Source organism: Plasmodium coatneyi, chromosome 12, assembly GCF_001680005.1.
Source record: "Plasmodium coatneyi strain Hackeri chromosome 12, complete sequence".
Taxonomy (NCBI): Eukaryota; Apicomplexa; class Aconoidasida; order Haemosporida; family Plasmodiidae; genus Plasmodium; species Plasmodium coatneyi.
The window spans coordinates 2,218,245-2,285,560 of NC_033567.1; the positions used below are offsets into that span (position 1 = coordinate 2,218,245).

Genomic DNA, 67,316 nt, shown 5'->3' on the forward strand with positions numbered 1-67,316 from the left:
TGTATTGTACGCATAATATCTGACCATTCCACTCATTTCTAAGTAGCGCGGACGAATTGTTTACGAACATACGTGCGCACGAACTTAAATAACAATTTCTTCTCTACGCATACATTTGTATGCTGCATTTATTTGCTTATGTGCTTCCCGTGGCTTGCTGGACGGGAATTATCACCCCCTTTTGGTGCGTAAGCCTGAATTGGTTGCCATTTTTTTCTGCCCCCGCGCTTTCCAATTTTTGTTCTTACAACTTTTTTTCCGAGAGGGCGATCATTGCACGCACGTAAATACGTGAATAAGCGAACAAACAAATGAATAAACAAATGAACAGATAAAAAGATAAACGCGCGGACGCACGAACAGATCGCCACTCTGAGCGGCACCACTAAAAGGAAAGCTTAAAGTGGCACTATGGTTGCAATTTAGAACAAAAGTGCAAACCTTTCCGCGCTTCAAAGGGGTGAAATTTGTAAGCTGCCCGTGCGGTAAGATCTGTGCAAATTGCGCAAACTGGACGAACTGATTCTTTACTCTTTTGTAACCCAACACAGAGTTCGCTTCTTTTGTGATTAATCCGGCGAAGGGGGAGTCAATGCACGAGCGGACATCCCCCGCTGATGCACGTTGGTGAGTGTATGCTTATACATACTTACTCGCGCATATGTACGCATGTACACACGCATATTCATTTATCTACGCGTGAGCACCCGTCACGCGGTAATCTTGTTGTATAAGGCCAATTGGCTGATTTGTGTGCTACTCGCGCGCAAGGGGGTCGAGGCAAATTCCAGTCCGTACCCCAATTTGAAGGGTGGATTAGAGTGGCGGCTTAGAATCGCAGCTCAGGAACGTTACCTACAGGCACATATTCTAAGGACACCTTTTAACTGCACCTTAGAGGCACCTACTGGAAACCACCTTGAAAGCCAACTGTCCCCAATTCCACCGCACCGCCCCCTCATAACCCGCCGAAAAAATGTTTCAGAAATTCCTCTCAGACATCCTCAACAAAGTGCTGGGGACCTTTATTTACGGAATAGATGACGAGCAATTCGGGATAAGCGACCTCCTAAGCGGAAAGTTGGAGCTAACAAATATCCACCTAAAGCAGTCTGTTGTTGATATGATTGATATCCCATGTAGACTAAACTTTGGGTGCATTGGATACTTTAAAATTAATTTACCAATTTTTTATTTCATGAAGAATCCCATCAATGTGTACATAGAAGATGTGATCCTGGTCCTGTCAACCATCCCGCCAAAATATTTCGACGACAAATTATACAAGGAGAAATATATAGAAAATAAGAAGAACTTATTACTATCTTCAGAGTATAGGGCTATTGTGTGTTCCATAGAAGGAGGCGTTATCTGGCAAATGCTACTCTCCGCAATAAATAATATAAACATTTCAGTTAAGAATGTACATATACGGATAGAAGATTTCACGAGCAATCCTTCTTCCTGTTTTTCCTTTGGAATCAGTGTCGAAGAATTGTTCTTAAGCTTACCAAAAGATGGGTTGCCCATCAAGAGGGATGGTTATTACACCAAAAAAAATGAACTGGTTAATAACACCATGATAAATATGATAACGATTAAAAAGTTGGGCTTCTATATGGATTACCTGGATATGAAAAAAATTATGAACAGAAAGTACCATACACAATGGGATAATCTGTACATGAACAATTCTAGCTCCTTCGATGTTGCTTCCCACCAGGAGAAAAAAGACACTATATCACGGGGAAAAAGAAAAAAAAGGAAAAAAAAGGGCGACAAAAAAGGGGAAAAACATTCGAATAATGCTACACACAGACGCCGAAACAAGGGGGAACACCTCAACAAAGTGAGAAATATCAAATCGAATGAAGAAAACTTGAACGACTTCCAAGATATTATTAAAAATGTTAAGAACAGCTTCTCAGGAACGAGGAGGAATGAGCTGGATGTAAAAAGTATGAGCAAATTTAATCAAAAAATTCACCAAATTAATAAACAGATATTACGAAACGATCAGGATGATCACAAAAAATCGAAGCATGATCCCATTATTGAGGGAAGCCTGACAGACACCAATGCTGATAACGCTAGTAGTTGCTTGGGCAAGAAAGATGGGAAGTGCTCTTTATCTATTAGTAACTTTTACAACTTTAACCTTTTCTCCAAAAAGGAGGAAAAAATACTGCCAGTTAAGCACAACCTGGGCATCGACAATGACGTCAGCTGGGTTGCCTGCATCACCAAATTTTCAGAGTCTCTAGAAAATCCGGTCCTTAAGGGAAAGAAAAATGAAATGATCAAGCGTAAAAGGAAAAGGAACGAAAATATGAACAGGAAAAATGATGACTTTTCCCTACATGGCGAACAGAGGAAGAATCACCTAATGAATATCCACTCCCCAGTTAAGCACCCATCGAATGATGCCAAGGAGGAAGGTCAAAATTACCTCAACAAAGCGGTGTCTTTTTTCTCCCTAAACTCATTCACCAACGTTATTAATAAAAATTTGATAAATCGGACTAGTAATAGAAGCAGTGATGACGTGGTAAGTCCCACCAATGAGATCATCATCAGCGATGGGTACTTCACCACCAGGGAAAATGGCTCCGACCCGGATTCCATCTGTAGAAATGTCTACCTTGGTAGGGATACCTCACAGCGTGGTAATACCCCCTTCAGAGACGTGAAGAAGCAGAAGAGATATGTACGCGTACAAAATAGGAGAACCTATTGCGGAGCGAACAAGTATCACTATGCGGTTGACGATTGTAAGCAAAATTCAGACGGGGAAGGAGGATCCCCTTTTTTCGTAAATCGTGATAGTACAGTTTGTCTCAACTTTGCGAGTGACCCGGAAATGAGAACCAGCAGGGGAAGACGTGGTGGTATGAAGAGACCTGGAGATGCGCAACGCAGGAGCCAATCGTACGTCGCAGCCGAGTCGGAATCACAATTCGAGAAAGAGGAAAAATTCACAAAGTATGTAAAGAAAAACGAAATAAAAGAAAAAATACGCACCAGAAAAAGAAAAAAAATACAATCAGTCTATCTAATGTACGAAAAAACCTACAAAATAAGCAAAGAAAAGTTGAACACATTTTATCTCTTTTTACAACTTATAAAAAATATAAAGCATGAGTATGTAATAAATCCAAATTGCTTTGAAGGGTATGGTGAAATTTATCTCAGTTTAATTCCAACAGACCATGGGCGGCTTCCCTTTGCTCGATGCTTCTCAAGCTGGGGCATACAAAGAAGAAGTGAAAAGGAGTTTGAAGAATGTCTACCTAAATTAAGTGTCTTCATCACCTTGAAGAATATAAAAATAATTTTTTCCGATAAGCAAATATTAAATTTTGTCAAGTGGATAAACTTAAATTTTGTTACGTACTCTGTTTGGAAGGCAGGAATCCTCTCCCAGTTTGAGAAAGTCAAGGCGGACAATGAAGACGAAATTGCTTACATAAACAAATGGGTTCTAAAGCTCCTAGACACGCACACCTCCAAGGAGGAGAAACTAGATGCAGAGAGATTCTGCGAGCAGTTCGAAAACAATCATTCTATAAATATAATTAACTTGTTGAGGAGTAAGGCCTTCTGCAAGCTGCAGGAGTTCAGGAAGGAGGTGGAGTTGCGGGGCGGCGCCACGGGGGAGGATACAAAAAACATTCCGAATGGGGGAAATAACGATGGAGAAGCACACAACCTCACTAACATTGATGAGGTGGAAAATGGCGCTGTACCAGATAAGGCTTCCCCGGAGGAAGACCATGCAAACAGCAGTGCAGACGGAAATGATAATCAATTAAAACAAGTTGCGAACGAGAGTATACACGTGCTGAAACTTTTGATGAAAAATCAAAAGGTGTATAATAAAATTAAAAACTCTTTCCGGGAAAAAATATTCACCATAGACATTTGTATAGACATCTGCATCATTAACAGTACCTGCTTGGTGACGGTAGAAACGTGCAACCAAGTAAACAACAGAACAGTGAATTTCGTCAAAACGTATGCCCTGCTCATGCAGTGCATTCACTACCATAACCAAATATCAAACACACACGAGTTGAAGAATTCCATGGATTTAGAACTTTACCCTTTAACATTACTTTTGGTAGTTAAAAATTTAGACAACAAGTATATCAAGCCAGACATAAACGTACTGTACATACTGACCAACGCAGGTAAGAAAGACAACTACGAAAATTATCACAAAAAATTTTTATTTAATGTGGATAATTTTGAGTTCTTAAAAAAGTACAATTTACTGAAGAGGGATAATAAACGTAGGAATGATTATGCGAAAGTGGGAGATCGAAGTGACACCTTGAACTTTGGGAGCTTAAGACAGAAGCTGAAATTTTTGGTGGAAGACAACTTTTTCTTTTTTCCAAAAAGGGACAATAACATCTACTGCAATGAGCTAAATAATATCATCCTATCCGACCCGTCCATTTATCTCAGATATGATAATCAGTCCTACACCATTCTGGAGAAGCCAGACCATCGACTCTTTTTGCACAACTGTGCTGACTCCATATTTAATATAAACGGAGAGATCGTTAAATCGTTTATTGATGATTATTTTCATTTTTGCGACGTTAGAGAAGTTCTGTCAAAGAAGAAAGAAGAAACAGTCTCATATAAGAAGGAATACTTTTTACAACTGGGCGCTAGATACTGTAACGATATTTTAGATAACTACACCACACACACGAACCTGTTCTTAGATGTGGAACTTGAAAAGATACTTTCCTTTGTCATTACGAAATCTGGAAAAGGGTCAGAAGTGCAGGGATACAGCTTAAATTTGAATCCTGTGAAGATCGTTACTCAGCTAACACAACGAATGGTTTGTTACGACGAATCGGTCACTAACAAAAATGTGTATGACTCCTTCTTCGTACAGTTTGATGGAATAAAGGTAAGACGTATCCTAAACTGGGACCACGCAGCGAGGAATTATAAAACTTACTTGGATGAGAACTTTATAAGACCCTACCGCATCTTATTTCACTCGAAAAGTAAAGTTTACTTTGATAGAAAGGAGGGTGGAAGGGACAAATTTTCCTTCAACCTCAACCGGGGAAATGGTTTACATAGAAATTCCCACCGGGGAAGTACATTCGCATGGGATGGAGAAGTAGGAGTGAGTAAAAGTGATGCAAGTAGCCAATCTCACACTTCCCAAGGAAGTAACAATGAGCAAAGTCACCCCCCTGATGAAACACAACACAATGACAATAATGATAACAACCCGTACAACTCCATTGATAAAAAAAAAAAATCAGAAATTTTTAACTTAAAAAGAAATGAAAACTACTCAGACAGTGAATATTCTTCCCTCTCAAATTACAAACAAAGGAAGAGTAACAAATTTTTAAGGTCCACCAGTTGTCCAGCTGTAAAAAATAGGAAAAATGCTTCCATGGAGCAGGCCCGCCTGGATGTAGAAAAGAGCAACATAAAAGGAGCATCATACAACATTGGCAACCTCAAAGGGGCCTACTGCATGGACAAAACGTACAGCCCCTTTTTTTTTAAAACATGTGCAAATGAATATCAAGAGGAGGATGAAATGTTGGTGAATCACAACTTCCTCGACATGTACAAAAAATCATCAAACGACCCCACATACAATGATAAGGACATACAAAATAGCTACTCATACATTAACGAAGAAAGTGGAAACTACGACAAAAGTGACGATAAATCTTCGAATTATGTTTTCTCCATGAGTGAAAAGGCGTCCTGCACCATCCACCTGTGTCACTTAAAATTCAACCCAAAGTTCCCCATGTTTATCTGTAAGCTTAACGAAGAAAATATGTATATCAATATTTGCGATTACGACGTGGAGTTTTTCTTTCTCATTTTTTCCTACATTTATGGACACTACAACACGCAGCAGATGGAAAATAAAAAAAGAAATATTTTCTTCTTAAAAGAAAAAATTAAGTCCATGTGTAAATTGAACCAAAAATACTACAAGGCGTACGCCAATGCTCACAAGGACAAACCGGTTGTGTCTTTGTTTAGAAAATCTGGTGCTGCATCGGTACACCTCAAGCGAAGACACCCTAGCAGAAGTAAGGAAACACACGAAATGGCCACAAACAGTGATACAGCTAGTCCTATCCATTCTGCTAGCCTCAATGCAAAAGTTAAAAAGAGAAGAAAAAAGCTCAAAGCAGGAAAGTTCGACCAGAGGGACGACACCCATGCGGAGGCCCCTCAGGAGGATATCACCATAGATGGCGAAAAAAAAAAAAAAAGAAAAAGTAAAAAACGTGACAAAAGTGGATACTCACTTAGGAAAAAGAAGTCATCCATATTTAAATTGGCACCATATAGGAAGGGACGAACAGCAGAAGTGTTAAGAAGCCCAAATGAGATACTTCCCCTTGAGGGTAAATATAGCCGACAGAGGAGGGAGACGCTCGTTGGGTACTTAAGTGATAGTCACGTGAGAACCACACAGGAGTTGTCCATATCGAAATTAAGAGAAGATTTGGCTGGAATTTTTGGCGAAGGTACGGATCATGGGGGGTTGGAGAATCACGGTGATTATTTCGTGACAGAAGGGCGCATGGGACAAGTGGACGCAGCCGGGACAACCAAATGTAACCAACAGGATAAGCAAAACGGAAACCAATTGGGAGACTCCTTCACAAAGTTAAGTGAACAGTCAGACGATTCCCTCCTCTGGAATGGCAAAAATCTGACCGAGGTGAAGAAGAATTACCGCTACAGTGGCACCTCTTCCCCCATCGGGCAGGAAAAATCACAGGATGAGAGAAAAGACAAATTAGAAAAAGTTAAAAAAAAAAAAAAAAAAAAAAGGGAAAAAAAGAGGGAAACAAACCAGATGGAACGAATGAACAATCACCTCTACAACGGTGAGGACCACCGAACACAAGTCTCGTCAGACGATGATTCCTGGGTTGAGCTGCTCGAAAACTATGACAGTGACGAATCGCTGGATGATAATGAAAAAATAAAAGTGAAGAAAATGCTAGAAGATATAGAGAACATTAAAAAAAGGTTAGCTCATAACAATTTCAGCATTACGTGTAGCTTTTCCCTGTCTATCAAGAAAATATTTATCCGCTTCTGGAAAAGGAAGAGCCCCCTAAAGGGAGGAAACAAATCCAACGAGTTTAGAAGTCCTGATACATTTCAATTAACAGAAAATGGTGTCAACTTGGAGAATAAAGTATCTTCTATATTTGGTAGGGGAAAAAATAAGGCCAAACTATCCATTGCCCAGGATGAGGATGAGCACATAGCGGTTGAAGAGGGAGATAACACGCTGCACAATTTGACAAGGACATTAAGGGAACACGAAATGAATGACTTCCACAGGAAAGACAACACAAACCTCACCGTGGAGGAAAGCAAAGATGATTTATTATATAACAAAAACTTCATTGCGCTTAACGAAAATATGCAAAAGAATATGTTCAATAATATGCAGTATGCCATTCCGCTGTGCACCTTCATTTTTTCAGATATATTTTTTGTTGCAAAGGTGGAAAAAAATAACTTCACATACATTTTATATTCCATGAATGGGGTGGACGTGAGGGATGAGACCAACATTACGCTGCTCAGCATGAGCTCCATTTATCATAGCGACTTGAAGTTTGTCAACAGGAGCGAGTTCGGCACGGACAGGGTGGAGCGCATCTCGGGGGTGAATTCTCGCAGTTGGGGGAGGTACAAAAGTGGGGAGAAGCTCCCAAATGGGGAGAATTTCCTCCGTTCGGAAAAATCACGCAAGATAGAGAGAGTGAACAGAACTAAAGAGAAAGGGACAAGTGAGGATCCCCTCAAAAGTAACGAAATGATCGAAACGGAGGACACCTTTTTGGACTACTCCATAAGCAACATCGAATTGCCGGACCTGGAGAAGACACACCTAGTGTTGCTCTACTTTGGCTACCTATTTAAAAATAACCACACGTTCAAATTCATATTAAACAGAACGAAGGTGAAAATATTTTGGGAAATTATTGATGAATTTTTAACGTGGTTTTTAAGCATTAATGAGTTGCTACCACAAATGAACACAATTGAGGAGGACATAAATCGAAAACTGGAGGACAGTGAAGATATCCATTTAGATTATTTGCAAAAAGTTCAACACATAAACTATGACGTTATCTCCATTAAGCATAGCAATACAATCGTTTCTGGAAATGGCACCTACAAAATTGCTGTGGACAGTCTGATTAACCGGTACAGTGTTATGTTTCAGTGCAACGAAATGGAGAGCAGCCCAAATGGGGAGGAACACGAAACTGTTGACGCTGCAAACGAAGATGAAATAACCTACATCGACGCGGAGGATGACCCGATGGAGAAATACTATCTCATAACAGAAGATAAATCTATCTGTTCCAACCAGTATAACACAATCATCATTGAAAATGAGGAAGACATTAATACCACCTTGAAGGAAATCCTACTTCACGAAAACTACTTTTTTAATTATACCTTTAACAAAATAAATAAAAAAAAAAACATCGAAAAAATTTTAACTGCATATAGTGTAAAGGGTGATCTTCACAAAGGGAGGCAATTTACCTCCAGTGGGTCCCACTCTATAATGCACGGAAGTAGCTCCAAATGGCCTCCCCCAAATGAACAACTACTACAGAAGAAGAATTACCCCCCTGCTTATCACGCCGATAATACGAAGAGAGGAAGCATACCCCTTAACGACTTGGACGAACTAAACACCTGTCACGATTGTCTCCATTCAAAAAATTTAGACTATACTGCCTACACAAAGGAAGTTTGTAAAAGCAAGGCATACCCCTATGTCCATGTAGACATCGAAATTAATTACTTTGAATTATGGGTAGCTTTAGACCCTGTTAGGGTTCCGCAGAAAAGAAAAAATTCCTACCTGTTGAGTGAGGAGGCGAATAAGGCATATCCGAACGGTGGGAAAAACGTTAAAAGAAGACAAACGAGAAAGACAAGTTTGGTCGACAAAGCGAAGGAATGGAAAAAGAATTCCATTAGCAGTCGGACGAAGAAAGGAGCCGATCGGGGGAAGAAAAAACGGAAGGGGAGCGATCCCTATAGTCGTTACGAGATGGAGGGGGACGGATCTCCCCCAGAAGGGGAATACCCATATGGAGAATACCCCAACGGGGAATGCCTCAGTGACAAACATGATAATCATGAAGATGGAGAGAAAAGAACAGACAGGTTTAAATTTCGCGAAAAAATGAAGTGGTGCAAAGGCGCCAACATCGATAAACCCTACGTTTTGGCGACGAAGGGGTGCCTGAAGTCTGTGATTTTTTTCTTGCTCTATAAGGAGAGTTTAGAAGAGAGGGGGGAGGAAAAAGAAGCCGCACGGGAATACTCCGGAGATGGCAGTAACAGAAACAGTGGCGATGATAGCAGCAATAACGGCAATGAAGGAGAATCCTCTTCCCGGGTGCGCTGGCTAAGGGATACGCCCACGAAGGAGTTTCCCCAAGGCAGCCAAACGGTCAGCAACAATTCGAGTAACCCGGAAAAGAAAAATAACCCTCACGACCAAATGGAGGCACTAAAAATTAAAGTTATGGACGCATTGGGTCATTCCAATTTGAATAAAGTACTAGACGCAAACGATTTTGTGAAAAGCACATTCATGCAGTGGATTATCCAAGTGTCCTCATACCTCCCATGCATACTAAATATGAATATATTTCTTTCCCAAATTACTAGTGCTATAAGTAGACCAGTGACAAGAAGCCCCTTCCTCAGGGCCTACATCGATTGGAACAATGTGCCCTACAATAACATCCTCCTACAACCATGCAGAGTAAACCTAAACTTCGAAATGAAAATACCAAGCCCAGAAATGTTGATACAAAGATGTTTAGGGATAAATAAAATAACGAGCATAAAAATTGCACAGAAGGATAGCCTACTGGTTCAAAACGAAGTGGAAGGAATAGACGTCAACTGTTCCTTCGAACCCATCATTATGAATGTGGATTCTAACGCGTTAACCCTACTCAACCAGCTATGCAACATACTACTGGACTTTTCGACCTACTTCTTCGATTTATGCTCATCGAAGGAGAAGGAAGAAGAAGAGGACTTCCTGATAAGAGGTACATCCACGAATGATAATTTTTATGACCACACAAGTGACCTACTACTCAGTGATAGTTTTTATTTCAATGTTATGGATGCTTCTACAAGCGCCATGTCAAGTGCATATTCGCTGAGTGACGCGGATTCCCCACTTTCGAAGCGCCACCATTTGGAAGAAGAAATCCGCTCCTTCAAGAAAGACGAACTGAGTAGACTATTCGTCAGTTTTTGCCTAACCCCTGAAGGTAAGACACATTCTAATCCATTCGGTGGAGTGAAATCCGCTGGAGGGGACAACCTCGACGGGGTAAAAACTTTTCGAACCGTAAAGAGTGTTATAGCTAGCCAAAATGAAAAGAATCGATTTGACCTACCGAGCAGGGAACACCTCTTTAGACACAACTCAGAAAATCACATTGTAAAAAAAAAGGATGACATGAACATGACGCTCAGGGACTCTAACGAAAGGGTTAAAAGTCAGACGGATTTACCATTAGACTCCAACACACTCAACATGCTTATGATGAATTTTGTAGAAAATATCAAAATGAATTGTAACGTCAATTTCGATGTAATAATTTTGCAAGTATGGGATTCGAACACGGCCTACAATAGGTGCTCTCTAAATTTTGTCATCGAGTATTTTTCCTTCCATTTATATTCCCTAAACATTTATGAGCAGAGTGTAGAAGGGGCAGGGGCAGACGGAGTAAGAGGAGGAGGAAATTCCCAATTGCTGGATGATCAAAGGGACCTTTCCCCAGGGAGAAGTGGAAAAGATGGCATAACGACTCACTGTCTGGGTGATGACATGCATTTCGAACCGGATATCCGCTTGGGCAGAAACTCGGAGGTCTCTTCCAACCGCTTCAGCAAAATTGGTAGAGAGAAGAATGCCCAATTGGAAGGGGCATCATATGAGGAGGTATACTCACGTGAGACTTCGCACAGAGTGTGGGCCAGAAATGGCGAAAGGGGGTCTGCTTCCACGCCGCCTGAATTGAAACGCCCAAATGAGAATAAAAGCCAAATATACATGTGTAGCAAAAGCGATGAGCAGAATGACAATCGGAGGGGGACAGACATAACCAGGGAAATGGATGATATTACCAATGCTATGACCCCACAGGGGGGGGAAATTCCTCCAGATGAAGCCAAAGGAAACCATTTGAAGAACGACTTGTCAGACTCGAACCAGTGCGGAGAAGAAAACAAAGGGTGGAGGAAATTATTCAATAGGAAGAATTTCATAAAAAACATTGAACTGTTCTATGTACAAATAAAGAAAATATTCCAGAAGATATTTTTTAAAAAAAAGGAAACCGAAATGGTCCAACTGGGTCAAACGGGTCAAATGGACCGAGTCAACCGAATGGAGAGTAATACAAAGCACAATTTTAGCAAATTAAAAAATGAAAACAGAAAATATCAAAACGGAAATCAAATCTTCATGAATAATGAATACATGTTTACTGATCTAAAAAATTACAACGAGAATAAAAAGAGCAAAAATGTGGAATGTAAGATCGAATTTTTAGTCTACTGTGAAAATTTTAACAAAAAGGAAAATTCCTACCAAACATTTGTCGAACCTGTGCGTGTAGAAATTATAGCTGTGAAAAAGGACCTAACGTCTCCAATACATCTGTACTACTATTTCTCATGGCTGAATATTAACCTCAATTTTAACATCCTGGATAATATCCTCTCCCTATGCTGTAGTGTCATTTTTTCTATAATAACACAGAGAACGCGTCTGCTTCTAGGCAGGCACATAAATGAGATAGACAAAAAGAGAAACATGAAAAAACTTCCTCCGGGAGGAAAAAACGACAAAAATGAAGAACTCTCTTCCAAAAATGTACATACAAATAATGTCATATACCAAACAGAATATGAGGACAACAATACGGAGAAGAAAAACATCAGCGAAATGGATGACACGTACACGTCCATGTGTTGGCCAAAATGCTACGCTGTCATGCATGACGAACAGTACAAGGATATTCCCCTACTTACAAATGATCACATCCTATTTAGATATAACAAATTTGACGTCCTGCATAGCGTAAATCGATCCCTAGACACGTACATTTTTGGAGAGTTCATTTTGGAGAAGCTTTTGAGAAATTATCAGTACTCGTGCCAGTATCCAGGGGACTATCTAGCCAAGTATGAAAACGAATTTAATGTGGACAAGTCTGATTCTGCCTCGGAGCAGCTCATTCACATTAAATTGTTTAACTATATTAAGAGGAAGAAGAGACTTGAAATGAATAATATTTGTAAGATTAACAATTTGCTTGGTCAGCCTATTGCTATATGCACCATACAGGAGGAGAGCGATTTGTCCTACGAGGAGAGGGAAGGCCTCTATTCGGAGGCAAGGAGGAACTCCTTCGGGGGGACGCAATATTGCGATAATAAACAGAGTCTCCTCTTGTCCACCATCGATAGGATATCAAGGAAGAAGTTATTTCAAGGTGGAGTTGGCCGACACGCCGCATTGCCAAACAGCGGGATAACGAACAGAGACAGACAGAATCATCCCACCCGTTCGAAGCGTACCTCGCATGCAAAAGGAAGAAGGAGCAGTGACAATCGCTCACCTGGTGGAGAAAACACCCTCACGAAGGAAAAAGAAAAAAACAATTATTCGTCCGACCCGAATGATCTGAATGCGGATCACACAGACACGTCCACGACGCACAGCAGAAATGCACTCAAGTACCAGTGGAAAATATTAAGTAATAACGAATCGCTAGATTTGCCAACACACAAAAATGGAAAAGTGAAATTCTTCCTAATCCGATTCAGACTACTTAATTACATATATGACATCCCATCAAGCATACTCAACACGCGGAATGAGAATGAAGATATTATCCGGTTGGTCATTCCAGAGAGGAGATTACCTCCAAATATAAACGCACAAGTGGAGGAAGAACTATACAATGAGCAACTCCTAGAAATGGATAACTTATCCGTTGAAAGTAATTATCATACTCTATACCCATCTAATTACACCTCGAAAAGGAATACTAATACAAATAAAGAAGAAGTGTGGAAACCTGCCAACATTCCACAACCACGAAATCATTTGTTCATATTCTTCCGGACAAGTAGCAGAATCAGTCATGAAGAAAAACAGGAGTATGACTTCTTCCTGTCATCTATCGTGGCTGTTAAGAATAATACAGATTTCCCACTTTATGTTTTCAAATCAGTACCAGGAAATTCAAACCGGAATGGAATTTTTAAAGAGTATTTTCACAAGTACAACACAGTACCTTCCCCCCCACCAACGTACACGCTAAAAATTGATAAAAAAATTGAGAAGTTTATCCAACATAGTGTGGCAGAAAATAACACCCTCAGTGAGGAAAAAAAAAAAAAAAAGACAACTAGTAAAAATGACGTACGGAGCAGTTGGACAAACCAAATGAACAGTCAGAATAATCCTTACCATGAAAGCACAAATAACAAAGAAAAAGCTATCAACTATATTCAACATAAGTCCTACTTGTATGGAAGGAAATGCATTAAGAATATATTTCCATTAATGAAACTGTCCTCCGTAGAGCATTACATCTCGGGTGATATCAAATTTAGCTCATTAGCACCTTTGAAATATAAGAGGAAGAAAAGAAAAAAAGGAAGAAAAAGTAAGCAAAAGCATGAATTACAGAAGAGATTTATTAAAAGAAAAATTAAAGAAATTTACCTCAAGAAGTTTTTTAAAAAGTCGAAACATAAAAGGATTAGCAAATATGAAAATGGTCTCCTCTCTCGTGAAAAGTTTAGGGATTTTTCTGGACAAGCCAATCCGTACAGAAATATAATGTCCATAAATGATTCATTTTTCAGTTTCGCCAAGAGATCTTCCCAGCCATCTGCATCGTCGTCCGCTTCCTCTGCCGCGTCTTCCTCATTGACATCACCCCCACTGGGCGTAGCTAAGAACACTTCAACCACGTCAGTGAGCATGACGGATTTGTCCAACATAACCTTGTCGTCATTGTCCAATTCGATTTTCTCCATGGAAAGTACCCCAAGTAACAGTTCCGCTTATGGAAATTCCTTGTGCGATTATGATAAAGACAATTCTGAGGAGCAGGCACTTCTTAATGAGTACTTTAAAAAGGAGCAAGCAAATGCGCAAGGTGGACTGGATCTCATCAAAATATCGAGCAATAGTAATAAATTAATCCCTATACCTTTGTACTGGCTCGTAGCAGAAAATTCATTCATATGGCTCTCAATACAGAATGAAAAAATATACAAACAGGATTTATATGATTTTTTGAATGACCATCAGAATGCAGATTATATGTGTACAAAGGGAACATTGGACAATATGCTAAATTACCACTCACCTTTCCTTGCCGACACGGCGAAGGCATTCAAACCTTCCATAATTAGGTTAAGAAACCATCTGCTAAAAGAAAATAACATTTTAACAAAAGAGGGAAATAAAAATAATCCGAATTTATCCAACAGTTACAATTTAAACTACATGAATTTGAAGGAGGTGTACTTCACGTCCACCATCATCAGCGTCTACAATCCCAATTATGTCCTACATAAGAAGGACGCTCATAATTTCTTCCAAATAAGTATTGATCACGCCCTCATGATTAATAATGGATTACCAAGAACCATGTGTCTGACCTATGAGGTCCTCAAACCAAAGTCCACTAAGAGTCTGAAAAAGAGCACTAGCACTTACACCACTTTTCCATCGGTGGAGCGCTCCAATAGGCAGAAAACGTATCTTGCCACTGATGAGTCGCTCTCTGTCGTTGACTCCTACGTTAGAAGAACCGACGAGAGTGTCTGTGATCGGTGTTGCCGCGGTGAGGAGTTCGCCTCGAGTGAGCAGCTCCAATCTAGTGAGAGACTCACCCCGAGTGATGCCTACCATACTGCCCAAACGGATGCACAAAGTACAAGTCAGGAGCGCTGTAACACGGATGGTGTGCAGGATGAAGATGTAGACATTACGCGCAATGAGGTGGAGAATTTTACGGACAAATACCCACAGAATAGAGACAACAAAAGTGAGCAGAGGAAGGAAGATCCAAAGAGAAGCATCCTCTTTTCTGACAACCTGAAGGAGAAAAAAACAAACCTAACTCGAATCACACACAATGGAGAAATTGTCTCCATGAAGGACAAAGAGATTTTGCTCAAGGAAGTTAACAATGATAAAAATGTGTTCATATATAAAAACAAAAAAAAGGAAAACAGCCAAAATGCGGAAAATACCAATGGGAAGATATACATGGAAGAAACGAATTTTATTGTTACTATAAAAAAAGAGGGCAATAAGGATATACACGAAATTAGGATTGATCCAGGGCAAAACATAAAGCTACCGTTCGTTCCTCACAATATTAATATCTCTTTCGATGGATACAATTCGAGGAGTATTTCAATTAACTACCCTCATAAGAAGGGGCGGGAGAAAATCATCCTCGAGAAGGAGGTGAAAGAGGATATGGCGTCGTTTTTCTCGCTTGACTATAGGGAGGAAGGGATACCCAATTATGGGGCGACTGTTGGGAGCTCCCCTGATGGAAGCAGCGCGAGTGGGGGCAACTACTCCGAGGCTGTAGTGAAGATCGACCAGGTTGTACACTCCAACCGGATAACACATACGAACTACTCCAGTCACAGTCTAGATAATGAATCCTCACAGAGGGGGAAAATGTATGCGAACGCACGCACAGTGGCCCTCGGCGAAATAAAAGACTACATAAAATATGGAGACCTAAACAACGTCAAATGGAAAAATGATCAGCTTCAGCAAAAACGAGAAACTTATAAATCGTCCAAAACTGAGGAAGGACAAAAACAGCTAACCATATGGGCCATATTCAACGAATTTTACGAAACAGGAAAAAACAGATACCAAGACATCTCCTTGGAAAAAATTCACCATGCAACATATTCAGTGTCCTGCACATTTTTCGTCTCAGCTTGTGTAATTAACCGATTGAACTACCCCATTACGTTAAAAAGAATAAATAACGACAACATGATAGTGATCGAGCCATATGTACGAAAATTATTGCCCTGCGAATTTGCCATGAGAAGGAACCGAGTTGTTATATCCTATGAAACACTCAAGGAAGTAAAAAACTGGATCAATTATCCTTTAAAGAAATTTATGATTAAAAGGAAGAAATTGAAAAGGACCAGAAATATTATAAAAAAAAAGAATCACAAAATTGTAAGTAGTAGTACCCTCATGCAGAACGAACAAATAAAATCGGAAGAGATAGACAATCAACAAATAGAGGGAGAACAACAGAACAGTGGTGAGCCCATCCAGAATGACATTTCAGAGAAGGTTGAACCGAACCATATACACATGATAAGTAAGAATAGATCGAATCTGTTTCACCAAATGAAAAGAACAAAAGGCAACTGCTTCTTTTACAGGAGCAATATTAACAAACCTCTGGAATCTGAAGACTTTAGGATAACAGATTTGTCCATCACCAGATTGACTTGCTCAAACAAAAATAAAAATGTACCACAGTTGAAGTACAGCGTATATATGTCCATCGCCCCCATGCCCTTCTTTCGAACAACTGTTATGGAGATACTACCCTACATAGTTATAATAAACAACACAAAGATGAATATCGTTTTCCAGGAGTATATTAAAAATTACACCTATTTTAAGTATAACATTTTGGAGCCAGGGGCATTTGTCGAATTTCACCCACAGTCTAAAAAAAAAGCTATGTTGAAAATTTGCGGCATTTTTGAAAACAGCTTCAATTACCTCATTGATGATTATTTGCAGAAGGAGTTGTACTTGGAAAATTTGGAGAAAGAGAATGAAAAACTGTTGGGGGGGATAAAGGAGGAGGATTGCGCGCGGGAGGATGATTCCAAAACTAAGGGTGACTTCCCCACCGGCGGCAACCCACTATCCAACTGTAACTTACCCGACGACAGAGGTATTGCTGTTCTTCCCTTGAATGACATCTCAGACAAGCTGAGCGTCCTGGTGAACATCGAACGGGAAAACCATCACATGTTCCACCAGCAGTCGTCCTCCTCGAAAAGCACCTGCAGCACTAGTGCGCAGAACTCCCTTGAGAAGGATGGTGTGGAGAGAGCCAATCAAAACGACACGAGACCTAATGACATGGTGAAGAAATACAAAAAAGTGGACGCGTTTAAATTTCTCTACTGGTCGGAAGTGCTGGACTTGACCAGAGTGAGCATGATCTATTTCCGCCATCCAGTTGTATCGAATGAAAATTTTAAGAAGGAAGAAAAGAAACTTAAAAAACTAAATCTCCTTCTAAAAAATCATGGCAAAAACGACGTTACTTATTTAAATATATCCAAAGAGCTATTAAAAACAAGTAGCATACCCTATGAGTACACCTGCTGTTCAATGGAGATATCCACCTACAAGGGGTGCAAATTTGTGCGCTTCCAAGACATCGATGTGGTGCCATTTTACCTCTTAAATTTAACCAAGTACAACATTAAGTTGAGACAGCTAGGCATATATGAGCACTCCGAAGTGTTGCGGAAAATTCCGAAAAAGAAGAAAAAATCCTTCGACGAAATATTCAAAAATTACGCCTTCAATTTCTCATTTTACAACCCGTATAAGGATCCCAAGCTCAAGGTCAGCATACTTTCCTCGAGCAAGAAGAACGAACAAAATAAAAAGGAAAAGAAGGGCAACAAAAGCGGCCACAATAACAGCAAGAGTAAGAACAACTTGAGGTATGCAAACACGCTGAAGATAAATCTGAAGAACGAACTCAACTACCTCAGCCTCTTGGCTACCAACTACTTGAAGGACAACGAATATGCGAAAATTATTAACGATAAAATTTTTCACTTGAAACGATTTTCAGAACAAGTGGAAAATTTAAATGATGGAAATTTAAACATAATCGATTTGGCGAACTCCACCAACGTCACTTTGTTAAAATTGAGACAGGGAGATGCATTCGTTTACATTCTCTGCTCTAAAAAAACGTATAACGGGAAGACCATCTTCTCGTTCGAAAATTACGACGATCTTATAAGCAACGTTTTGAATTTCAGGAGTGCATCCCTCAGCCGTAAGAACAATTACAAGCTGCTCAAGTCGTTACATGTTTTCAGCAACAAGATAAAGAACGCTTACTTCAGGGGAAGGAACAAAAAGCAGGACAAGCGGAAGAGGAGCCGCAAGGGCAGAAAGGATTCCATCGGGGGGCAGCACGCATCAACTGGGGAGTACACCCCGAATGGACTGTATGCACATGGCGGACACGAGATAACCACTCCCCAAAATCGCGCACATCCGAAGAAGCGGCAAAACGCAAACCGATGGCACTTACTGAACCTGTTTAGAAAAAGAAGCACCACGCGTTCTGTTGATAAGGGACCGCGGATAACCCACCTTATTAGAGACCTATATGAGAAAAAAATGATCAACAGGGAAGAAAAAAAAAAAGACACATTAAATTTAAACATATTTGCGCACTTCATTTTTAAGGGAGTAGGGTTAAGCATCAATAACCACAACTTAGAAGAAATCCTCTACTTCTCCATGGAATATATATTAGTTGTATACAAACAGATAAATGACAAGGATTTGTTTCACTTAAAGATAGGATGGCTGCAAATAGACAACCACACGAAGAACACGGATTATAAGAATGTGCTGTTGCCAATTATAGATTTGAAGAAGAGCCACCAAGTGGAAAATTCAACACAAGAGCAGAATGAGGATCGTGCCTTCCTACCTAATGGAGGAAATACCTTCGTAAGGAAGTTACGCACAGAGGACATGACCATTCTTTATCGCTCAAAGAGGGGAAAGTCAAATGATACCTTTTCCCATCACATCAGGGACGAAAATGAATACTGCAAAATGAATTCTAGGAATATATTAAGGCCGGTGGGACTTACTAAAAACAAATCCTGCGAGGATTATTCCTATTTCGAGAAAGATAATCTGCTAATCAGTCCAAACACGAATAACCCCTTGTCTAATTCTTACAAAATGTTCATCCCTTCCTTTTTCTACGCACAACATAACTCCGTTTTGGACGTCATTATAGTAAAGCAGAAGAGAGGAAACATGAAGAACTTCCTCGAACTGTCAGATGTGAATATCAAACTTTCCCCTTTGAGTATAAATGTGGACTCCTACTTTATCATCGAAATTTTGAAGATTTTCGACGAACTGTTAAAAATTCTTGAGTATGATTTGACCAATTATAATTCGCTCAACTTGGAGAAGAACATCGAATTGAGGGACACCGATTATGACAGCTTGGAGTACAAACAAAATATGGGCCCAGTGGACGAGCTTATCAAGCATTACATTCTGAAGGACTATCACTTATATGAACAGATAGCCAACTTCAAATTTAACGACATCCGCAATGAGCAAAAGGAGAAGGAGAAAAAATTGACGAATAAGAGAAAGAAAAAGACGAAAAAGAAGGACGGGGAGGGAAGCCACGACGAAACGACTAGCAGCAACATTTTCCACTCCAATAGGTTTTTTAACAAATCAGACAATGAGGTGCCCGACGTGAGGACCTACATTAGTATGATAAATGAGTACAAAAATTGGGGGAACCGCGGAGACCAGGCAGCCACGGGAAGTGACCAGGATGGTCACGCTGAGGGGACTGACCCCTTGGGAGGATTGAACAAACAGAGGCGCATCCCCGCGGGTAACACCACAGGTAATTGTGCAGGTGGACGGAAAGACACCATGCTTAAGCATACAAGTGGCGTGCCTTGCCCAGGTGGGTACACCCACGGGGAAGAAGAAATGCTAACCCAGATTACAACTTCAAATAACAGAAAACGAAACAACCTAAGGAGCAACTACAACTCAGACAACATGTATAATGAAAAAAAACTCAAGTACCTGCAATCCTGCGAAAAGTATTACAAGAATTTGCTAAACAATCGAAAACGTATCTTGAAGAAGATCCAAAACATTAACATGAAAAATAACCTAATCAGTTTCGACAAAATATTTATCTCCAAATTAGAAATTAACGAAATTAAATTAATCATTAACATAAAAAATAGAATCCTAAGCTACGACAAGAAAAGTGAAATAATGGAGTCTAACGTGATGAACGCTTTGGTTGTCCTTATAATGAACATACCTAACATAAGTGACGCACATTTACACTTTGAAAAAGAGGTTAAAAAAAATATGTGTGGTTCGTTATACGTATTAATATTTAACGAAATTATGAATGACTATATAAACCCTGGCATGAATCAAATGTTCAATGTTCTCGGGGCTGTAGATTTTATTGGAAATCCTTTAATAATTTATAAGCATTGGAAAAAGGGTTACAACACCTTTATTAAGGACTTAAAGAAAAGTTTGGATTCGTGTTCTTTTCCTTTTTTATTTGGTATTTTACTTCTGAACATACTTGGCCGATTTGGAAGGAGCTTACTTTCAGGGATCCTCGAAGGAGTGAGTAGACTGTGTGGAAGTTGGAGTACCTGCTTTGAACGATTTTCTAGAAATGCAGATAATTTCAGCATCGTCACAAATAGCAATGTTTTACAAAATGAAATTCTAGATCAACCATCCAATTGCGCGGAAGGAATATGCTACGGGTGTCAATCATTTGTAAACATCCTCACCATCAGCTGCGTCAATACGATTTATAAACCATTCATGGCAATAAAAAAAATTAAAGGTTTTCGAAAAAAGGAAAAAGACAAATTCAAGATATTCCTTTCAGTGGCAAAACTTATGTTCTATGGTTTGTTCAGCGCATTTAGCAGCCTATTCTTTGGATTATTCAATAGCATCCTCTCATTTTTCACCTTTCTATTTATCGGCACATTAAACCAAATACAAACGGTAACTATGAAATCCGTCGTTAGGCCAAAAAAAATGAGCGTCATTAAGGAATACGCCAAATTTGTTAACTATGAATACCCACTGTCTTTCTCTAATCATATCATTAATGAAAAAAAAAAAAAAAAAGAATTTCTAAAAAGAAACATTGTAGCTGTAATTCCGTTATATTCCTTCAAAGACAACAACGCTAGCAGCATAAAAAGCTTCCTCTGGGTTAGCAACAAAGAAGTGGGCTATTGCCAGAGGGATAAATTGCTTTGGTCCCTGTTCACCAACTGCATCATTAAAGTTGACATACTGCTTATCCAGGTGGATCATGGTCAGGGGAAGAAAAAACTATCCATATTAAGTCGAAATAAAAACAAAATAAAAAGCAAGCGGTCAAATTTTAGTACAAGGGATAAGGAGGATGACCAGCCAGTTAAAACCAAGTGGAACTTTCATACATTTTTCTATCCGCAAAAGTACAGACAGTTGGGAGACTTCAAACCATCTTACTACATTAGGATACTCTACCGATCTGTGCATAAGGTAAAAAGGTCCCACCGGAAACCCAAGTTCAGGAACTTCTCCTTCAGGAAAAAGGACGACTCCATCCGGAGGCTGAAGCAAATTATGCGAAAAAACACATACGAAAGGTACTTTGACAAGCAGTTCAGGAATGAGCAGCTGGACTACCAGGAAGCAGACCAGGGTGACAACCCGAGTGAGGCCGACAAGGGAGACCATCATGACCGACATAATGGCCACCATAAATATCGCCACACAAGCAATCACCATCGCGTGGATAACCATTGTGACCATGACAGACGAGCCTTGCCCACCAAACTGTGCAAGACGCACCACAAAGTGAACAACTACTACACCAAAAATTATGCGCGTGGGTCCACACAAAACAAGGCCAATAGACAAAATGACGTGGAGGAAGACGTACTGCACGATGGAAATAATTACTGCGAGAGGGAAAGGAAGTACCCAAGTAGTCGCCCAAGTAGTCGTGTGGGAAAAGGACAGAAGCTGCGTGATGATACTCTCCCAAGGGGTGAAAAAAAGAGCAGATTAAAAAAAAAAGGTATGTATCCATACCAACAAAAGGATGTGAACATTAGTGAAGATTCTAGAGAAATGGACAAATTGAAACATAAGAAAAAACACGCAAGGAAACATCATACACATAAAAAAAAAAATTTTTTATATATTTCAAAATTGGTTAAATGCGAATCGAAGGAAGTTGCTCTGCACGCCTTTTCCCTTCTCCTATCCTTTTTGGTGCATAAATCTCCGTACTACTTAAAAACTGCGAATTAGACGCACGAGAAAAATTGCACAGTTTGTTACACGCATTGGGACTCATCAAATTGCTGCACAAATGCATAGAGAAGAGAGGCTACACCGATATGGCACACCACAAGGTGATACCCCTCAAATATATGTGAGTTTCCGTTAAGCGTAAAATCTGGGCCGTATCTAAGATCCAGAGTGTACCATATTCCAGACGGCATTAATGTTGCCACGTCTGGAAGTTAACGTGATTACCTTTTTTACATGTTATCGAGCTCCATTTTGTTATGCTAAATTTTAACCCTTTATTTGTTGCTTATTTGTTTTTTTTTTTTTTCTCGTTTCTTTGTTAGTTTGTTTTTTTTTTTCCCATCCCGTTCGTCTACTCCCCTACATTCGTGGTACTACCACTATTATTGTTCGAAAGACCTAATTTTGATAGAACATTTTTTTGTTCTGTTCCGCTCAGGGAATGCACAACCTTCCTTTCCTCCCTTCCTTCCTCCTATGTACAATTTCATTCTGTAAAGAAAAAAGAGAGAAATAACCTACCCTCCTTTTTCCTTTTTTTTCCTTCTTTTCCTTTCTTTTCTTTTCCAAGAAATGATTCCTTTCTTCCCCTTCCTTATAAAAAGAATAATCGTCCTTTCTCGTATGTACATTGCATTCTGTAAAGAAAAAAGGAAGCAGGAAGGACAGGAATTACCCTCCCTTTTTTTCTTTTTTTTTCTTTCGCTTCCTTTCTTCCTTTTTCTTTGTTCCTTTTTTTTTCTTAATTTCCTTCCCTTTTATTTCTTTAAAGAAAAATAAGGAAGAGAGAAGCAACCTTCCCCTTGCCTCGCCTTCTTCCTTCCCTTACATATAACACTACATTCTTTTATTAAAAAAAAAAAGAGAAGAAGGAGAACAACTTACCTTACCATCACCATTTTTACTCTATACTTCTTTTTTTTTTTTTTTACTTCCTTTCTTGCATTTTGCTTTCTTTGCTTTCATCTTCCTGCAAAAGAAAAAAAAAAAAAAAATTGGAGAGAAAAAAGTGAAGGAAAGGTAGGTTATTCTCTCTTTCTTCTTCTCCTTTCTTCGTCCTTTTCTTCTAGGAAAAATGCAATTGTACATAGGAAGGAGAAGGGAAGATTAAGGAATCTTTTCTTGGAAAAGGAAAAATAGGAAAAAAAAAAAAATAAAATAAAAAAGGAAGGAAAGAACAAATTATTAATTCTTTTTTCCTTGTTCTTTTAGAAGATTCCATTGTATATAGGAAGATGGGGAGATTGTTCTCTTTTTTTTTTTTAGGGGAAAAAAAATAAAAAATAAAAATTGAAAAAGGAAAAGAGGGGTGATAGGTTTCTTCTGTTTTCTCTTTTGAAGAACGCAGAAAATGCATGTAGGTTTTTTTTTCCCCCCTTTTAGGAATACAAAAATAAGGGGGAAAGCGAAAAATAAGAATGGACAAGGAAGGAAGAATATAAGAAGGAATATTCCTTGGACGAATTAATGGAGTTCCCATTAGTACGTAGCACTTTTATGTAACAATGAAGCATATAGTGCGGATGTAAGAGTAACCATGGCGGATTACTTTGCTGACATAATACGAACATGGTTCCTGGACGGAGGAAAATATGAACAGGGAAACTATTGGGTAAGGGACATTATAAATAAAGGAAAAAAGAAATAGAGTGTGAGCAAGAATAAATGGAAACAAACTATAAGTGAATGCTTAAATGGAGTATATATAAGAATAACGTGCACTTCTTCCTTATTTTTTGACGATTGAAGGATATATAAGTAAAATAATGTTAAACGCACATATAACTCATACAAAGAGTAGAATAATGAAGTAGCCGATATATGTGTGCATTCCCCGTTTTATACTGTAGGGTGGAATATGGAAGGATCTGGAAAAACAGTTTGATGAATTAATAGAACGCCTAAGTGGGGATACTTCAGAAATAGCAGCCCTTTGTACTGAAGTAGACAATAGCAAGAATAGATGGGAAACAGTTAGGAAAGAATTGTGCAAATCCTTAGTGAGAATAAAATTCTTCATGAATGGAATTAAAGGAAAAGGGAAAGAAGAAGATGGGCAGGCGGAAATAGAACAACTGGGAGAAGTGGAATCTTATTTTAGATGCATAATAGGGAATATGGTTATGGTGAAATTATATGAAGGACATTGTGACTTAAATAGAATAGCTAAGTGGATAGTGGATCCGACAAGAGCAGCTTTGGGATTGCGGGAGGGAATGGAAAAGCATGAGAAGTGTAAAACCTTACCATTCAGTGGAATGAAAATAGGAGCAAATTTTATAGGGAATAAAGTAAAAGATTGGATAGAAGAAAAGAAGAATAGACTTCACTGGTGGGAAACTATAATGCAATATAAAGAGTGCCAACAGGGTATAAAAGAAGAAAGTGGAAAAGGTATGGTCGAATTATTAGGGAGGAGGGATGAAAGTGAGTTACAGGAACTTACGGATGATGTAGGTAATTTACCAAGTAATAAGTTAGAAGAAGTATTACAAAAAGTAGGAGAAAGAATGAAAAAAAAAAAGAATCCTCTCGAGTGTATTCAACAAACAAGCAACGGATTTGCCAATGACGAAGAAGAGTGTAAGGGAAGATTTTCCTTATGTTGATCAAGTGTGAACAACGTGGATAACATGTACTTATATGTGCACTTTGCGTTTATATAAGTGAATATTCTTAGGAAAGTATAGTAAGTATATATAATATGCGTAGGCTTAATATGCCACATTCCCATGCAGTTCTTATTGAAGATTGGTTTAAAGCCTTTTCGAAGGATGTGTCCGATGCGGACACAACAAATTTTGAAGAGTGGGGAATCCTAAGTGGCCTGTGTGGTGATTTGAATAACAGCATTACCGATGGCATGGGGAAGTATAAAGAATTTTGTGAGGTTATGGTAAGGAATGTTCTCCTGGTAACCAATATTGAAAATCAGTATAAGGAGAAGCAAACAGGTTGTAAGAACACTGTGAAAGATATTCCCTTATGTGAACTCTTAAGAGTGTGGATGTACTATATGAATGCTTTTTGCGTTCCTAGGAAGGTTATAGAACATGCCCTTCAGGGGGTGAAAGCAGTAAGGGGGGACATGCATCCAGATGGGAACTATGTGAAATGTACTTATGATGGTGTACTTAACATTCCTGAGAGAAAAGGAAATGATATGGGAGGTGAATTGTACGAACTATTTGAGACAAATATTATGCTTAATAAAATAATAGCATTAACTAACGGGAAATGGTGTCAAAGTAGTACACGGAAATACAGGGGGAAGGCGCCTGGGGGTCCTAAGCCTGCACGTGACGACAGTGGGGCAGGTGGTAGCACAGTTGTAAGTAATCCAGAATTGAACAAACTGAAAAATACTATTAAAAAAATAGAGGAAGAAGTAAAGAAGGAAGAGGAAGCAGAGCGGAAGCTTCTGGAGGACGCATTGCAAGAAGCCATAGCAGAAAATAATAAACAGGCACCACCACAACAAGTGCAAGGTAATAATATACCATTTGGGGATAGTTACCCATGGGGTACCACCCACCTAACAACCTTCCTTCCACCCTACCACCCATAACAACCCACCGACCACCTATCATCACCCTAACAACCTTCCTTCCACCTAACACCTCTTTCCTTCTCTTTCCTCCTTCCTTCCTTAGACATTCCTTCCGTCCTTCCATAGACCCTCCTTCCCTAGATCCTTCCTTCCTTAGAACCTTCCTTCCCTCCACCCCTAACACAACCCACTTACCACCCCTAACAACCCTCCACCAACCACCTAACACCAACTTCCTTCAACCAACCTAACAAGACCACCCTTCTTTTCCTTCTTTCCACCCTAATCACCACCCCTTCATCTTTCTTACCCGTAAGGGTTAAAAGGTGTGTGTAGGATTTCGCATTTTAGGGTGTGTTTGTAGGATTTCACAATTCAGGTTAAGGTTTTGGGGTATAAGAACAAGAATATAGCCTTGTGTTTATATGTTTTAGGGTATTGGAACAGCAATGTGGCATGGTATTTTAGCTGTTTATGCAGGGGTATAGATCTAATGTATCCATACAAGAAAGGAAAAAAAGGAAGAAAAAAAGGAAAAAAAAGAAAAAAGAAGAAGAAAAAGAAGGAAGAAGAGAAAAGAAAAAGAAAAAAAAAAGAAAAGAATAGAAAAGAAAAGAAAAGAAGGAAAAAAGGAGGAAGGGTCTAAACTATCATCACCCGCACTAACACTACCTGAGCACGCTAACCACTGTCCTTTCGTCCTTTTTTTTTTTTTTTTTTTTTTCTTTTTCCTTCCTCCATTTTCCCCCTTTTTGTTCTTTTCCACTCCCTTGAAACAAAGGAAGAAGAAAAAGGGGGGAAAAAAAAGAAGGAACAATAGAAAAAAAAAAAAGAAAGGAAGAAGAAAAAGGGGGGAAAAAAAAGAAGGAACAATAGAAAAAAAAAAAAGAAAGGAAGAAAGAGAAGAAAAAAAAAGGAACAAAGAAAAAGGAAGAAAGAAAGGGGAAAGAAATAGAAAGAAAGGAAGGGAGGAAAGAAAAAGGAAAAGAAAGGAAAGAAAAGAAATGAAATGGAAAGATTAAAGAAGGAAGGATAGAAGTATGAATGTATCCTGCTGTCTATGTCTTCCTTCTGTTTCTCCTTTTGCAGGTGAAGACTGTAAGGAAAAGAATGGCTTATGCGAGAAGGCTAAGTGTGTAACAACACAATGGTTTAGGGACAGAAAATCTACTATTTCAGGGAAACAAGACTGGGTAAGGAAATATTAATAATCATCACGACAGAAAGGTTCATTTCAATGGAACATATGCCTCATACATATGTTCTGGGAGTATGACGATAAGTCTTGCACGTACTTTAAGTATATACATATTTGTTCTGTTCTTCCCGTTCTACCTGTTTCTGCAGTGCACATTCTGGGATGCAGACGTCATGAAAGAATTGAATGAACTGTCTACGGCTATGACCAATACAAAGTCAGGAGAGGGTGGTATATGCAAAAACATTGCGCAGGGGAAAGCAGATGGTACACAACATGCAGAAGCAAATAGAAAAGCTTGTGAATACATTGTTAAAGGTTTGGAACACATATATAGGATTAGGCCAAATGGGGGGTGGACTCAGGATGATCCTCACCAACAAAATAAGATGGAACGTAAAAAAACATTTGGTCAAACTATGTCGTGTGTCTTACTGAATATATACGCAGATCAACTGATTCAAAAATCGTCAGCTCAGGGATGCTCTGTTGATGAGAAAATAATAGGAGAAGCCTTTAGTAAAGGGAATTCGCACAAAGATAGTTCGTGTAAAGGAGGTAATAATAATTGTTTTGAATGTACCAGGCAGAAGAATATAGATTGCACATTAAACGTGACGAAAGACCTATGGGAAGAAAAAAATAATTGCCAAACGGACTATAATAAAGTAAAAACCAAAGTGGAAGGGCTACTTAGTAAGGATGACAGAGTAAAACGAACTCTGAAGAGCATATGTAAGCCACATCTTTTTTTTTTTCTCGAACCTACCACCTAACAACCCACCTACCACCTAACAACCCACCTACCACCTAACAACCCACCTACCACCTAACAACCCACCTACCACCTAACAACCCACCTACCACCTAACAACCCACCTACCACCTAACAACCCACCTACCACCTAACAACCCACCTACCACCTAACAACCCACCTACCACCTAACAACCCACCTACCACCTAACAACCCACCTACCACCTAACAACCCACCTACCACCTAACAACCCACCTACCACCTAACAACCCACCTACCACCTAACAACCCACCTACCACCTAACCCACCTACCACCTAACAACCCACCTACCACCTAACAACCCACCTACCACCTAACAACCCACCTACCACCTAACAACCCACCTACCACCTAACAACCCACCTACCACCTAACAACCCACCTACCACCTAACAACCCACCTACCACCTAACAAACCACCTACCACCTAACAACCCACCTACCACCTAACAACCCACCTACCACCTAACAAACCACCTACCACCTAACAAACCACCTACCACCTAACAAACTTCCTTCCAACTATAACCATCCTAACAACCTTTCTCTTCCTTCTACCTACCACCCATAACAAAACCTTCCTTCCACCAACCACCCATAACAAAACCTTCCTTCCACCAACCACCCGTAACACAACCTTCCTTCCACCAACCACCCGTAACACAATCTTCCTTCCACCAACCACTCCTAACCACCTTCCACTCTACCACCTGAAAACCCACCTACCACCCTACCACACTAACAACGAATCTACAACCATACCATTCCATTATCATGCACAAGACAGTTCATATACTTTCTGTCATGACACCCACCCTTTCCCCCTTTCTTCTTTTTTTCTTTCTCCTTCCTCCATAGGCAGAGATTGCAGCAGCAAGAATAAATTATGTGATCGTGTGCAGTGCATAGCAGAAAATTGGTTTGAGGACAGAATATATGGGGCGGACAAACGAACCTGGGTAAGAGAAACAATGCTGTCTATTGTAGTTAATAGCACCACTGGAAGGAATATTATTCCTTATACATAAGTGTAGGAGGGCGAAATCACAACGACGAATCCTTTATATATATACATTAGGGTTACATATATGGGTTCTGTTCCTCCTCTTCTTCCATTTGCGCAGTGCACATTTTGGGATGTTGACGCCAAGAGTAGACTGAATGAAATATCTCAAAAAATGATGACGGGGAGAGGAGACATGGGTACACTGTGCAAAACCGCTGATGGAAAGAACACTACATGGGGTGATACAGAAAAAGAGGTTTGCCAGCTTATTACTGCAGGTTTAAAGGGCATTTATGAAGTTCAGGAGAATGAGAAAAAGGAGAACAAGAAGGAAGCAAGGAATAATAGACTAATAGAGCAAACCATGTATTGCTTGTTGTTAAATGCTTATGCAGACAAATTGATACAGGGTGTCAAACGCCCCTGTAATATTACTGAACAAACTATAACTGATGCATTTAATAAAGGAAATACAAAGATTGATAATTGGTGTAAAGAAGGGGCGGGCAAATGTGTTATGTGCGAGAGGGATACAAATTATGGAAAGTGTAAATTGGACGTGGATAAGGACTTACAGAAACAAGGTAGTAATTGCTATAAGGACAATGATAATATGGAAAATGAAGTAGAGAAAGTGTTCATGAATGGAAGGAAAGAAAAGCCGCAAATAGAGAAAGCTCTGACTGCTATAAGTACTATAAATGATATAAATAATACCTTATGTGGTCGTGTAAAGTGCATATACCATAGGTGGGGGAAAAACAGAAAAGACAGCGGAAATTATCCAAACTGGGTAAGGGACCACTGTTTCGCACTGTAGCTGAGGGCAAAGACAAATAGAACAGTTCGTAGTGTGCATATATTATACGCCCTTATATTGGGGAAGTGCAAAACCACATATTGTGAATATACATATATACACACATATATATACCTGTATATATATATGCTACTTATATATATACATATATATATATATATATAAAAGAAGAAAATGGAACATATACATACATATATATGTAGACATATATACATATATATATATGTTCCATTTTCTTCTTGTATGTAGGATTTGTTTTGGAAGTCCGACGTCGAGAATAGACTGAAAGAACTGTCTAAAAAATTAACGGAGGGGGATTCAGAAATCGATGCTCTTTGCAATAACGCTGATGGAGGGACCACTACACTGGGTGAAGAACAGAAGAAGGCATGTACTTATATTGTTCGTGGTTTAAAACATATATATAAAATAGAAAGGGGGACTGACGGCAACAATGAACAGAAGAAAGACGATAACCTCATATTCCACCGAACTTTCTCTTGTATCTTATTGAATATATTCGCTGATGAAATGGAGAACAAATGTTCAGCCAAGCAGCAAGACATAAAAGCAGGCATACAACATGCCTTCAGTCAGAGTGCAAAAATTAAGGAACAAACACATCCATGCAAAGATGAAGGTGATTTGTGTCCATTGTGCGAAAAGAAGGAGGACTATAAAACTTGCAAAATAAACGACGGAGACGGAGAACCAATAGGGGACAGAATGAAAGGTATGCTGAAAAAGAACAATGGAATAAGTCTAACTCTACAAAAATTAACGTGTCCATCTGTAGCATCCAAAGCAGAAGCAACCACACCACAATCAGGAAGTCAAGGTAGGTCTGAATCATCAGGTGATGCATCACCGGCAGAAACACCAAGACCACCAGCAGGGGGACACCCTCCTGCTCCAGGTACACAGACACATGGAACAGGTAAGAGTGCAACATCTCCTAAGGGCAAGTTAGGAAAAAAGGAATGTGGGAACGGAGTGGTATCTGGTAGTATAAATGATGCTCTGGCGTATATTGGAGACAATCACAACGATCCTCCAGCATCAAATGATAGTGTACAGGATAAGAATGAAGCTAGTAACTTGACCGGTCCCCTTGAAGTATGAGGTACTCAACGGGCTGATATTAACATAAAAAAAATCACTACTTCCATTACTGCAGATCCAGGTATAACTAAGGGTCCCCAAGCTCAAACTCCTAGCACAGAAACGGACCAAAGTACAGTCACTGGTAGTGCGCCCACTGAAGCTTCAGGTTCTCCACCTCATGTTCCAGGTAATAGTAATAAAAAAAAAAAAAAGTACTATTTTCTCCTTTGTGTGCATGAGGGTGAACCTTCGGGAAATTTTAAAATTCTTATTATTCCCTTTCCATATTCATTTTTTAGGTGCAGAAGATGCTGTTAAAATTAAGAAACCCGATGATCAGACCGGTGCCGTGGTGAGTGGTAATAAAGATCAAGGTGTTCTTGTCCCTGGAGCAGGTATTCCAGTAGTCTCAGGTGGCTTAGTACCGGGTGCAGGCGGTGTTGTATCTGGTGTCCCAGGAGTAGGTGGTGTTCCAGGGGTTGGTACTCCAGCTGCTGCTGCAGGTGGAGGAGGTGGTGGGGGAAGTGCTGGAAGTCATCCAGATGGTCAAGTTCATGGTGCAGAAGGTAGGCAACCCCAAGTACCAGCATCCCCTGTCCTTCCTGCTCGACCACCCCCTCCACCACCTCCAAGACGACCATCCACACCACGGCAATTACTATCATCATCTGGAATAGGTGCTCCAGCAAAGAAGAGTGGACCAGGGTTAGGTGCCGGAGGCACCCTCCCTGTACCAGCCCAAGTTAGTAACAGGATAGACCCTTCTGACCTCCTTACCGCATACCTTCCTAGCATTCCTGTATTCCTTGGTATTTCTGCTCTGAGTTATCTACTCTGGAAGGTAAGAAAAAAAAAAAAAAGGAACACACACCTTCTAACCCTTCCTTTTTCATACTCTAAATGTACAATTCGCACTTGTTTTATGCTGATTGTTCTGTTCTTAAGAGCAATATTTCGCACCCTAAAAATTACTTAACCCCACTTTCCTTCCTTTCTTCCCTTCTTTTTTTTAGTATTTTTTCCTCGCTAAAGGAAGAAAACGTCAGAGAAGAGCACATCAAATACGTGGTCCTGCAGCTTTACAAGAACAACTCCTTCATCATGTGGAACAGGCGGATGGTCCACATGAATATACCTTAGTAAAGGAACGCAGACAACCAAGATCTGCTCCAACAGGAAGAATGAAGAGGCCAGAGGAACGTGCTTGTCGTCGTGTTGGTAGACGTACCATTATTGATATTCATTTGGAAGTCTTAGAGGAATGTCAAAGGGAAGACCTGCATTCGAGGAAGGAAGACTTTTTTGAAATTTTGGTTCAAGAATTTATTGGATGTAAGTTCATAAAAGGAGAACCACTTCCTAAGGAAGATGTTCCTCAGAAACAGGTTCCAAGTTCAGCTTCCGGGTTTAGGGAAAAAGACTTTGTTCCTAAGGATGATGTTCCTAAGGATGATGTTCCTAAGGAACAGGTACAAAGTTCAGATTCCGGGTTTAGGGAGGAAGACTTTGTTCCAAAGGAAGAAGTTCCTAAGGAACTGGTTCCATGTTCAGATTCCGGGCTTAGGGAGGAAGACTTTGTTCCTAGGGAAAATGTACCTAAGGAGCCTCTTTATTAAGAACACTTTCCTTAGGAAGGAACAATTTGTAGCCACCTTATTGTGGATGCTAATCCTTGTGTTGTTGTTTGAAGAGTGTGAAATGGAAGAAAATGTGTGCGTATGATAAAAGTATTGCATATTTAGATCATTTATTACAAAATGTTTGACATAACCATTGTAGGTGTCATTGTGACAAACAATGGGAATAGAAATTATTATATAGGGTATTATATTTAATAATGTCCTCCTTAAGCTTGCGTTCTTCCCTCCCTCCCTCCTTTCTTTTTTTTTTTTTTTTTTTTGTACTAAGGTTCTTACGTTAATGTGTAACAAACATAAGTCAAGGAAAAAAATTTCCCACTTCATTCTGACTTGTTTGGGAAACTTTCTACTTAACTGACTTGTTGGTAAACTTTTTAATTCATTTTTATTTGTTTGCAACTTCTTTTTATTGAAGATTCAAAATGTTTATTTATTTTGTTACAAAAATTTTTATTTTTATAATTTTTTCTATCTTTCTTTAAATACCCAAATATTTTTTCGAAAAGATAAGTACTTTTTTTTTCTCTCTCTCTTTTTTTGTAAATTTTCATTTAACTAAGCGCCTTTTTAAATCTTTTCACATTTTCAATTTTTCAATTCTTAATTTTAACCCTTAAAAGGGTGTTCATATTCTCTATACTTACACGGTGTGAGAGCCACCACTTTCTATTGTGTGTGGATGCTAATCTTTGGCGACAATGGTGTGTTTGAGGAATGTGTGAAATGGAAGAAAATGTGCATGATAAGGAGCTTTATTTAGATCATTTATTAATAAACACTTTGACACAACGGAGATAGGGCATGTCGCAGGAAAATACCACTAAACAAGTGCTTCCCTCGTTCAGCTGTTCGAACGATTAATGTGACGCGCTCTACCCTTTTTGCCTCACCCAGAACAATTTCATCCTTAAAGAAGTTGTCTTTTTTTTTTTTTTTTTTCTTCCAAAGTGTGGCAAATTTGAAATAAACAAATTTCATTAAAACTTTTGTCTTTGAGAAAGAACAAACAAAAAAACTGAACAATTTGAAAGGGGCATTTTACAGTATTGTAAAAATTTTTAAAAGTAATACTTTCCCCAGTAAATGATGTGTGTGCATTTTTTTTTGTTTTTTTTTTTTTTAAATTCCGTGTGTACGTAATATATACACCGCCGCCCAACCGTTGTGTCACTTGCGTGCATATTTCTGCACTGTACTGGCTTCGTGTAATAGCTGTAATTATTGCCATTAAGAGGCTTTCCGCTCGGGCAATAAATCATACGTACATAGCATTTGCTCGTTTGTTAGCTGGAAATTTCACTATCATTACGGAGACAGGTGTTTTTCCGTCTCTGGGAAGTTGCGTAACCATGTATGTGTGTTTCGTTAGGAGTAAAAGTTTGGCGCGTATGCCTTCTGGGTGTATTGCATATTCGTGGTGAATAAAAGGAAAATGCATAAGCGGCCAATGGCGCCTGCCCCCATGTACATAACGCAGACCGCATATGTACATGCGTTTATATGTGCACATTTAGCCGTACATTTATTCGCACAATTATATTTGCGTTTATGCATACATTTATGCATAATTAGTATATTCCTTTGCTATCTCATTTTTAACATTTTTTTTTTTTTTTTTTTCGTACTTCCAAAAATTGCCTGAACAATAAATAATTTGTTAGCCACATCAATTCAAAATAGCTAACTGGAAAAACAGATTTGGTTAAAAATTATTGCAAGGTAAAAAGTGATGAAATGGCAAAATATTAAAAAAAAAGAAATTCGAAGTGGAAAAAAAGAATAAGGCGAAGACGAAGAGGTAAAGCGAATGCAGAAAAACTGTTATTACGTGTAAATTCTCGAAAAACGCAAGGTTTCAAAAAGGCGTACTCTCCCACTACATATATATAACTTCCTTTTTTTCAGCGTAAAGACGAAAAAAAGCGATTAGAATTTAATAGGGGGCGCCTTCAAAAACTTTTTAGCGCAAAATATTTTTTGTGCCATTCATCGCGATTTCGCATAAAATGGCGATATTTTTTTAGAGTTTTGTTTTTCCACAAAATTTGGCATGATCATTAGGCGGCCAAGTGGCAATTATCATTCTACGTTGAACAAATTTTTTGTGCGGCATAAAAAAATACAGCATGTTCACGTTTGCGCAGTGATCGTTATATGCCCAATATGCATATATTTGTATACGTAATTTGTAACGCCCCCAATTTTTCATTCCTTTTTTTGTCTATATATATCCCAATTGATGATTTAAATAAATATGAAAATGCCCCCGTCGCCACAAGATAAATTTTCTTTTGCGAAGGGGGTACGCATGTACTTTCCATTTTTGCATTTAACTTAATTTTTTATAAAATAATTCTATCATAAAAGGATAATCTACAAACTGACAATATTTACGAAAAAATTACATAAAAAAAAAAAAAACGTTAATTAATGCTACATCACAGATGTTTTGAAATGCCTTCTTTTTTCATCCCCATTTTGTTTTAAAAAGATATTGTTAAGTGGGATGAATATACATATGTACATATATATATATATCCCATTTCATATACTTTCCTTTTTTCGTTCGCAACTTTTTGCTTAATTTTTTATAAATGCATAAAAACGAGAATATGTTTTGTAGCAATGAATTTATTCTAGGTTCTTTGTAATCTGCGAAAGTTACCTATTTCATGAATAAATTTTGTCGGCAAAGTTCTTCATTTTTTTCCCTGCCTATATATACATGTTAGTGCGCCCCCCACCAATTTGACGTACCATCCTTTGCGTTTTTGATTTTTCCCAAGGAGCGTATGTTAGGTGCTCTCCCGCCCGTGTCTAGGTGATTACCCAAACGGGAGCAGAAGAATTGTGAGGCGTTGCTAGATCATGTCAGAACAAAGCGGTTACTCCGTTCGCGTTTATTTTTTACATTACAATTTGTGCAGCAATTAGTGTATCTATTTGCAAACCCATTTGTGAACCCACATTTATGTCCATATTGGCTGCACCTGCTTGGGAACCTCTCCAGAAGTAAGCGCTGCAAATATAACCGCCATCGAACGAACAGATGAATCTTCACGCATGAAAACTGCCAAGACAAATAAAAAATGGAGGGCGAAAAAATAAAATCCAACAGCATTTCCAATTTCTCCGTCACGTACGAAAGGGAATCTGGGGCCAACAGCAACAGCGACGATAAAAGTGTAAGCAGCAGCGAAAATGAGTCCAACTCGTTCATGAATTTGACAAGTGACAAAAATGAAAAGACAGAAAATAACAGCTTCATTCTAAATAATAGTAGCTTTGCAAATATGAAAGATAGCTTTTTGGAATCCATCGACTTGAGCATTTTAGACTCGAACTTTGATTCGAAGAAGGACTTTTTGCCAAGTAATTTATCCAAAAATTTTAACAATTTGTCGAAGGAAAACCTTGGGAATAAATATTTAAATAAACTATTAAATAAAAATGACGCTGTATTTATGCCAAAGGGTAAAGACATGAATTTAATGGAAAACAACATGGGCAGTAACAACCTGCCAGTAAAGAGCGGCAACAAGAAGGAGGGGTTCATGGATTCGTCCACGCCAATTAATGCGAATGAAGATAACGCAATGAATAACCTCAAAAAATTTAGCAATGCTAATAATATTAATGATACTTATGAGAAGAAAATAATCGAAACGGAGTTGAGTGATTCTAGTGACTTTGAAAACATGGTGGGGGATCTCAGAATCACGTTTATAAATTGGCTAAAAAAAACACAAATGAATTTCATCAGAGAAAAGGACAAGCTATTTAAAGATAAGAAGGAACTAGAAATGGAAAGAATAAGACTCTACAAAGAAATAGAAAATAGAAAGTCAATAGAAGAACAGAAACTGCACGATGAAAGGAAAAAACTGGACATTGATATATCAAACGGGTATAAACAAATTAAGAAAGAAAAAGAAGAACACAGAAAAAGGTTCGATGAGGAAAGGCTACGATTTTTGCAAGAAATAGATAAAATAAAGTTAGTCCTCTATTTAGAAAAAGAAAAATATTTCCAAGAATATAAAAATTTTGAAAATGATAAGAAAAAAATTGTCGATGCTAATATCGCAACGGAAACTATGATTGATATAAACGTCGGGGGGGCCATATTCGAAACTTCGAGGCACACCCTAACACAGCAGAAGGATTCTTTTATAGAAAAATTGCTAAGTGGCAGATACCACGTAACGAGGGATAAGCAAGGAAGGATATTCTTAGATAGGGATAGCGAGCTATTTAGAATCATATTAAACTTTTTAAGAAATCCACTTACAGTTCCGATTCCGAAGGATTTAAGCGAAAGTGAGGCCCTGCTAAAAGAGGCAGAATTTTATGGTATTAAATTTTTGCCCTTCCCCTTAGTTTTTTGCATGGGTGGTTTTGATGGGGTAGAGTACCTAAACTCTATGGAGCTTCTCGATATTAGCCAACAGTGTTGGCGCATGTGTACACCCATGTCCACGAAGAAGGCATATTTCGGAAGTGCTGTTTTGAACAATTTTCTATACGTTTTTGGAGGAAATAATTATGATTATAAAGCCCTTTTCGAAACTGAGGTGTATGATCGGTTAAGGGATACATGGTTTGTTTCTAGTAATTTGAATATCCCTCGAAGAAACAATTGTGGAGTTACATCCAACGGAAGAATCTACTGCATTGGTGGGTATGACGGGTCGTGTATAATTCCCAATGTGGAAGCCTATGATCATAGGATGAAGGCTTGGGTAGAAATCGCCCCATTGAATACGCCACGATCTTCCGCCATGTGTGTAGCCTTTGACAACAAAATCTATGTCATTGGTGGAACCAATGGAGAAAGATTAAATTCGATTGAAGTTTATGATGAAAAGATGAACAAATGGGAACAATTTCCGTACGCTTTGTTAGAAGCTAGAAGTTCAGGCGCAGCTTTTAACTACTTAAATCAGATATATGTTGTTGGGGGTATTGACAATGAACACAATATTTTGGACTCCGTCGAACAGTACCAACCTTTTAATAAAAGGTGGCAATTTCTGAATGGAGTTCCAGAGAAGAAGATGAATTTTGGTGCAGCCACACTGTCCGATTCGTATATCATCACGGGTGGCGAAAATGGCGATGTCTTAAACTCCTGTCACTTTTTCTCTCCAGATACGAATGAGTGGCAAATAGGGCCCTCTCTCCTCGTCCCCAGATTTGGACATTCAGTTTTAATTGCGAATATATGAATGTCAAGGGGGATATATAAAAAGGGGGAGGATGAAGCGGGGGCTGGATGTGGGAGAGTTATGTAAGGGAGGTGCACCACACACCCCTTTTTTTGCTATAACTTTCTCGGGTTTGTTTTTTCCCAGTGACGCAGTTGTGTGCATGTTGGCATAGAGAACGATTCAAAAGGTGATGAGTGAGATGATGGCGCCCGATTCGAAGGTGGAAGCGCGCAAGTGCAAGTGAGTAGCCTCCTTCTATTTGGAAAAGGTGGCCACCCTGTACAGCTAAGCTGCGCCGAGTGTACACGTCTGTTTGGATGTAACATAAATATATATAATTTGTTGCACGCAGTGATGAAAAAGTGATTTTTTTTTTTTTCTACGCGTTTTCAAGAATACACTATATGGCATTGTATGAATATTTACGCACAGACTTGTGCACATGTTTTAAGTGTGCTTGTCCCCTTTGCACTGCGTGTTGTTATTAATTAATTTTTTTTTTTTTTTTTTTAATCTCACTTTTCTCGTTTACCTTGTCGCCCCATCCGCCACGTGGTATTCGTCCCCCCCATTTTATTCGTACTTATCAGTCCCCTGTTTTATCAACCCATTCGTTTTTTAAGATGGCACATGTCGTGTATAACACGCGCATGTGAAAACAAGTGCGTGCCGACGCAATTGTGTGTGTCCTGGATATGTACATGCATAGCATATGAACTGTATGCAGACAACTTTTTTTTTGCCGCTTTGGCGCCTACCCATTTTGTGACCCTCTTAGACTTTTTTTTTATTCTGCCAAGAACTCATAATTTTTTAGAAAAGTCTTTTCCCTAATTTGAACACACCAACAATGAACATTTACGCGTCGTATGTGCGCACAGATATGTACAAATATGTATAGATATATATAATTTTTTTTTCTTGGGGAAGTCAATTTTACCCCTTTTGAAGGGGGAACAACCGCATGGGCTGGGAGAAGCGCATCCAAGAGGAAAAAAAAAAAAAAGGGACCCCTCGCAATTGCTACATTTAACATTGTTGAGAGTGCGAAAGGATGCGCTGATCTTTTTTTTTTTGCCTAATATTCAGTTAAAAGGTCCCCATTTATAGGCTCCTGCTCGTTCTCCATTTTGTAGGGGATGTAGCCTTGGGTTTTTTTGGACGCACAAAGTTGGCTGCTCTAGCGAAGGGCTGCAGCTTACCGTTGCACCACGGCTATTTGTGCGGAGTAGTCTTTGAACAAATGAGCAGAGTTATTATAACGATCGTAGTGATCACGCATGAGCAGACTGCACAGGTGATTGTTCGATGTCCATATGGATGAGACCCCCTCCCAAAGGTGCATCCTTTCCTGCGCCGTGTGAAAAAAGTGTTGCCTTCCCTCGTTTGGCCACTTCCTAACCCCCGATGGATAACATTCTTAAGGTACTTAAGAAACAAAGGCAGCTATCGCTGTGTGATCATGTGAAGCGCATCGGCCCAGGCAATTTCACCAATTTGGACCCAACCCATTTGGAAGATTTTCTAAAACAATTGAGCGAAATACGTAATGCAAAAAGTGAAGAAGGGGAAGGGGAGGAGTATGTGTTGGAAGCGCCTCCACTCATCAACATCAGTAGCATCCACGAGTGTAATGAGGAGCCACCCAACGGGAGCATATTTATCGACACGTATAAAAAAGCAGACTTAAGGAACGAATTGAAACATATAGGTCTGGAAATTATTAAACAGAGTGAAGTCGCCGTTTTGATCTTAGCTGGTGGTATGGGATCCCGTCTTGGCTTCAGGAAGCCGAAGGGGTTACTAGAAATTACGCCAGTTCTGAAGAAGACATTCTTCCAATTCTACTTTGAGCAAGTAAAATTTTTGGTAGAGTACACTGTAGCAGTTGACACGGTTCAGGGGGAGCATGATCATGCCAGTGGGAAAAGTATCATGGACTGCTCCATCCGATCAAGTGCAAGAGGGGAACCCCCCTCCCCGAAGAGTAACTCCTCCAACGGAACGACCATCTACGTCTACGTAATGACGTCCGAGTACACACACAACGAAACGGTTCACTTTTTGGAAGAGAAAAATTTTTTCGGATTAAAAAAGGAAAATATAAAATTTTTTAAGCAGAGCAATAATTATGCCACCGATTTTAACTACAATATCGTCCTGTCTAATGAGAATACGTTGCTGACATCTCCCGGGGGAAATGGAGACCTCTTCAGTGCCCTCCACAAAAACCAAATAATTGAAGATATGATGAGAAAAAAAATAAAATACGTTCAAGTTGTAAGTATTGATAACGTGTTAAATAAAATATGTGACCCTGTGTTAATTGGTTTTTGTTCCTTTTTCCATTGCGATGTTGCTAATAAGGCGGTTAAAATGGAGGATGTAGGATCAATGGGCATTTTTTGCCTAAAGCGGGCAACAAAAAAGGAGCCATCCGACAACACCATCAAGAACGAATTCTCCGTGTGTGAATACACAGAATTGAACGAATACATTTTGAACAACCCGGAGCTCTTTACATATGGCAACATTTGTCACCACATTTTTTCTCTATCTTTCTTACACCAGATTGTAAAGGGTAAACTTTACAACCATATGAAGATGCATCAAATAGTGAAGAAGAAGGAGTACTACAATTTTGGGGAGGGTAAAAATGGGGACAGTCCTTTGGTCACTTCTTCCCCCCTTTACTGCTACGAATATTTCATTTTTGACGTTTTTAAATATGCCAAAAGGATTTTATCTTTAGAAGTTTCCAGAGATGATGAATTTTGTCCAATAAAAAGTAACGACAATGGAATGGCTATCCTAAATGCACAAAAAAAATTAAGTAAGATGCATACAGCGTGGCTTGAAAATATGAACTTCACCATAGTTCCTAACCCTGTGGAGAATCTCAACTGGTGTGAAATTTCTCCTCTTGTGTCTTACGATGGAACTTTTTTTTTTCACTTGCCTGCACAGAAAAATGTGCACCTGCCGTTTGCGCTCGATTTGCCTTCACCCTCCTAACTGCTCATTCGGAAACAGCTCTTAAAAAAACACACATTCATGCGGACTTTACAGGGGAAAGAGGGGGCTAAGGAAAAACGTAATATGACCCAGCTGTACCATGCAACTAAGCACACATAGTTACTCATATATTTAGCTTCTCCAACCGGATATACTAACTTTCTTCTGCAGTTTAAGGAATTTTGCGTCCATCCGGTAGGACCAGAGGGTCTCTAATTTTTTTGGGCTTTGCGAAGTGGTTGTCGAACAGGATCTTCTTCTGCTCTTCGTTGATCACCGGGAATTTGTCTCCAACCTGGGGGGGAGGCGTTGACGTAGCGGTGATGTAGGGATGGTGAAGGGGTAACAAAAATGGTGCACATTTGTACAACGTGTCCATCCCAGCTGTACCTTTAAGTTATGTTCCTTTGCATGTCCGGGCTGCAAATAATGTTCAGGTGGGGAAAGGAGCGTATGTGGATGGGGTTAATCATGCAGTGGAACAGCACGTTAATTATTGTACACACATTCGAAAAAAATAAAAACACAGCTCATTCCTTTTTAATGCGATGCAGCGCAGATATAGGGGCTAATTTGGAGGAAGTGCTAAATAAGAAAAGTGCGCTTATAACTCCACACTTTTGCACAATCGTGCACATTTTCGTTTTTCTTCCTGCTCACCGCTGCCTGGATGACGAATCTGGGTTCCTTATCCCGCTCGCTTTCCTCCAGCTTCTTGTCGTAAGGGGGTCTGTTCTCCTGCAAGGAAGGGGAATCACAAATTGAAATTGAACGGAGAGGGGTGTTACATGGGGTGGGAACAGTCTACTCAAACGTCTCTGCCTTAGCACACGTATATGTGCACGTGCATGTAATCGCATGTAGCGGCTCTCCACTGGGGTGTTTGACCCCTTTTTATTGTATCCCCTTATCCTGCCCTTCTTTCCAAGCTCGCCTATCTTACCTCAATATTCATTATTGTTCCATCAGAGTGCACATAAAAAATGTCACACCTGAACAAGTCGTAATTTATCTGCTTATCTGGTGGAGCCCTTTTATTGTAATTTTCGATGAACTTCCTAGCGTTAACAAATCTGTTAGGGTCCCTATAAAGTATACTCTTTAACTTTTTCCTTCTGTAGAAATGCATGTTGGTGCTGGGATCTCCGTCTCTTATTATTTCATCTAAGGACGGAAAAATATTCGAGTCAGATTTTTCACTTTCATATTGAAATCCTTCTTCCCTTAACTTCCTTTTAATGTCCATATCGACAGGTTCAAAACTGCTTATGATATTTTTAAAAGGAGAAAAATAAAACAGGTTTGACATTGGACTGGCTGGTTTTTTTGCATATTTTACAAATTTCTTATCATTTCTTATGTTTATTTCGGAACAATCGAACTTCCTTTCTGGTCTCTGTGTGTTTGCCTCGTACAATTTGTTGCTTATCTTTTTTATGCCATTTTTTGGACATCTCTTTTGCTTTACAAAGTAGTATGGTCTTTTCCGTATGTTCACTCCATTGGGCAAGGTGGCTTCGGTTAACTGGGCGGCGCGATAGTTGCTTCTACTGTAGCATCCCTGGGATCTTACTAAAATGGTTATATGTCTACAGACCAGAAAAAGAATCACTCGGAGGAGGACTTTCCCGTTCGCCAGCCTGTACATTTACGCGAGCAGGGGCAGGAACATCACGCACACATTCGACATGTGGTACGAAATAATGAGGAAGAAAAACAGTGTTAAAAAAAAAAAGAGAACACATTAAATGGGGGAACTTGAAATAGGATTTTTCTTCCTCTCCCGTAAAAACAACAAAAAATGTGTTCCCCTTTTGGGGAGAAGCGCAACACAGTTCCTTTTATATATATATATATATATAATGCGAGAACTCTAGGGAAGTTTGCCTATTTGACCCTTTTGCACAGGCTGAGATGATATACCAATGATCTGTGGTGGAAGATCTTTCACAATTTGGCATTTTTGTTCATTTTCTCCCCCATTCGTGAATTTTTCTCAAGTTGTGTATTTCTTTCATCAAATTCGCTCAGGTTCTAGAGCGATGTGAAAACCTCAGCGAGCTCTTCGCGCGTGTTATTTCCCGCGGTGCCTTAAGAATCTTTATATTATACATTTACAAACGGGCAAGCGTCAAAAATGGCTGTTGCATGTTGCACAAATGAGAGTTATTATTTGGGCAGTTGGGAGGCCCATCAATAGGGATGACACAAAAAGGTTTCCAAATTTAAAAATTCAAAAATGAAAAGGTAAAATTAAAAATGTTACATGCACACGCCGTCCCGCGGGTTTACTCTGACTGCAAAAAAAAAAAATACATTTCACAATTATAGGCGGATGGCCACTCTTAAAACGCAAAAAAAGGCGGGCTTTTCAAACACACACGGGACGGAATTAATCAAGTGGCCGTATTTTGTGCTGATAGCCAGAAGTTGCGCACCATCGGAAGGAGCGCATGCCATCACACCACCCCAGAGGTACAGCGTATGCTCAACGGAGTGACGATCAAAACGTTTTTTCTTTTTTTTTTTTTTTTTTTTTTTTTTTTTTATTGCAATGTGTAGCCACATGCACACCGCGGTGCAATGGTCCAAACATTGACATGCACCTTTGGTTACTTGGTTCCTCTTCCCCCGACCTCAGGGGCGATCTACTCTTCCGCATTCCAATCCTTGAACATGAGGATGAAGTCGTCCATGCCCAATTTCTGCGGAGCGAATTTCATCTCTGAGTTAAGTTTGTTGCCCTCTTGAGTTAAAATTTGGTTTGCCGTGTACTGCTTGCTCTGATGGATTTGTAGAATTCTTTCTTCCACTGTTTTTTCCAAAACGAACTTGTAAATGCTAACGTCCTTTAGCTGTCCAATTCTGTGGACACGTTCAAAGGCCTGGTCTTCGATGGCCGGGTTCCACCACAAGTCCATCAAATACACTTTGGACGAAACGGTAAGGTTGAGACCAACTCCACCTGCTTTCAGCGAACATAAGAGAACTTTTCCAGAGAATTTTTCTACAGGAATTGGAGAAGAAGGTTTAGTAAATCCAATTCCCGGTTGGTACACTTTCCCCTTTTGTACATTAAACCAAAGGAGAGTAGCTTTTCTCTCTTCATATGTTAAAGATCCGTCATATATTTTGTTGGGAATATTATGCAAAGTTAGTAATTTTTGTATAATTTTAAGAAATCCAATCCATTGGGAAAATACAACAATGTGTAGTTCATTTTTCATGTCATTTTGTATATGATCAAATAGTTGCTTCAATTTTGTGGAGTACACGAAGTTTTCCTTTTTCATTTTTTTTAGAAGTTCATCTAGAGGTGATTTATTCTCCTGTAGCGTTTTCAACGATTTTAAACTTATGTATTGATTGCATGCTGGGCACTTCTTCTCTGCTATTTGGGTTAAGTGGAAATAATTGTCTGCACATTTTTTGCACATGATATGCATGCATTTGCTAATTAGTGGGTACACAGCGTCTTCCAAACAGATTACGCACTGAATTGCATTTCCTCCTTTTAGCAGGTCTATCATTTGGACGTAATCATCGTCCAGTTTATTTGAATGCGTCGCCCCTAGCATGAAGTTGTATATGAGGTCATCCCCCCGTTTGGGTGGATCATCTGCTATATCCTTAGGGTGGGAACTGCTAAACGGAGTGTCTCTCCCAGGGCTGCCATTTGTCTGGAAGGAATAACTGTCTCCTTCGTTTTTCCCTTTCCACTCATCGTCGTCCTTTTTTTGCAGCGCGTTGTTTATGTCCTCTTGATTCCATTCCTCGAAGAAAGGCTTAGAGAACAGAAGCAGTGGGTGCGAGCAGCACTGTCTCAGCCTCAGCAATAACTGCAAAACGTGGGAGTAATGACTTAACACATTTCCATCATGCATGTATGTGTCAAATTTGGTTTTGCTTCGATAAAATATGGCCCTGTAAAAATCTTCTTCCTCCATGGAAAACTTCAGCTTCATGAGGTGCACATTCTTCTTCGGCAGAGATATAATATAGTCTCCATTTTTTGTCCTGGACTTTTTTGTTCTCCTCAGCAAAATGGGAGATGATATTTTCCTTACTACATCCAGGGCTAAGTTCAATTTGCTTCTGTTTACGTAATCTATAATTTCTTTGTTCCACCATTCAATGGTCCCATAGGGTTTGATCCCTAAAAATCTGAACAGTGGGAAAATGTCAAAGATCGAATTCTGTATAGGAGTTCCCGTCAAGCACCAGTTTCTTTCTCCTCGCAATTTCCACACTGCAATAGACTGAATGGAGTTTTTATTTTTTATCACATGTGCTTCATCGATAATGATTCTTCTCCATGTTATTCTATACAAGGGACACTCTTTTTTCGGGGTTCCCTGTTTTGTGTTCTTCCTATCGTCACTTGATTTTACCGTGCTATTACTTGTCTTTGCCATTTTTGTGCCCAGAACAGTCTTTTTGAAAAAGTTGTTTATTTGGGGGCTCCCACTATTTGTTCCACTTTGTGGACTCGTTTTCGAACTGATACCTTTTGCGCCACGGTTGGGAAACTCATCCTTGACTTTCTCTTCTTTTGGGCTCCCCTTGGTGAATCCAGCGTCCCCATGGTCGTGTTTACTTTTCGCAATATCATCGATCTTTCCTTGTTGGTTGTTATGTTCATCATTATTCCCTTTCTTACTCAGCGTGTTCTTATACTCAGAGACTAGTGTCGAATAGGTGGTCAATACCACGGAGAACTTACACAACTCTTCGCTGGTTATATCCTTGGCGGTGCCGTAGTAAATGTAGGACGTGAGGAACCCCTCCCTGGTGTGTTTCTCGATTTCTTGTTTCCACTGATAGATCAGAGCTAACGGGGCAATAATTAATGTCCCCCCTTTTTTAAAATTAAGTCCCTTGATGGTATTCTCTATCAAGTAAGTAATGTTGTTCTTATTTTCATTGTTCCTGTTTTGTAAATGCAATTTGTTCTGGCAAACATCGTGCACTATTAATCCTATACTTTGTATGGTTTTTCCTAGTCCCATTTCATCCGATAGTATGCCACCCCTGAATTGGGGCACATATTGCGGAAACGTCAGCGAAAAGCACCCCGTTAATTTGTTTACATAGAAATATTTTAGCACGCACACCAGGTTGTCTTTTTCATAAATTTTTATGTTGGGAATAAACGCGTGTTCCTCCCACAGGGGGTTAAGCGGTTGCTTGTTCCGAATGTCGTCATCATCGTCGTCGTCATTTTCTTCGTCGCTGTTGTGTTCCTTTTGGTCGGGCGACTTGGTCTTCTCCCGTTTGATGGGCAAGTCGTTCCGTTTCACCTCGTTTTGGGTAGGCGTGTCCATCGGTTCGATCTTACACTGAGGGGTGCTTCCACTCTGCTCTACTTTACAATCGGAGAGAGGGCCCTCCGTCAGATCCACCTTCGGGGCGAACTTCGCACTTATTATGGAATGCACCTGCGTCCTGTTCCTTGCCACGCCTTTAAAGTTAGTGTTATCCTTAACGACTTCATCAATAACGATTTCTTTTATGTCCTCTTTTTTTCTGTTTTTCTCTTTGAAATATTCGGGGGGGTTTTCCTTGGTGTACATCCACCACACGCCTTCCGCCTGGTACGTTTTCAGCGTAGGTTTGAAGTAAAACTTGTCCGGGTGAATTTCCTCGAACTCTTCTAGTAAATACCCTCCGCGATATTTCTCTTCCACAAAAACCATGTTCGTTGCTTCTTCGTTGTTTTCCTCCATCTCGTTTTCGCTGAGGGAGTCCAAAATTTCGTCTTCCTCCTTGGTTACGCTGAGGGCAGCCGGGTCTAACGAGGGGGTGAAGAGCGATAAGGCGTCAAACGATTTGCAACGGGTTTTACTTTCTACAGGAGTACACCCCTATGCGAGGTAAATTGCGCATCCCTTAGGGGAGCCACTACAAATGGTTCCCTTTTTCGCATTTTATCTTATTACTGGTGACATACCTAAGACGGATCTCCTCGGGCCGCAGAGCGCCTTGTAGGGGGTGCTGAAACCAAAGGAGGTGTCCCCCGCCCGGTCCTTGTTACCATACATGGAAGGGTCGCCCTTAAGAACACTGCTGGAAGGGGATAGGAAACTTCCCTTATTTATCTTAATATGAGCACTTTCAAAGGAATCCATGTCAACATTTTTGGCTAACCGCAATGGCGTGATTCTAAGCTCCTTAAATAAATTATCAACACTGTATTTAATTAAAGAATTATACTCATGAAATTTATGAGAGTCAATTTTAAAAGAATCAGGGTATAAAATGACATGAATAAAGGTTCTTAAACTCCCCCCAAATTTTAAATCACATAAGGAAACTTTTTCTAACATAATTTCTATTCTGATAGCATTCAAAACAAGGAGTACACATAACGTTTTAGACAAATTGCTCTTAATTTTTGAGACATCTCTATTATTATTATGCTTGATTCTTATGCATGAGTAGCCCTCATTTATATCTTTTAAAATTTCACTTTTGCACTTATCAAATTCTACGAACTTTTTATCTGCCGATATAATTTTATTGGATTCGACATTAACTTCTGAATATTCTTCATTGCATAGTGGAGAATTATTACCTTTCTTTGTTAGCACTTTTTTTTTCTTAACTTTTTTATTACTTGTGGGAATGTTTCTACCTATCACCTTAATATAGTCGTTAGACATAACATAATTTTTATTCACCTTTAGCATATACATGGGGGAATATGACCGCTTGGTCGATTTCGGTGTTATCTCGTAGCAGATCTCAATATCCTTGTCACTCTTTACGTCGCATATTTCGCTAGATAGAATAATGGAGTCCGTTTCTATGCACCCTAGGTAGTACTCAAAGAAGACTCCTTTGTCTCTTATCAATTCTGCTCTCCTGTTCGACGCCTCGAATTCTTTCATCCTGGCTAACTTTATCTGCTCATAGTTGTACATGTTTATATCCTCTATAATTTCGACTGCGTGGGGAAAAGGAGAGAGTTGTTTGAACAATCGATTGGGGTGTGTATCTACGTGTATGCATGTATATGTGTGGACGGCATAAAAATGGAGCAATAACATGAATCAAACCATGGAAATAAATAGGAACACTTCAATTTTGTGAACGGGAAAAGGCAAAAAAATATAGTTGCCCCTTTAACTCCAGTTGAAGCACTTACTGTCGCTGAATCCCTCCATCGACGTGCCGTAGTTACTCCTTCCATGACGCACTCCCCCAATGTTAGCAAATCTTGACACCGTGTTGCACCGGGGCTGGTTCTCATTTAAGCTTATAATTTCTATGACGTCGCTATCATAGCTTTCCTCCCCCAAATTGCCAACGCATTCTTCATAATTATTCGCTCCATTTTTAAAATAATTTGAGCTTGTCATTTAAGATAAAAACATTCATTTATGGTTTTGCAGATGAGAAGGAAAATTGAAAAAAAAAATACAAAAAATTATCAAACGAGTAATGCAAAAATTAAAAAAGAAAAAAAAAAAAAGGGTCTAATTATAACAAAGCATACTTAAAATAAATGAATCACATACTTTTTGCTAGATACAAAATTGTATTCAAAAGAAATTGCGTTTAATGTAAAGCTGCGCGCTGAGGGGGGAAGCGACGTGGAAGCTCTTTAGTCTCTCCACATTACATCTCTGCGTTTTTCCCCTTTGTGTCTTTTCACCCTTGCGGTCTACACCTGCGCGCAGCACACCCACATACCCATGCATCAAAACGCGCGTGCCTCAAGACGTGCGATGCGGTCTGCCCTTATTTGCTACATTGCATGGCAAGGGAACATATACGCAAGCCGTTAGCACGTTTGTGCATGTAGACATGGGGGGCGCCCAATCCGCGATGGTATCAACGCGTGAGAAGTCGCAAAGGTGTCGAACATTACATGCCTATTTTTTTGCTTCCCAAGCGGAGCTAAAATGTACTTCCGTCTAGTTAACGTATGTTGAGCATACTACAAATGGTTTCGTAGTATAAAAAAAAAATGTCCAAAAATGGGAATCAAAAAGGGGTGAAGAATTGGCAAAAGGGAAGACAAAGTGAAGACAAAAATCTTCAACACAAATGCTTACAAAATTAAAAACTGAAACAAAGGTGCGGGTGCGCGCACTGATGAACGGAGGGGCATACAAAGGGGCAAAGCAGTGGTCTACGTATACAATTGCACATATGTAAACGCATATGCCATCGCATGAATGACCTTTTGGCTTTGTGATGCATGACGGGAGGTAGAAAAAGGCTTACAGTTCTACCTTATGCACATTCGTGTACGTGCTTTTACTTGCCATCGAAATATCTTATGCTGCTAAATAACGCATTCCCCGTGGCTATTTAACGCCATTAAAAGGAGAGAGTTTCGTAAAATGCACAGCATAAATTAAAGGTATAAAAAAATATTGCAACTCCTTGGGGAATTTCGAATTTATGTGAATTACATGTACTTACGATTGGCGTAAATGTGACAGTGCTAATGATAACGATAATGTTATTGTTTTTTTTTTTTTTTTCTTTCATTGAATGTATATTTTTTTCGTGTAAAATGGGCTATTTACCATTTGGAGCGTTTAAAAAAAAAAAAAAAAAAAAACGGAGAACAAACCGGATAGGGCAAAATGAAAGGAGAAAATTAAAAAGGGGAAAACGGGAAAACAAAATGAGAGATCGGGAAAATAAGTACACGCGGAATTGAGAAATTAAAACCTAATTTGGACTGCTGCTATGTGTTTTTTTACTTATATCGAAAACACTATATAACCGTTCAGTGTGAAACTTCTCATCTTTAAATGGGCCATCGTGCGGCTGTTACGGAGCAGGCAACGAAGAAAACTTCCTTTCAGTTGTTCATACAAGTTATGGCTTTTCATTTTTGTAATTTTGCGCGGTTCGTTTTTTGTATCGCGTTCTTATGGGAAAAAAAATGTAGTCAAACTGTGGTGTATACAGGCACGGCTAAGGCATTTCCGACGTGGAGATAACGCGTCCAATTTGTTACTTATCAACGGTAAACCTGTCATTCGCAAATTTGTCAATTGTGTAAATTCGTCATCAGCTATATGTTTCATTTGCGAAAATAAATGTACGCATGGGACAAGGGCGTGGACCGGGGAATATCAAAAAGGCGGCAAGCAAAAACTATTTTGCCAAGGGCGATGATTTGAAATCCTTTTCCGGGGGCCCATCATCCGCATTCGTACCTCCTTACTGCTTGACAAAATTTCCCCACACATTTCCCCCTGGCATTTATGTAAAATTTCGCGCGCGTGGAAAAAATAAAATAAAATAAAATAAAAGGCGTAAAAATGAGAACACATTTTTTAAGCACCCTGGGTAGAACGTCCATTTCCCTTCAACAAAAAGGATTCGTTTAAATTTCTCCCTCTCTTTTCCGCTTAACACTCTTTAAGCGAAGCACGAACACGCAAAAGCGCAAATGTGCAAACTGGGAAAAAAAAAATTAAACCCCGCCCCTCATCTTTTAAAAGGTAACTAACACCCATTCCGTATGCCATTCTCACAGGCTAAATACATAAGCACAATTTATAAATGATGAGTGCTGCTAAGCGTACCTTCTATTTTTGCACAATATCACTAATGTAAGGCCTCTTTTACTGCACATAACGCTGAAAGGCGCACGCATGCTCATTCGAATATGTGTATGTGTTTATTGCACGTTAAATTGCGCACATTTGAGGTGTACCTTTTTTTTTTTTTTTTTTAGCGTGTAAAGCCAAAAAACATTCACAAGAAAAAAAAAAAATAGTACACAATGCGCGCATAAAACTTATATATATATGTATATATTTCTTTTTGGTGTGGGGGAGAAGTAACAAAATAAAGAGCTTTTCGCGCTCACATTTTCGGTTTAACTAAATACACGCACTTTGCACATACGTACGGACAGATACACAATAAGCACATTTTTCTGGGGCGCAAACTGCGAAATGTAAATCGTGGAATATTATGTGCAGGGCTTAACCCTTCACGCATGCTTCCTTAGTAGCAACTTGCCAAGCTGGAAAAAAAAAAAAAATAAAAATAAAATACAGTATGTTCGTTAAAATGTTTAATACTTTTCCGCGCTTGCATATTCACATATTTTATGAAAAAAAATAAAAATATTCTTTTTTTTTTTTTAAATCATCTTTAAAAAAAATAAAATAAAAAATGCGCACAGTAAGTTATTACATATTTTTCGCATCCTTGTAAAATATATTGGCATGTAAGCACGCCTGTGAGTGTATGAATTTTTCGAGCCGCGAACGCAGCATTATTACACAGTGGCACACCGCGTAATTTACGTTTACGTACCAGTTGCGCGTATTTTCCCCGCGGTGGGCTTACTCAGAAAAAATGTGCTCAAAAAATTGCACAGGAGCTGTGCGCAGCATTCGTTTTCCTAACAAGTAACGCAAAAGGCACCGCGGAAAATTGCGCAAAGGCGGGAAAATACACGCGCCCAGGGGGTGAACCTTCACTGTGTGCACCTTTGTCCTGTGTGTATCATCACGCGGTGATCATCCATTGGTTCACTCTGGAAAACGCTTGCCCAGTTCGCAGGAGCAAAACTGTAACGATAACAAAACAGCGTTTTGTCGCCACACAGTTAAACCTATTTCAAAATGGATTACGAAGGAGACATCATTGATGAAGACAGCATGACCCCTAGGGTCTTTGATCGAACGAAAAAAAGTATGGCCATGAAGAGCTTCAATATGAACAACAACCAGGTGGAAAGTAGCCCAAGTAAAAAACAAACAAACAGAAAAAAGTCCAGAAATTTTAACAACGAAGAAGGGGATAACAGATCGATCAGCAAAATCAAGCGAGTCAAAAAGGACATTACAAAAACGGGATACGATTACACGAATATGCAAAAGATGGAAGGATTGTACAAAAATGAAATGACAGATGAGGGAGGTGACAAAGCAGACAGTGTGGACAACACAGACACGAACGGTCGTTTCACAACCAATACGGCGGAAAAAAGCGAATCCTCCTTTATGAATAACGGATGGCAAACACCAAAAAAGAGTAACGTAGGGATGTACTATTCCGGTATTGATAATCCATCAACTTTGAAAAAGTATAAAACGCCATGTGAAATGGATATGATAAACCCTGATGAAAGCTTAATAGGTAATAAGTGCATTACCATTACCAATTATGTGAACCCTCCAAAATGTGTAGCCCCTGTTGTGACTCCTAGCAAATTTCCCCTATCAGGGGAAAGTAACCCACACATGACATATGATGACTTCCGTTGCCTTTTCAAGCATAAGGCTTGCATCATAAGTGAGCACGAATTTAATAGTAAGAAAAATTCCAACCAAATTGACAACTACGAAAATAAGTACATAGACTGTTTCACGTCCAACTATGAAAACAACTCGTGGCCAAATAAGAAGGAGGTATCTCCTTCCTTGAGAAGATCCAACACGAAAATGTTAAACAGTACTAAGGAATCCCCCAGGACTAGGAACAGGAAGGTGGAAAATGGGGCCAATGTGAACACGAAGAAGATGCTCAACATATTGCGCCAGGGTGGTAAGAATAAGCAAAACAAGCAGAATGGTGTTAACAGTGGCACCAGCGCCAACAGCGGTAGAAGTGGCTATAGCGGTAAGAGTGAGAATAGCGGGCAGAGCCCAAACAGCACCAACAGTACCAGCACTAATAGTACGAGCACCATTAGCCCCAGCAAGAGCTCGCAGAAAAGTAGTAGGGGCCATCACCGCGAAGGGGGAGAAGACGAAAACAACCACACAATATGGATCGACTACGAAGTCAACCCCGTTATTATAAAAGGCAGCAATAAAACCGAAAAGAACGCTGCATCTATGGATCAAATGTCCAAACAGAAACAGAACCCATTGACCCCAATTTATGAAGCCTATTCCAAAGATCTAGACACCTTGTTTGATATAAGTCAGATAGAAACCCCAGCCGTCTTGCTAGGCATATACAGAGGTTTGTCAGTGTCCGTGTCGAGAAGACACCAAATGAATGTACCCGCCTTTTATCAGCTAGTCAAACAAGAAGTGATAAGGTTAAGTAACTGCCCATCCTTTAGCATCGAAGCATTGAAGCAACTGGCATGGATAGCACCCAATTTGATACAGCTAAATAAGGTAGTCATAACGAAGGAAATTTTTGAAGCGAATCAAGAAGCTTACCCAGAATTTGTCACAGGAAGAAAGGTGGAAGATATACAAATAAGGGAACATACAGATTTGTGCGAAAATATATATAAGTACAGCCATTCTGATAAACTAGAAATGTTAAAAAGGATCATCATAAATTGGGTTAATGTGAAGCATAACGAATTGTTAAGAGAAATTAACCCCGACTTTTATTGCCCCAAATATTCTGAACTTAAAAAATGGCATTCAAAGTTTAACTTTAAGGATATTTTATTCCCATCCGTTACGTTGGAGGAGAATAAAATTCTGGCCCAACTGGCGCAGACCCCTCAAGAGAGCAATGCAGATGATTTTATTGTTATCCAGGACAGTCCCATAAAATGTGCTACGAACGACTTCAGAAAAAATGGAACCTTTTTAAAAGATATGCAAAAGGAGAAAACGAGGACTCCCTTAGGAAGAAACAGAAGAAGATCAAACATGCTCGGTGGGGGCGGAAGTCCATTCGCCAGTTCGTTCAATAATAACTACATGGGGGATTCTCCCAGAAAAAAGGAAACAAATAACATGAAACAGATAAGGGAAGAAGCAAACAAAAAAAATATTATAAAAGAAATTAAAACGAAATTTGATAAAGAACACGAAACCGTATTGAGTGAAAAAAAAAAATTTGAAGACGCAACATGGATTGCAGAAATTATCCACGACACATTTATAGTCGAAGGAACGCAAACTGTCATAGAAATAAATACTTTCTCTAAAAAAATTGCAGACAAGTATAAAACGAATAAAGGGTTCCAGATGGATGAGGGGAAAATAGCGCAGCTTATAGAAATGCTGCCACAGTATGTCTCCGATATTAACATAAAGCCTAGTATGATGGATAGAAATAAAATGACCCTATCAGTAAAGTGTAAGAAAAATCTTGCAACTTTTCTGGAGCCACTTACCAACAAAATTAACGACCTTTCGAGGAAGTACCAAGATTTGAAAAAGAATAAAGAAAAGAGATTAAGCGAATTATGGAAACAGCACAACGTAGGTTTTGAGCTCACCGAGAATATTAAAAAGTTCTTTTTAAATCCCAGTTCGGTGTCCTTCTCGGACATTTAACATGGTGTCTCGGTGCTGTTATCTGTTTCATCTGTATCAGCTGCGTGCACCGCTTTTTCTGTCTTTTCCCCCCGTATCGTTGTGTGTTCCTCAGTCTGGACGCCCCTTCTGACTGTTCAATTTTTTTGTGACACCCACGCGAATTAGATCTGCACGCGTGAGCCCCTAAGTGCATACATATATTATATATATTGTATGCACACACGCAAAGACGCTCGTTTTTCCACGCGGGGAGTGTACTTACGGGTACTCCCACCGGCCCCAGGCATGATTAACGCCCCCTAGTGTTATGTTTCATTCGTGTAGCATACTGAAATTTGTGCACAAGAAATGATGCCCTGTTAATTTTTTTTGCAATATCCTCCACATGTTATTTTCATAACGCAATATGTAGTAATATTTGTGCACAACTTATATGTTACACCACAGCTGTTTGTTTACGTGCCTGCCACGCGCCAGCGCTAGTGCATGCGTCATCGTTTCACTCCTACCCATTCATGTGTACGCTAATGTGTGTAGTTGAAAGGGACAATTTTTTGGAAGAGGTCCTTCTCGCGATTGACCCCCTTTTACTGTCTTGCGCTTTTGCGCAACTCGTAATTTTCCCATTTTTTTCTTTTCCTTGTGTGTTCCCCCACATGCCCTTCGTGCACATCCGTTTGAAGGAAACCCGTCTAACCTGAAGATACACGTTGCATAAACGATGCATCTACGCATGCCCCCCGTTCGGTTATTACCACGTTGCGTGCAATATAATTTTGGCCTACGCGAGTGTCACACGTTGAGAGGACAGCTAACCAGTCGCACGAATCGAAATCATCTGAACAGGCGCATGCTTGGATGTATGTAGGTTCACATATACATATACATCTCCACATGGAAGCGCTTCTACGGCAGATTTGTGTAGCTTGCGTGTCTTTCCCATCTTTTTAGTGCACATTTATGTTTCATGTAAATGCGCCCCCTGTTTCGGAGATCCGCAAAGCGGGAGGTTATGCAGTGTCGCACGTGCATGTGAACTCGTATGCCCACATATACACGCACCTATATACAAAGAAATGCTCTCCCGTAAGCACCATTTGCCCAGTGTCTACATTACTAACTTCTATGTGCAGCGTTATTCTTTTTTTTTTCTTTTCCTTCTTCATTACACCCTTCCTATTTTTTCATTGCGTAAAATGCAATTCAAGAAACATTTTTTCCTTTTTTTTTTTGTAAACAATGTAAAACAGAGTATACATTTTAATAAAAATAAATATACAGATATATATTTACATATGCATAGTGTACGTGTAATCGAAAAAAACATATTTGCCCTGATCTGTTTTCTTGCCGTCTGCTGTTTCAAGGAGTGTATTATTTTTATTTTATTTTATTTTATTTTATTTTTGCTTACAATTTAAAGTGCCAAAATAGAGGAAAGAATTAAAAATACGCTGCACAAATTTGTGTGTACAGCGAACATGTCTACAGGGCAAATTCACAGCCAATTTTTTCTACCCCCGTCTATTCCTTCCCTGCTGTCCTGTTAAGAATAATAAAAATGTAATCTTTTACAAAATTGAGGTTCGTTTAACTTTAAAAAAAAAATATATATATATATATATGAATGTGCAAACATGTGGGTTGGAAAAATGCAATGCATTTTCTTAAAAGCATGAATTGAAAATGTTTTAAAATGATAACACAAACAAGAGCAATAATAGCGGCTAATGCGCCGCTGTCCGGGGTGAAACCATGATGATTTGAAAACAAATAAGTGAGTGCATGTGTGCGGGGGGTACATTGGTAAGTGTACATTTAAGGGTATGCTTGTGTACATATTGCACGCACTTTTTAGCAAAATTTTGAACAAACATGCAAATGCCACACACGCAGAGCTTAATTAATTTTAATTTGGTACACGTAGAAAGGTGGGGGAAGCCAAACGGATAGTACAAATGGGGCAAAAATAGGTAACCATTAAGCCTATTTTTTTTTTCCACGCCTATGGCGCTGCATGCTCCTTTTGTGCGCGCGTCAAACGGGAGAAGCCAGACGTTTCCTGTCCGCTCCCACTTTGGCTGCTTCTCAAAGTGGAAAAAATGACAAAGTTAGGGGGTCACTAATTAGAAGTGTTCCTACACTTCCGCTGCATCGATACTATTAGCCTTCCAGAACATGGTGTAAACGTTTGCAAGTCGTACGAAATGAGAAAAAAGTCGTCATGCTTTAGTATGGCAATTTCTTCTTCCAAATTGTCCAACTGCACTGGTAGGAGAAACACCAACATGCCGTTATCGACCAGCGTAATGGAAGCAATGTTTAGCAAATCTTTCACAGCGGCGGTGCAGCTGTACGTGACCGTTTTGGTAGTCATTAAAGATTTTACTCTTTTACTGTCCACACTGTCGCGGTTATCTGCGCTTTCGCTGCTATCGCTGTTTTCCCCACCGGGAAGGGTAACCCCATTCGAGGGCATTTTCCCCTGGGTAGAGCCCCCCGTGTGATCATTCCTCAGGCATATGCGGACGGTGGCCCTGTTTCCATACGGGGGATCCGTAACGATGGCATCAACCCACGGTTTGTGAAAGGCATTCCAAACGGGCTTGGAATTATCAGACACGAGAATTTCCGGAAGGGTCAAATCATAATGCAAAAAATTTTCAAAAATATTTTTATTCCTACTTTTATGTTGCATATGAGGATTCAAGTATGCTATTTTATATCCCTTGAGTAGCCTTATGTCTATGTCATTGCCTACACATATAGCGTTAAAAATGGAGGACGTAATTAGTAGTCCCCCCGACCCAACGAAGGGATCCAACACAATATGTCCTGCCTTCACTTTGGCAATATTACACATGAGGAATGCTAACTCGTTGTCAGTTGTCGTGGGGCCCAAAACGGGTCTCTTGTTTAGAGAGTAATGTATCCACCAGGCTAGTTGCGTTTTCTTCGTTCTTACATCGTTTATCATGTGACCTTCGTCGTTTCTTCTATACACCAAAGTTTTGTTGTTCTTCCGTAAAGCCATGCATTTCCCAAAAAATATTTTTTTTAAAATTCCAAGGTTGTTTTGGTCATATTCTTCGAGAAGGCCTAACTCTACTTCCGGGGAGGACAAATCGACTTTCGGATATTTGTCAAGTATGACTTTAAAATGTTCCATCTTTTTTACTTTATCATTTTGGCTGACTATTTTCCCAAAAGAGTTAAAATGGAAACGCCATTTTTTATCCTCCAAATTGTTAGAGAATAAATGCTCGTTCTTTAGCAAGTCATTTAATACGTCATCGTATGTTGTTCCTTCACTCCAAATTTGTATAATACCTTTTATTAAAACGCTTCTCGAAATTACACTCTTCCAATCTATATCCTCTGGAAGGTCCACCTTAACAAACACTTCACCCTTGTGCTTGTTCGTGTCTTTGAGCAGTGCCTCCCCCTCATCCTTGTATCCGAATATATGCAGCAGCGATGTTAATTCCGTTATTTTGCATTCATCATACTTGTTGTGGCTACTGAACCATATGAGATGCAACATGGTGAGCTCTTTCGAAGGGGGGGTTTCTTTGGGGATGGCGCGATAAACGGCTGGCACATGCAAACCATGTTCCGCTCTTTTCGCCGGGTGAAGCGGCAGAATTGTAATTGACGAGAGAGGTACGGCGAACCGCAAACAAACAAACAAACAAATAAACCAAATAACCGTACAGGCGAGCTGTACAACGGAACTGTCAAACAGATTTTAATTAGCCAAAGTGGGAAAAAAAAAAAAAAAAAGGCAACTAACTAATTATTGCAAACGGAGGGTTGCATGGCGGGAAATGAGCACGCACGTTTGGAATCATTGCGGCGAGAGCATACTTTCAAGGGAAGTTTTCTTTTATTAAATGGGACAAACAAGAGCAGGGGATGGCAGGAATGATCAAAACAAATCCGTTGCATAAGGTTGCGCGCAGAGCGAGTTGTCATACTCTAAAATTTGAATGTATACATGCGTAATTTTGCATTCCACCCCGTGAAAAAAAAAAAAAAAATTCCAACAGTGCAAAGCCTCCCGCTGCTGGCGGTATCAAGGTATTAATAGCGGCTGCGCAGTTTAGCGCTACATGTATGCATATACATATGTATACATCAGCATGTAAATATCATATATATACATAAATATATTAATCTTCCATTGTTCTTGCGCTCCAATGTACGGGCTTAAGTACATTCCAACGCGTGCACGCCCCCTGTGAAAAGGCCCAGTGCACGTGCCATGTATACACGCCCAATGTACCGTGCTTCTTACTTCGCGCATGTGCATATGAAAAAGTCTCTGGACATGGTGGCAATTTTTTTTTTCGCACATATATCATATGCCGCTTAAGCACTTGCGAATTATTTCTCGTTAGCCTTATATTATTTTTTTTTTTTTAAAAATAAAATTTTATTCTTGTTACCTTTTTGTGTTGCTTCTTTTCCGGTTTTTAATATTTTTCGTTCCATTTTTGTTGTTAACCCACAGGATGCGATAAAATAATGCACACATGCATTTTTATTTAAAAAAAAGGAAAAAGCATGAGTATATGAGAAGGTTTAAAATGTAATGTGAAATTTTTGTGTGAATGCGGGGGGGAAAAGCCCCATGCTTGTTTCTGCCAACCATGACGAAGCAAGAGCGCGTGCCCTTCATGTATGCCTGCCTGTTACACCGATTGTGTCACCTGCCTATTATGGTATTATGCTCCCTGATTATTTTGCCCCCAAATGTACACCCTAGTATGTGTACATACAAGTATCCCCATCCGTACACGCGCACCAAAAAATATATTTTTGCTCTCACGCCTTAATCACACTTAGCACATTGGAACACCATAAGCGCAAAAATAAATTTTGATTATTTTTCCGGATGAACAAAATTTATGTGTCACTGTTACATTGAATTAAATGCCCAATATTGAGAGAGAGCATAACGATGACACACAAAAAAAAAAATGCTTGCGAATGCCACTTAACCCCTTACTCATTTTTGCGTGTACATACACAAACGCATAAGTCCGCAAATGCTTAACCACACGAATGGTTAACACTTGAATGAGTCAACACGCGAAAGCGCAACTGAGTGAGTGGCCACTTTCGTAAAGGCACAAGTTATCGTCTGATTTACACCTGTTGAGATTTCCCCACCGAGTGTACACACCAAGCCGACTTCACGAATGTCCTGTCGCCCATCCGTACCACTGTGAGGCCACCATGAGAAAGGAAACAGTTCATGTGCACGTGGTACCATGAACAAGTGGGTATTTGTGGCCGTATTTGCATTTCATTGCTGTATAATATAAACAAAGAGCGCTGTTACATATGTGCTGCTAAAGGGTTACCGTGTAAAGTCGGTGGAGTAAATGATGCCACCAATGTATCTCCATTGAAAGCACCTGTACATAACTACATCCTACATTAATACGTACACACATATGTTTGCATTTCCCTTCCTTTGCTTCGTACATTTTGTGGCATAACCTCCCCCACCCCTTTTTTCCTTACAACTACTTTTTTTTGTTTGTCCAATGATGATATAATAAAATTTAGCCATTGTTTATGTACACTTACATAATTAACATTTTTTTTTTTTTCGCATTTTAAAAATATTTATGTTTAGGGACTTCACCTCCCCACGAAATATTGTTAAGTAACGTAATGTGCTGTTTTTAATTACACTGTTTAATTTGTATGCACAGTTTTCCACTCATTCGGTGGTCCACACCTTCCCTTCTTACATTCCTTCCTTTTTTTTATTTTTTTTTTTTTTTGTTCACCTGTCGTCTTTTGCAACTTGGCATATTTGAAACCACATTTTTTTTTAAAACTTGGATAGTCCAGCGTAATTACGCGAAAGCTGCATCGAGCGAGGTGTTATACGTATGCGTGTATGCACTTGGCATTTCGAATGCATTCCTTCCCCCTATCACCATCACCACTTCCATGTGTACATTTGTGCGCCCGTGCACAGTTTCGCGTATACATTTTTGTCAACATTCTTGGAAGCATTTAAGTGTATGCACGGTGTGTACCCATAAACATCAGTGCGAACATGTACCATCGCAAGCACAACTAAATGCACATATGTGTAAGTACATTCATGTTCATTAGCTCGTATTCCCTTACACACGTCAGTAAGTACGAACTTGCATACGAATACGGCCACCACACACCTGTGCACATTTGTGTGTGCTCGTGCGAATGTATCCCCATGTGTATTTAACCGATAACATACATACATATATACATTTTGGAGGCGTATTCTGATGCAAACGTCACTTGGGTGATAAAACAAATTCGTGCGCGTCCCTTTTCATTCGAATACGTATGCGTATGCCAGTGCATACTTTTTGCAACTCGTGTGTTTTACGGGAAAGCATATAGCACTCCTTTGCTTATGTGCGAGCATACGGGCACTTCTCTGCCGGATTGTCGGATGTGTACCTTCAAGTGTATGTGAAAAAGTATCCACCCGTGTGTGTATGCAAATTCAAATGCATTCGGATGCGTAAGGAAATAATATGCTGTACATGTGTGCCCCCCTCATGTTAAGTGCTGAAAATGCCTGCACCATGCTGAAGGGGCTATGTATGCACTTATAATTTTATTGTCATGCTAAGCACGAAAGGGAAAAAGTGAGCAGCAAAAGCGAAAAGGCACAGCCCATATATAAAAAAAAAAAATAGAAAAATCGAAGAGGACGAAAAAACCAATCAGGTCAACAAAACGATTGCACATCATTTGTGCTCTTTTTTTTTTCTTCTTTTGCTGAAAATAAGGATATGAAAAAATTTACATCACATGACATTTATTTAAATTTGCACCCTTTTAACATATACACATGTATGCACTTATGTATACTGTGCATATTTGTGTTTATTTATGTATGAATGAATTATGTTCCCCTGTCTCTCGCCCCCTTTTTTTTATTTTTTTAAGATATATTCTTTCCACTTATCAGAAATGTGTACACTCAGGAATTGAACATGTTATCATATTTGTTGTTTTAAATTGTGATTTTTCCCCTTTGTCCAAACGACTAGATGTTGCTTCGTCCCTTTATTTTTTTGTATACTTGACGTGTGCCTCTCACATACCATTCGTACATTTATCAAGCGCCACCACCCTCTTCCGTACGTTTTGCATCCAGTTTCCATCCTCCCTGTGCTGCCATACAATCATTTTTCATTTTAAAATTTGAAGTTGCATTGCTTTGCCCATTCATCCCCTTCCCTTTTAATTCATGTCAACTCGCGCAAAGAAGCAGTAAGGCATTTTTTTCAAATTGCATATCGTTTATTTTCCGAGCGAATACTTGATTTCATTTCAACAGTTAAAGCTTACGTTTCCCTGCTCCCCAGAGTTATATGTGAATATTGTACTTTTTGAGAGAGCATCCACGGGAATCTGTGCTCGAGTGGTAAGCATATGCATTCATTCGTACATACGTGAGCGAGTGTGACTGTGTGCGCCAGTGGTACAACAGGCGTTACAATAAGCGGCACACCAAGTGCTAAGTCGGAGTGTGTGCCAAAGTGTACACCAGGAGTTAGGCCAAGTGGCCAATAAAGTGGCAGGTCAAGTGACGCATCAGCTAGTGTATCAACCCGCACATGCTTACACACGCGTGTTTTCCTTCTGCCTGTATGTGTAATTTTTAATTTAAGGGGAAAGCGCCATTACATTAAAAGGGAAAACAATAAAAAGAAAAAGAAAAAAGAATGTGTGAATGCCCTTTATTTTCGTGAATTTCTTTTTCGCGTGTGATGACAACACATGGTTGCGTGGACTTCCTATGCCGTTTTCGTACGAAGTTATAGAGAAACAACCTTTACATGTGTTATCGCTGGAGAAACAAATCAGCGCTGGTCACAGGACTCGTTCGTTGTGACTGCCTGTAACTTTTCCTTTGTGTAAGTCATTTCATCGACACGAGCACACTGCAGATATATCGTTTTTTTTGCACCGTTCTGTCATTACCGCCGTGTTCGATTTGTACGTCACTACGACAGGTTGGACACGTCTCAACTTGGTATACTTGCTTGACCGTATTTTCAGGTTACTGAGCGTGATTGTCCCACTTAGCATATTAAACGTGCCCGTGTCCGTTTTTCCCCCACCCCCCATTTTGCTGTCCACCCCCGTGGAGGTGAATAAATTAAAAGGGAATAAAATGAATAATACTTTTCAAAATGAAAATTTCAAAGAAGACAACTATATTAAGGCCTGGATTAAGCAGTCGGAAAACCCGGAACTTTATAAAAACTGGAACGACATAGAAGAACAGAGTTATCCGAACGAACTGGTGAAGGTTGTTGACTTTAACAATTTCAATAGCAATCTTATAAACACAATTATGTCTGAACATTCTGTTGAAATGTCCCAAAAAAAAAAAAAAAGGAAAGCCTACAGTTTATTTTATAGTAATGAAATAAACCCTGAAAATAATAACCACTCGTGTAATGAAGAGTACCCGAATTATTACCATAATTGTATGTATCCATCATGCGATGACAGTGACGTAAAATACTTTTCCTCGTTGGATAAAACTCCAGTGGGAGGAAGCATGGCTGATAGGCCCAAGTTACAATTGAAGGAAGAAAAAAAACGTATGTCCATTAAAAAAATGAAAAGGGAAAATATTTGTACAGAAAATAATTATAACGATATGACGATGTGTGGAAATTTTGTAAACTCCTCTCCACTTATAAAATTAAAAGAATTTACAAAGCCAAGTTATGGAAGTGAAAGCACAAGTGAATTTTTTAATAATTACGACTTTGAAACGCCAATTAAAATCCTCAGCTCAAGGAAAAAATCCTATGATTATAAAAATAAAAAAGATAATAGTACTACAAACACGACCAAGGAAAACTCCTCGCAGGAAAATGCCTCATCCAATAATAGCGAAACTAAGAGGACCATCAATTTTTCCAATAAGACAGACGATTTTAACGACCTGCATTACAACTCCGATAACGATTACTTGACATCTTCCGAATATGTGGACGACGATGACTCATCCAGGTGCTCGAACAAGAAACAGAGTGAAGTGAACTTCCTCGGACAGCCATTGGAATACAAGGTCGTCGGCAACGTCATAAATATTTCAAAGGACCACCCGCATTTTACTATGTTGTGACGGGAAACCCATCAGTTGTGGCAATTGAAGCAATCGTACAATAGGAACAACACCGTGGCAATATTTGGCAGCGCCGGTCTGCACCATTTGAATTTTTTTTTTTTTTTCATCGCAACGGAATCGCACAGGGGAATGCTTCAAGTGGAGGCATAAAAATAAACGTAAAGGCGACGCAATAAGCGAAGAAATAAACGACGAAAAGATAAAGAACGAATTTGGAGAATGAAACACAGCGGAGCAAACCATGCGTGATATTCCAAATGGAGAAGAAAAAAAAAAAAAAAAAAAAACATATTTTTACGTCCAAACACAACTCAGATTTGCAACAATTAATTGTTTTTATTTTATCGCTAAATAATTATTTTCAAGTCCAATCGTGTTGCTGTTAATTTGGGCCAAGGAGGGGGACCCGCACGTACGCGCATACACACATATAATACCACGCATATGTGTGTATGTCCGTATGCCTCCCCCCTTGGCTTCCCTTTTTTTTTACGTTAACAATTTATATATGGGCATATATAAATGTTAAAAAAATTAAATTACAAACTTTGTATGTCATAATTTATAACACAGATATGATATATGTGTTTTCCTTCCCCTCCCCCTTTTTTATTATTATTTTTTTTTTTTTTTTTGCGATTTCTTTCAGTAAATTAGCATATAAAATCATTTGTTACTTTCCCCCCTCTTTTTTTTTTTTTTTTTTTTTTTTTTCATCATTTATGTGTAAATAACCATCACTTTCTCAAAAAAAAAAAAAAAAAAAAATTCAAAATTATTTTTTTCATTTATATGTTGTCTCAACAAAAACCAAAACATAATTTAGTTATATGCATGTATGCATATATGTATATAAAAAAAATAAACAAATACATATATATATATATCGCGATACATGTGTACTTTTTTTTTTAAAAAATCTGACTTCTAAACAAGGAAAAAGCCTCAATTATTTATAATTTTTATGTGTAAACAAACAGTGCTGTGACGAGTAAAAGGAGGAGGAAAAATGTTGTTGGTCGATGCAATAATAATGGGACCTAGCATAGTCCCCATTGTTGTGCTAACTCTGAGCAGTTCCTGTTGATCCACTTTTTTTCCGTTCCTTTAACAATATAAACAGATTAGTTGCCTCAAGGGTATGCAGCTGGAATCAGCCCAATATATATTTACAGCCCACACGTACACGCACACCGGAGGGGGTTCCCCTTCTCCTGTAATTTTTTTCAAACGGTTTCATTTAACTAGCGGACGAAGTTGATGATTCAGTTTGGCACCACGTCGTGGGCATTTCAAACCGAGTGTGTAAGCCCGTCATCCTTCATCCTTTACGCTTTCTTTTCTTTTATTTATAAATTTGAAGACATTACATACTGCTTATAAGTAGAAGGGTGACATTACATGCAATGTTACATGCGACCGTATTAAATACGATGATAACGTATATTATTTCGTCTTTGTTGTTGTTGTTGCTGCTGTTGCTGTCTTTGTTGTCTACTATGTGCTCCTGCAGGTTGTCTACCATATACAACAGAACTTTCTGTTGTATTTCCTACAGAACCTTCTGTTGAATACACTGTCGAAACTTCGGTTGAATCAAATGTGGAACCTAATGTTTCTGAGTCGCCCTCCGTTAAAGTGTGAAGATCGCGTCCGATGGATCTTCTTTTTCTCCTGTTAGGAGTGGTTCCACGTATTCCAGGGAATATAGATGTGTACTGAAGAAAGGAAGGAAAAAGACAGAAGGAAGAAAGGAAAAAAGAATAAAAGGATGAAAAGAGGAACATGTGTGGCATATATGCATGCTGCACCCTATTCTACATATGGTATGCATGCAAAATAATATGTATCAATAATATATTATATATATACTACTTTTAATTATAGGGACAATTTTTACCTTATATAAAAAGAAGGCAGCCGCTGGTATTCCAATTAGTGTGCCAACTGCAGAGAATATAACAGGGACTATGTTGTTTCCGGGGGTGGCTGAGCCCACTGAAGTGTCAGCACCTAGGTCATGTGTTGACATATGTACACTTGTACATTTCGGTATAGTCACTCCTTCGCATACTATACTCTTTTTACCATTGTACTTACATTTTTTATATTGTTCCTTAAATTTCTCACACCATTGGACTTTACCTTTTGTCTTACATTCTGTACGCATGGCCTTGTAAGCAGACCGTACTTTCTTCAGGTATGTATTATATTTCGCAGGACACTGTCCCCCCCTCACCTCCCCCCATATGGTATCTTTGTCTTTGTCGTAATCGAACGTTATTTTTGATGCTCTAAAAACATTCCTTCCTTCTGGAGTGTAGGGGAAGTCACATTTACTTTTTCCCCCAGTACCGTACATTTCGTCCTTACATCCTTTCATAACTTTCTTAAAATTTTCGTACTCCAGAGTTTTGGGCAGAGTTGCACCTATCCAATAATACAAATAATCACACCACTCTTCTTTCTTCGCGTCTTTTTCATCCTTCTCATATATATAGCAAAATGCCCTTACAATACTATTAACAAGAGTACCATCATTTTTAATATATTCATTCAATTTACCCCTTAACATACTGTTGCACTCTGTACCTCCACCATTTTCGGACTTCTTACTTAACTCCTCATACTTTATTCTTGAAGGTAATTGACTCAAAGCTTCTTCCTACGAATGCAGTTAACCAAATATATATTCCTATGTATTTTCCTTTCCTCGTAAAGTTTATTATATCAGAGATTAGAATATTATTTGCACACATTATTACATTGTCCATATTGGAAATATGAAGGAAGGGAACAAACCTCATCCACTGCTTCCTCTTCTCCTTCCTCTTCTGATAGCTCCCCATCTTCTATTGAATCGTGGTACGAGTCCTCCTCGCCTTCCGAAGAGGAGGCATCTGTGTCTTCTGGATTTCCTGGGACTTGCACAGGTTCCTCCCCAAATATTGTTGCACATTTTGTTTTTAGTAACTCATGTGGGTCGTGAGTTCCATACTTGCTCTCAAAGTTATGACAGTATTCATGTTCTCTGGTCTCCCCTCTACAATCTTTACGTACAGCCTGATAAGCTTTTTTAATGGCCTGTAGGTGTTTGTTATATTCCTCAGTACATTGTTTATTGGGTGGTTCCAGTTGTTTCTTTATTTTATCTTGGTCTTGGGAGTAATCGAATATTATTTTCCTTTGATTGAAAATGTTTGCATCAGTAGTAATAGGATAGGGCATGTCACAGTTATTGGTCCAGATGCGTCCTCCCAGTGTATTGTAAATATCACTCATACGTTCCGAAAGTTCGTACTTATTCAAACTGCCTGAAAATAGACTTCCTAAATAATAATATAAAAAACTGCAACGTCCTTCACCTAATTCCTGCAGGTACTCTTTCATAGTTGCATAACACCAAGCTTCTATAATTTGATCTTCATATATCATAATTTTTGAGTATTTTTTCAAATCTCCTTTCCTTCTTTCGAAGGCAGTTTTATTTCGTTCATAGCAACCCGTACTCTTCAATTTATTATATATTTTCTGTGAGGGTAATTGATCTAAAGGATCCCTGTCCTAAAAATATAATTAAGGAAATGTGGGGCATGTATAGATGTATGTTCCCCTATGCATTCCTATATTTTCCTATTACATTGTACACAAAAGTTCCTGCATGCAAATATACACATAATGTTCCATTATGTTACTACGTTCTCTAAACATAGAAGAAGGAAGGAAAGGGGGTCTAAGGAAGAAGAAGTTCCTTTTTCCCCCACCTTTTTCATTCCTTACCTGTCCTGGTGCCATTGTTCCTGTTAATTGGTATACTTTGTATATTATTATACATTTATGTTAAGGTACTTATTCACATATTTTCTGCAGAGTAATCATGTATGGGAAATTTTTTTGCAGCCTGCTTTCTCTCTACACGATGACTACATGTTACGTGGTCATACGTGCGAATAGCAAATTTCCTCTTACTTTTCTCTTTTCTCCTATGTGCGCGCATACACACTTATTAAGTATACAAGAATGCAATTTTCTGTGCTAAACAATTTCAAGATATACTCTTAATTTACGCTTTACTGTTATTTCAAGAAGGATTATTAAGAACTGCTAACAAATATTGTGTAATATATATACACAGTACCCCTTCCCCTTCATAAATGTGTATATGAACTTATATTTAGTAAAGGGCGTGCTTCCATAACGAAGGTATAGAGAAAATTCAACAGAGACAATTGCATTATGCTTAAAAAAAAATACAATATGCGCTCTTGTAAGAA

The 67,316-nt window shown here is 39.2% G+C and overlaps 9 protein-coding genes across 9 annotated transcripts; 6 read left to right on the plus strand and 3 right to left on the minus strand.

Moving 5' to 3' along the window:
* Positions 1-976: 976 nt before the first annotated feature.
* PCOAH_00041510 (Chloroquine resistance marker protein) lies at positions 977-22,303 on the plus strand (the record flags this gene model as incomplete). Its single annotated transcript, XM_020060939.1, has 1 exon — positions 977-22,303. One exon carries the CDS (start codon positions 977-979, stop codon positions 22,301-22,303), a length of 21,327 nt encoding a protein of 7,108 aa, XP_019916426.1.
* Positions 22,304-31,963: 9,660 nt separating this feature from the next.
* On the plus strand, positions 31,964-32,398 carry PCOAH_00041520 (SICA antigen; the record flags this gene model as incomplete). Its single annotated transcript, XM_020060940.1, has 1 exon — positions 31,964-32,398. The coding sequence occupies one exon, from the start codon at positions 31,964-31,966 to the stop codon at positions 32,396-32,398; it is 435 nt and encodes a 144-aa protein (XP_019916520.1).
* A 3,113-nt stretch (positions 32,399-35,511) lies between these two features.
* On the plus strand, positions 35,512-37,650 carry PCOAH_00041530 (Uncharacterized protein; the record flags this gene model as incomplete). The annotated part of the gene is made up of 1 exon (XM_020060941.1): positions 35,512-37,650. The coding sequence occupies one exon, from the start codon at positions 35,512-35,514 to the stop codon at positions 37,648-37,650; it is 2,139 nt and encodes a 712-aa protein (XP_019916824.1).
* A 1,389-nt stretch (positions 37,651-39,039) lies between these two features.
* Positions 39,040-40,647, plus strand: PCOAH_00041540 (UDP-N-acetylglucosamine pyrophosphorylase; the record flags this gene model as incomplete). Its single annotated transcript, XM_020060942.1, has 1 exon — positions 39,040-40,647. The coding sequence occupies one exon, from the start codon at positions 39,040-39,042 to the stop codon at positions 40,645-40,647; it is 1,608 nt and encodes a 535-aa protein (XP_019916255.1).
* Positions 40,648-40,819: 172 nt separating this feature from the next.
* Positions 40,820-42,295, minus strand: PCOAH_00041550 (Uncharacterized protein; the record flags this gene model as incomplete). The annotated part of the gene is made up of 4 exons (XM_020060943.1): positions 40,820-40,942; positions 41,038-41,067; positions 41,308-41,385; positions 41,591-42,295. The coding sequence occupies 4 exons, from the start codon at positions 42,293-42,295 to the stop codon at positions 40,820-40,822; spliced, it is 936 nt and encodes a 311-aa protein (XP_019916543.1).
* Positions 42,296-43,295: 1,000 nt separating this feature from the next.
* PCOAH_00041560 (DNA helicase) lies at positions 43,296-48,008 on the minus strand (the record flags this gene model as incomplete). The annotated part of the gene is made up of 3 exons (XM_020060944.1): positions 43,296-46,438; positions 46,598-47,593; positions 47,795-48,008. The coding sequence occupies 3 exons, from the start codon at positions 48,006-48,008 to the stop codon at positions 43,296-43,298; spliced, it is 4,353 nt and encodes a 1,450-aa protein (XP_019916721.1).
* A 3,246-nt stretch (positions 48,009-51,254) lies between these two features.
* PCOAH_00041570 (Uncharacterized protein) lies at positions 51,255-53,888 on the plus strand (the record flags this gene model as incomplete). The annotated part of the gene is made up of 1 exon (XM_020060945.1): positions 51,255-53,888. The coding sequence occupies one exon, from the start codon at positions 51,255-51,257 to the stop codon at positions 53,886-53,888; it is 2,634 nt and encodes an 877-aa protein (XP_019917012.1).
* A 2,104-nt stretch (positions 53,889-55,992) lies between these two features.
* PCOAH_00041580 (Uncharacterized protein) lies at positions 55,993-57,414 on the minus strand (the record flags this gene model as incomplete). The annotated part of the gene is made up of 1 exon (XM_020060946.1): positions 55,993-57,414. The coding sequence occupies one exon, from the start codon at positions 57,412-57,414 to the stop codon at positions 55,993-55,995; it is 1,422 nt and encodes a 473-aa protein (XP_019916868.1).
* A 4,656-nt stretch (positions 57,415-62,070) lies between these two features.
* Positions 62,071-63,039, plus strand: PCOAH_00041590 (Uncharacterized protein; the record flags this gene model as incomplete). The annotated part of the gene is made up of 1 exon (XM_020060947.1): positions 62,071-63,039. One exon carries the CDS (start codon positions 62,071-62,073, stop codon positions 63,037-63,039), a length of 969 nt encoding a protein of 322 aa, XP_019916115.1.
* Between the last annotated feature and the right edge of the window lie 4,277 nt (positions 63,040-67,316).